General features: G+C 37.4%; 1 protein-coding gene across 1 annotated transcript; it reads right to left on the bottom strand.

Moving 5' to 3' along the window:
• Nucleotides 1-55,484: 55,484 nt before the first annotated feature.
• Nucleotides 55,485-58,034, bottom strand: LOC127527535 (uncharacterized). Its single transcript, XM_051926598.1, has 4 exons — nt 57,510-58,034; nt 57,032-57,190; nt 56,402-56,494; nt 55,485-55,842 (listed from the first exon to the last, which is right to left on the bottom strand). The coding sequence occupies exons 1-4, from the start codon at nt 58,032-58,034 to the stop codon at nt 55,534-55,536; spliced, it is 1,086 nt and encodes a 361-aa protein (XP_051782558.1). The 3' UTR covers nt 55,485-55,533.
• Between the last annotated feature and the right edge of the window lie 14,055 nt (nt 58,035-72,089).

Here is a 72,089-nt window from a genome sequence, read left to right as displayed (position 1 = left end):
AGTTCGTGGATGACATGACGGTGGTCGGACTCATCTCGGGCAAGGAGGGTGAGCTGGCATACAGGGACAAGGTGGAGCGACTGTCAGAGTGGTGCACAGTCAATAACCTGCTCCTCAACACCAAAAAAACAAAGGAGCTTGTTATTGACTTTAGGAAAAACAAAACTGACATCCAGCCACTCATCATTGTACACCCTCTACACATATGACTGTGTCCCCACTCACCATAGCAACAAGATTATAAAGTTCGCGGATGACACGACGGTGGTCGGACTCATCTCGGGCAAGGAGGGTGAGCTGGCATACAGGGACGAGGTGGAGCGACTTTCAGAGTGGTGCACAGTCAATAACCTGCTCCTCAACACCAAAAAAACAAAGGAGCTTGTTATTGACTTTAGGAAAAACAAAACTGACATCCAGCCACTCATCATTGGCGGGGCCTATGTGGAGAGGGTCCCGGTGTTCAGGTTTCTGGGTATGGAGCTGAAGGATGACCTGACCTGGAGTGCCAACACCAAGAAGCTGCTAAAGAAGGCGCAGCAGAGACTGTATTTTCTATGAATTCTCAGAAAGAACCATCTCCCAAAAAATCTGCTCCTTGCTTTTTATCACTGTTCCATCGAGAGTGTGCTCACGTACGGACTGTGTGTGTGGTACGGCAGCTGCACTTCCTCATAAAAGAAAGCGCTCCACAGGGTCGCCAGGACAGCGGAGAGAAAAATTGGTTGTACCCTCCCCACTCTGGAACAAATCTACACATCCCGATGCCGCAAAAAAGCAATTGACATTTTACAGGATTCATCACATCCCGGTCATTGCCTCTTCCAGCTTTTGCCATCGGGCAAGAGATACAGAGCAATGAAAACCAGGACAAACCGCCTTAAAAACAGCTTTTATCCGAAAGCAATCATGGCCCTGAACTCCATATTATTCTACCAATGTGCAATATAGACCTTAAGTCAACAAGTGCAATTTGTATATTTATTACTATTCGGTTTGTTATTATTTTCTCTCTTCTTGTCTTTTTAACTCTTATTCCTCACACTGAGTCGATTGCACCTTCAATTTCGTTGTTCCTTTGTAAAAGTGACAATGACAAGATCTATTTATCTATCTATCTATCTTTAAATTTATTGAAGTGACTGTCAGACATGAAATAAGCACAACACATTTTGGGTCTTGGCAAAAAGAGTCACCAGTGCCTCTGCTTCAGCTCACTTTTCTCCATTTGTTCTCATGAACCTCTGCAACTGCATAGTGGAGTCCATACTCAATGGGTGCATTACATCTTGGTATGGCACACTCAGCTGAAAATCATAAAGCACTGTAGAGGTTGGTCAAGGAGGCAGAAAATATTACCAGCACATTGCAGCTTTCTCTTCAAGACATGCACAATACTTGCTGCAAGAAATATAATTAAAAAACACAGCAATCCTTCACAGTTGCTTTTCTAACTTTTTCCTTCTGGCAAATGGTACAGGACCAGTAGATCCAGAGACAGTTACTACCCACAGGTCATAAGGTTGTCGTATAGTAAATCATAAGAATTCAAATATTGTAATATTACATTGTATACAATATATTAATACTTGCAAATAAATATTGTGTACAGTATAATTGTATATATTGTGTATATTGCATGCAAAGTATACATTCTGCTTATTTATTTATTATGAGCAAATACATATTGTATATATTGTATATAATTGAATATACTGTTGTGGCTGGGTGCAGGAATGACAGGTTGGGCAACAATAAAAAGTTGGGACACCAACCGGGTCATCCCATATAATGTAAAAGTCCAAAGCAAAATTACACCTCAAGGTAATAAGGAAAAGGCCACTCAGTTTCAATAATAAACAAAAGAATAAACTCTTTTGACTTTCCAGTGTAACGGTGGGTTGCTCTTAGTGGAAAGTGACGCCTCCTTCCTACAGCCTGCTGGACTTCTTAAAGTGTGCAAACTGGAAGGGGCGGGGCTCAGTGCCCTCACTGGACAATTTCTTGGTGCTGCAGGGAGAGAAGGTGAAGAGAACATTAGCAATAGCGTCCCCTCTCGTCTCCATGGGTTATCACATTCCTCAATCGAGCCCATGTGGAGATTCTCAAATGCACGTGTGCTACTGTATATATCACATGATAAGTATACATTCTATGTATTTATTTTTATTTTTGTATTGTATTTTTGTCAACTGTCTGAGAAGACATGCAACTAACAATTTCATTGTACGATGTACATATGGCAATCAACTTGGCTTGAGTAGCTCAACAAGAAATAATTCAGGTCACAATGTGTTTTTTGTGTCTAATAAATAACTAAATAAAAATTTTCTTGGTGGAAAATGGCTGTGTTTCACCCAATACTAAAGACCACAGTGTGCAGTTACTAAGAGTAGTATTTCTTGATATATGCGTAAAATTATCTAATTATGTTCTGTATCTTATTCTGACTTTATAAAAAGATTTCAACCTGAAATTAAACCTAACATATTTAGGTTATCTGTTTTAAGGTGCATATATATGTATTCACTGACTGGGTAAAAGAATCCTAGCTATGCTAAGTAGTCATTATTTCTCTTCTTTCAAATGATTTCTTCATTATTCAAGAATACTGGCAGCAAGGTTATTTGAGGCAGTGTGCAACATGTACAGCAGCTGTGCCAGTTTGACAAAAATGGACCACTTCAAGCATTGGCTTCAATATTTCAACAAATACTTCACTGTTTGGTTAGTCTGATATCTTAAGGAACATATTTGAACTTTAAATATATATAATTTAAGTAATTATGTGATGACATTTTACTTCCATGTTCTATGTACTTGGAACATTTGAACATTGTACATTTCTTTTACATTTTTATGCTTCAAATTGGCTTGTGAAAGATCAGCATTTGATTAGTTTCAGTCTTTTCTAAAATGCAGAGTTTTTTCAGTTAGTATAAATCAGCACACCTCTACACATGTACCTTTTACTGTAGCTATGAGGTACCAGAAGGATCCATTTTAGGCCCTTTGCTTTTATTCCTTTACATGCTTCCCTTTGGCCCAATCTGCAGGCACTACAACATTCAATATCATTGTTATGCTGGGGACACACAGCTCTATCTTCTATTAAAACCTAGCAATACCTACTCTCTGACAGTTCTTTCTAATTGTTTTCAGGATATTAAAAACTTCCAGCCTAATGAGTGCAAAACTGAAGTAATATTTTTGGTTCCCCTAGCTCCATTACAAACCCTAAAGATCAATTTTGTCACCTCTCTATCTATGTTGTCGTAGAACAAAACTTTCCTCCATCTTCAAATAAGGCAGTCACAGAGCCCAGATGAGCATGCAGAACATGTCTTTATTTGCATAGAGGCATGCACAAATGTCTCAGTCCACAGAGTGAGCAATGAATTAAACAATTTATCTGCTTTTATACTTTTTTTCTAATTATATCACCTCATCTAATACATCACAACATCTAACTCTTAATATGAAGAACTTTATTACCTCCTCCAATCAACTAATGTCACCAGCAATTTATTTCTTGTGTTGATTCTCCAACTATTCTGAACACCAAGGGGTGTTTTGTAGATTTTCCTATTGATCTTAGCACTGCTTCATTGAAGAGGTGTAAAGGCTTTCCCTTCAGGTTATCCTCAGTTTCTGGAAGTATGTTCATTACTCATGTACCTCATTATAACCTTGTAAGTTGATCTTGGTAACTTCTCTAAGATGAGGCAGAGACCTCCAGTGCTTTCAGCTTTAAGTTACATTTAGTTTACCCTTGAGTTACACTCAATCTTTTTCCTTTTGTTTAGTAATTCATTCTGTTACATATACACAATTTGTAATACATACAATTATACATGTATAATTGTAATATATTGTAAAAGGTTATTATACTGTATATTAACTAAAAATTCCATAATCTCAGCCCACACATTAAAACTCTTGGCATTATCTTTGACAGTTCATTGAAATTTGACAAACAAACAGGTGCAGTTGTATAGGGGAGGCTTTTCCAAATAAGGTCTAAAGCCAACATAAGCCTTCTCTTTCACCCAGAAGAGAAGGCTGGAGGAGCCAGGACTTGTGAGAGACTGTGGGGGGGTTTGGTGTGGTGCACGTAGAGACTTGTATTATAATAGATTGGTGTAAATAAACGTGTGGTGATGGAGGAAAACGTGTCTGCCTGCCTGTGTCCGGGACGCACCCTTTCACACACTCATGAATGCATTTATGAAATCCAACCTGGACTATTGTAATTCTCTGTACATGGGAATGCCACAAAGCTTCCATACAATACCTACAGCTTGTTCAAAATTCTGCGGCCAGGCTTTTAACAGGCACAAAGAAAAGTGGTCATATTATCGCAGTGTTGGCCACTCTACACTGGCTAGCAGAACAGAATCCAGTTTTTCACTCCCCAGAGGTGTATTAACTTATAAAACCAGCAATTTGAAATACACGCTACACTCATGTCTAAAGTCCAAAGATGATTGTGCTTTTTCTATTGCTGCACACATGCTTTGGGATGCAATTCCCCAACATATTAGATTATCCCTGTCTATTAACACTTTTAAATCTCACTTGAAGACTTATTTTTATTCATTGGCTTTTGATTCTGCTTAATCTCATATTTTAGCTTTGCTTGCTTTTACTGGAAATTTTATATATTCTTTCCTTACTGTTTTTTTTTTGTTATTTTATTTGATTATTTTCTTATGGGGTAGCATGTTGTCATTATTGTCTTTTGCTTTTATGTAATTAATTTTCGGTCTATTGTAAAGCACTTTTGAACAAGTAATGTTTTTTTTTAGTATGCTACTTAAATAAAGTGACTTGACATGACTTGACAGATAACAATGCTGCCTGAAATGTAAACAAAATTGAAGAAATTGATACTGACTTCCACAAACACCATACATAAAACACTCAATATTGATGGACAATCAGCTAAAATAGCTTTAAGTTTCAAGCATTTCTTAATTGAAGCAAGCACACTGGTACTTGGGTTCCACAAATTTAATATAAGGACAGCAGCCATGTTTAATTCTTATTGTTGTGCCACTGAGAGAATGATTGCTTGTGTGTATTATAGATATGTCAGCATATCAAACTAAAAGCAAGACCATTTAAACATTCTCCTTATGTAACCAAAACTCACTGAATAGATCATCTGTTACATACGTTTATATCAAACATTGTCATACAAAATCTGCCTGCTCCATCAAAGACTCTAGTCATCCAAGTCAGCACCTGTTCATACCAGTTTTTTCTGACAGACAACATTATAGCATTAGCCCACAAACAAATCAATTCAGAGAAGGACTACACTCTAAAGCAGTAGATGCTGGAAGCCAAGAACTGCACTAATACCACCTGTTTGTGTATGATCACAATTTTTATGGCCTACTCTTGGATTCTTAATGTTATTACTGTTTTTTTATGTATGCCATTGTGAGCAGGAATTTTAAAGTACTTTAGCGTATACCACTAAACATTCTTCCACAGCCATCACTTATAACAAAATAGTTCATTAGCTGAATATGATCTCATCTTAATGGAATGCTTTGTTGCTCATCTAATGTAGTGTTTTAGGAAGTGCTTTCCTACTTTTATTAGGCTGAGCTCTGGCAACTGCAAGAGATACTTTTGGTAACAAATGTCTCATATAAAATGTTACACAAAATAAAACTAACAATAAAGTGGTATTTTTATTTATTTATTTACTTTCATGTACTCACTTAAGAGTTTTGCTTTTTTTTATTTTTATACACTTTACTGCTTTAGCTAAAATACACTTAGCATTACTGTTTAAAAAATGATTTGAAATGTCTTGTCTGTTGACCTATACTGACCTAGTGCTATTTAAAAGCAGCAGTCACATAATGTACATAGTGAAAAAAATAAATGAAGTAACATTTAACCTGTATTAACACTTACATAAAGCACTGCTTTATACTTGTTTTATACAATAGTAATATTCTACTATAAGTTAATTAAAGCCCAGTATGGATGCTGTTTTGTATATACAACAATCTGATGAATTGTGCCATGCATATAAATGTTTAGCTAGTTGTTAGGATCTTCAGCTGAGGTGGAGATGTTGATTCTTAAACAAATGACAAAGAAACTATTTTATTCTATAAATTGTCACCCTCAGATAGTTTTAATTGTTGAATACAACTATAAATGCATTTAATTTTTCTATGTTACTTTTGTGGCTCATTCTTGAAATTAATTCTTATCAGGATATAGCAGATACACATCTAGCACCTCTCCAGACCAGCCCTTTTCCTTCAAATCTTTTACTTTACCCATCCACCTCCACTTTGTCTTCCCTCACTTCCTCTTCCCTTGTACTTGCATTTCCATCACACCTTTACCTGCATATTCATTGTCTCTCCTCATCACATGTCCATGCCACTTCAACCAGATTCCTGCAGTTTCTTAGATAACTCTCCCACACTTTTTTGTACCTTTGATTGTCTCATTTCTTATTCAGTCCTTTTCTGTATCTCCACACTTCTGTCTCAACATTCTCATTTCTGCCACATCTAACTTTTTCTCCTGTGCTCGCTTTACTGGCCATATCTCAGCTCCATATAGTATTGCAGATATTGCCACTGCTTTAAAAACCTTACATTTAAACTTCACCTTAATTCTTTGAATGCACAATACTCCTTATACTTTCTTCCATTTGTTTCCATCCACACTGTATTCTATGGGATATCTCTGTATGTAGTTTTCCACCTCAGGCTACAACTGATTCTAGATATTTACATTTGTCCAGTCATTCCAATAGCTCTCCATGCAAGCTAATATCTGAATCCTGATGATCACTAAACTTCATATATTCTGTCTTCAACATATTTCTCTTCAATCCTCTGTCTTCCAAAGCCCTTCTCCATTCTTAGATAGCACTTGACCCCATGAAAAAATAAAAAAGGAAACACACTTTTAAATAATCAGATAATGGTTGAATAAGTATTTGAGTATTCTGCCCAAAGGCTGGAAATGGACCAGGAGATGAAACATTAAACCATGAAACATTAAAACATTAAACCAGAAACAAGTTGAAACCAAAAACACGAAACCTACTGCACCAAACCCTAATTGCTAATCAGAAAGCAAAATCATAGGAACAACCAAAAGTGCAGAAACCAGAAATTCAAGAGAGAAATTATCATGATCTTTGAGTTGTTTATTCAAATCACTGATATGATTGAATTGTTTTGCCGCTATTTAAGGAATCGCATAAACACATGACAAAAGAGCACATCTTATTCCAATGAGTGTTATTTAATAATGTTGCATTAGTTACAGTAATTTACTTGAGGGTATTCATATGTACAATACTAAAACATGAATATTGTTATCAGTCATTAAATCATTAAGGGGTAAGTGAGCTGAACTGGGCAATATGTGAATAATCTACTGCTCAATCATGACAAGATAAGCATAGTATGTGTCTCATGGGAACCAATTTTGAAGGGCAACAGGGTTAAAGAATGGGGGATTGCTCCAACCTTAAGACAATATGTCCACTCATGCCCCCAGGCAAGAATAAATCTCTCGCAGAGACAACTGATGTCATCATCATTGCACTTGACTGCAACTCTTCTGGTCAATGGAGGTTAAAAGAGCACATCTCAAGAAAATGGCTGACATTTTGACTTGGACTTACTCAAGGAAACACAGTGATGTCATTCTTGGTGAATTTTAGTGCTGATAACACTAGATTGCTCTTTCCATGTACTTTTTTGGAATTTAAATAGGATTACTCCAATTGAAAACATCATTAAATAGGAATTCCCAGCTGGGACTCCCAACACTCCATATGCCTCCTTTTATTTTTTACAGCATGTTTAACTCTTTTCTTTCAACTGATTAATTACTGCCTATTTTAAAATTGCAAATGTTATTTCAACATTTTAAATATTTTTGTCAGCTTTAAAACACTACAGTTATTTTGATTGTTACATTTATTCATTTTTGTGGTGTCAAATAATGCAAATGTGTAATATTAACATAACCCATCTAAAATGTGAGTTGAAAAAATCATGGAGGACTAGCCCACAAATTCATAGGTTTTACTCCAGTAGTAGAGGGGTACGTGTAGAGCACTTTCACCCATCTCATCAAATTAAATTTAATTGAGAAATGACTAATGTGCAAAGGCAGCATTCTCTACAATATTTGTTTGATTGCCAAAACTCAAGACAGCCAGCTACACATGATTCACTTTTCTAGTAATCATAAACGAAAGGTATAACACTTTTGAGAGTCTCTCGTCAGCCTTTCCCTGATTTAGATGCCATCAACAAGAGGTTGTTCTTTTGAACTCATCTAATGAATTCTCAAAAACTGCTACCAAAATGGAATCAAACTGTTCACTTCATAAAATGTATGCTGGCTTCAAGGTTCACTTGGGACTCCTAGTTAATCTTGTTTCTTTCTATTTCATACAGCTACTACTTTTGTAAAATTAAAATAATATTATGTTACTAAAAGCATTCAGACGTGTTACTTCTGCTGTTTTAAGTGTATTTAAGCACGTACAGTAGTGAAGCATTTCTAAGATGGCTGCTTCTGTCATTAAAATTTGGTATCTGCTGTATCAATGTCGATGATAAAGAAGTCAACAGGAATAACAAAACTGTTCTAATATTTCATGTGTCAAAACTCAATGGGTAATTTGAAACTGGAACTGGTATCTACATGTATTTTAAATGCATATAAAGGAAAAAAGAAAACAAGAAAAAACTGTCAACGTATATAATTCCACTCACACTCTAAATTTTAAATAAGGCAGTTATTTTAGGAAAAAGTACAATGTATAAAACAAAAACTTTTACAAAGTGTAAAACACAATGCAATCAACATATGGAAAAATAGAATGTTCCCACAAACTAATTAAAAATACAAATTTAATATTCCATATGTAATACAACAAAATTTGTAAAGACAACAGAAATATATGTTGTACATATGTCAATAAATAATACAAGAAAATATTGTAAATACTGTACAAAAGCAAACAAAAATATAATAAAAATATATATACAGTATAATCAACAACAAAACAGAAACAAAAAATATAAACAAAAAACAATGCGAACCATTATCAACCCTAGTTATTAATAGTAATAATAAAAAAAATCAAATATGTATATATATATATATATATATATAACATGAAGCCTAGAAGGGTATACCATAGGCAGTATCACTGGATTTAGAAGTTAGTGATGTGATGCAAGGTATAGATCTGGCCAATGCGTTTTGATGAAGAACCTCTTCTTCAGGGCACAGCAAACTAATAGTAAACTTAAAAAAAATAAAAAATAGATATAATAAAGCACTGAAAAAGTGTTGTCTCATTAAATCAGTCGTAGACACAGTATGTCTAACCACTATCGCTGGACATGATGCTACAATGTTTGGATATGCAAAATACTGCGTAATGCATTGTTATCAACTGCTATTTATTCCAATTGAGGAAGCAAAACAAAGGTAATCCTGGATTTGTTTTTATTGATTTTCCAAAAATTTTACTGGAACGCAGTCAACTCAGATGTGACAACATAATGAGTAGAATGCAACATTAGTCAGGGCACAAGCATGAGTTCAGCTCACAAAAAAAAAATAGTAATGATTTAAAAAGCTAAAAATAGTAATGATTTAAAACTAGAACACTAGAAGCTGTGTGACACCATCTTGCATAGGAGGAGCTTGATGTCATGTGATTCCCTTTTCATGACATTAGTAACTGGAACAGCAACAACAAACAATTAGTCATTGCTCATGACAAAACTGAACAAACTGACAAATTACAATCAAAATGGCCTCACAATAATGCCAACTGAATAATGTTTATAGAAATTAAACATAAACAAAGACATAATAAAACATAACAAAAATATTCAAAGTTGTCAAAGTATAACTTTAACCATTAAAAACTAAAAGCAATTAAGGAACAGGAATATTAACAAGCAAGCTAACTGAAAAGAAGTATAAAATGTTGAGTAGTAATTGCTTCAGCAACAATAATTAGCTCCTAATTAATTGTATTAGACAAAAATCTACGGCCACTGCAGCCCTCCAGGAATAATTTGAGGACCCCTGAGCTAAATTATTCAGACTCTATAAAGTCTGGATTTTTTTGTTGCAAAGTTCAAAACAGTTCCCTTACCACAACTTAAATTAGGCGAATGACAAAATGAGAACATTATACAAAATATATTATTCCAATGGGAGCTAGCAAGAGCAGAAGCTAAACTGTTAGGTCACACAAGCACTTAGTCTTCCATTCATAGAAACTGTAAATTGCAACTGTTTGCTTCATGAAATCCAATGATTATACTGCTGCATTATACAGTATACTGAATTTCAGACCCCATGGAAGTACTTGCCCATTACCTTGTCTTTAAAAAGACTGAGCTCTACTGAGTCAAAATTTTTTGTCAAAAGTCATTTAATGAAATGACATGGTAAACAAAGGATACAAAGAATTGTTAAATTAGTGTGAGTTGTTACAAATTTGACATACTAAATTAATATTATCAGACATAAACATAGTTAAAGAGATAAGTTTTATATTGTTTGACATAAGCAGATCATGATGATATATGTCCATTAATAATATACTTTAGGTTTAGCTGGTTGAAAATGGAGAAAAGGAAAATAAAAAGTCAGCATCATTCCTGCAAAAAACAACCCCATCATCTACAGTTGTTTGTAATAGAATTGCATTAGAAGGCCTGACCCATTGCCTTGAAGTTTATTTCAAAGCCATGCAATTAAGTTGACGGAAGGAAACCTCCAGAGAAGATTGACAAAGGCATGTGAGAGACACACAGGCTGGCTATTTTAAATGTGACTAGATTCTATAGAAGTCATAAATGATGAGCACAGGAGAAGGTGTTATTTGGGTTCAGTCAAGAAATAAACAGCTCATCTGGCAGTTACCCATATCTGACAAGAATTCTATGACTGTAAATATGTGAGTGGTTATAATGATAAGGATCCAGCACAAAGTCAGAAGCCGTCTATATGCCGTCAAAGATTCCTGTCGGATGGGCATATAGTCTCAGAATTTCCCTACCTGAAGAAATGGCTATGATGACTGTACTGTTCCTTGGCTTCTGTCTGGCTTGGATATGTATATATAAATGAATTATACATTGTTTTATTATGGGAATTAAAGTTATCTTTTAAAACTGGTTAAATACATATATTTCTTTTTATACCATATTTCTCTTGTTTGATTATTTCTTCAAGGTTACAAAAGGGAAGGGTAATGGCTCTAGTCTGTTCTGCATCAAGAAAGGACACATCCCAGGGGAGAAGGAATGCCTTCTGCTGAATACATAGTCACTACATACATTTAAATTAACAGTTTATCTGTAAAATATGATTCTACACTATGGTACTTTGACTTCCAGGGAACTGCATACAGTAGTAACTGGCTGGTATATGGCGCAAGTACTCATTCCAGGGTTGCCAGGTCCTTAAAAAATATATAGCTCAAGGAAAGCTGAAAAATAATGAATTTTCCCCAAAAAACAGACCAATACCTGAGATATATAAAATGACACAACAAAAAGTGTGGGGCAGTGTCACAGGGAGAGGGTTGGGTAAATACCATCAAAGCCCTGGCACGGGATATGGGGTTGGGTTGGGGGTGTTTCCTTAGGGAGAGGGTTGGGTAAATACCATCAAAGCCCTGACACGGGGTAGGGGGGTGGGGTGGGGGTGTTTCCTTCAGAGATATTTCTGATTCATAGAATGGGAATATGCCATGGGAGTTAGTTGGGGCCACCCGGGATTTAACAGTGGTAAAGAACACATACAAGTGCAGTGGAATGGTATAACATATAGATTAAAAATTATGGTAAAAATATCCAAGGGGAGGGGTTGAAAAATCACTCAAAATACTGCATTGTTTTTTAAAAAGTAGCCCAAAAACTCATAACCCACTAAAACACATTTAGTCCTACAGACGATAATCTGGTAACACTTACTCATTCCTTGAATATCCCCCATAATATTGTAAAAAGTATGTGGCGGGGTACACTGTGGTCTTGTTTAATTTTTAGCAGAAGTTTGAAATGTAAATGCCTTACTAAGCAAAACTTCTTTTACTATTTCCTCGTTACTTTGTAAGTACAGTATATTGGAAATAATTCTTTGCATGTTATTTACTTGTGTGGTGTGTCTTGTCCCTATTGAGGTATTTTTCAAAACCTTAATAAGACAGTGAATAATAAGACAGCACTATTCTTCCTGCTGACACCAGAACAATATAGATTCAACCACTGAGCAGATGAAAACTTACACTGATTCTCACTCACAGTCGTGAATGTCCCTCATTTCAAGAACGCCAGTGAGAGTCTCATAAGCTCTTTTTGTTGGTGCAAGTCCCTTCTCACTGGTGACAGGTGCTCACAAAACCAACCTGATGTCTTTGTATATAGACTCGTATGTGGACCGTGTGTAACAAATTAGCTTATCCCTTTAGGAATACTGACAAGAGTGCTATGTGATTTAAAGCAGGAAGAGAAATGGAAAAAAAAAGATCTGTTATCAAATCCATTTCAGTAGCAGAGTGTTAACAGGCATTTCAACAGATAAGGAGGTGCATCCATATGGACAATTATTCATTAATTTATCACAGGACTAAAACGTTACAGAGGGTTGCACCAAACCAAATTATTTCAGTTTTGTATTCCACACATCATGGATTTGTTTTAAAAATGTAAGAAATTCTTTTTACTTTACTTTATAAGCAAATAGACACCTTCTACTCAGACAACTAACTTCAGAATAATTTTCTTGGGTTGGCCTAGTTTTATACATTTTGTGCAGTACTGTAAGCTTTCAGTCACCGCAACCCTAAAGATAATTTTGTTGTGATGCCAAATATGAAACATTTTTTACAACGAATCATATTGAAATAGGGAACATTTTTAAAAGTTATTCTCCTTAGACAAACACAATGACATTTACAGATTGATTGCTTTTTGTATGTCAGAGCAATCACTCACAATTAATCAGATTTAAAAAAATCTATTTGTAGGCCATTATATCCACAGTTCAGAAAATATGCATTTCCCAGCTGGTGCATTTTTTTCAGTCCAGCATGGACTTATAAAAAAACTTCATTTATGATGCTTCGTGCTCAGATAGTGTGAGAAGATTTTGTTTTCTTGATTTTTCACGCAGCAAGCTTCCAAACTCTGTGTTTTCAGGTTCATTGCCTTGTCACTGCATCTCTGTAATAGGTTTCTAATTGTAGATTGAACGATTCATGATAAGCAAATGAGTTCTGTTATATTTTAAAGTATAATCTACACATCTAGCAGCAGGAAATGTGACTGATAGGCATAGTAGCTGGCAAATGAAAGTGCCCACTTGGCAGAGGCTCTACTGATTGTCATTCAAGTGCTAAAAAAAGAGTTATAGGGTCAGTTCATATGCTGTGATGAATTGTCAATGCCAAGAGTTTATTTACATTAGATTAAAAAATGTGAGCTGTATCTAACTACACGAAACACCGCTTATTTTAAAATATTAAATACATTTAAAATGATCATTAGCTATTAAGCGTGTTTTACAAAGATAATTTTGATTTTATGAGGCCTGCTTATTTCATTTTTACATCAAAAGAAGCATAGAGTAGCAGTTGTTAACAACCAAAGGAATCAAAGCAGTGGTATTAATAATATTTTATAATGAAAACAGCTAAATAATAACATTTTATTATAATAGAAACAAAAAGATGGAAATGTGTACAATATTAACCGGAATAGAAAAATACTTGTGTAAACAGAGAAGTGTAAGATATACAATATTTAAAATGTTTGAAGAATATTTTATAAAGATGTAAAATTTTCTACAACATCTCCAGACTAAACAAAAGTATAAAGAACATATCAGCCACATTAGAAAGCAACAGCATACATCTGTTGTTTCTCTGTTTAGGCCATCAAGTCAATGTAGCTAGTCAGGCAACTGATTGGTTTCTTAGTGCTCTAATGAAAAGAATTATCAGTGGTCATCAGTCCCATATGAATGGACCAGTAAGTAATTACTGAGCCTGAAAGTGGACTCAGGATGTTTATTGTCAGCAGTTTAATGAATATAAGCATTTACATCAACAGCTTTGATTGCAGTCATTTATGCACTCTGATGCACTATTCATTAAACACACGTGTGAATGAAAGCATAAACTTTGTCAGTGATAACAAATAATGATTCATTTTAACAGTATATAGTGCATCACACATTTTTAAATCTAAGAGGAAGAAATATGTACTCACTTGCAGCCCATACTGATATTAATTGGAAAACTGCAATAATTTGTTCTTGTATAATTACTAATTGATAGTGCAATAATCACAATTAAACTACAGTTATTTTGTCATATCATCTTCTAACCCACTTGTCCCAGAACTGAGTTGTAGTGGGGAGCTGAAGCCAATAACCAGCTAGCACAGGGTACAAGGGAGGAACAAACTTGGGGCAGGACACTAGTCCATGACAAGGCAAACACACTCACACACAACCAAAAACACTGGGGTCAATTTAGCATCGCCTATTCACCTAGCATGCATGTCTTTGGACCAGAGCAACCAGACGAAAGCCACGCAGATACAAGGAGAACATTCAAACCCCATGCAAGCAGGACCTGGGACATGAATCCTGCTCTCCTTACTGCAAAGCAACAGTGTTACCACTCAGGAGGCATCTTAACAGCATTATAGGCCCCCGGGCAACCACTACACAACCTACACAACCACTCAGCAAGTCTCAACATACATAGATTAGCACGGGGCCCCTATGCTCATGGGTTCCCCGGGCAACTGCCCAGCATGCACATGTGTTAAGATGGCCCTGCTACCACTGCACCACCCACCGTGCTCACAGTTATAGTCAGGTCCATAAGTATTTGGACAGTGACAGAATTTTCATAATTTTGGCTCAGTATGCCACCACAATGGATTTGAAACAAAACAATCGATATGTGATTGAAGTATAGATTTTCAGCTTTAATTCAAAGGGTTTAACACATATATTCTATGAGCTGTTTAGAAAAGACAGACATTTTTATACATCGTCCCCCTATTTTCAGGGGTTCAAAAGTTTTTGGAGAAACTAACGTAAATATAATGATCATTTTTAGTATTTGGTTGAAACAGTCAATGACTGCATGAATTCTGGAACCCAAGGCCATCACCAAGTGCTGGGTGTCCACCCCAGTGATACTTTGCCAAGCCTTTACTACAGTTGTCTTCAGTTGCTGCTTGTTCATTGGAGTTTCTGCCATCAGTTTGTCTTCCGCAAGTGAAATGCATGTCCAATTGGGTTGGGGTCAGTTGATTGATTTGGAATATTCCACTTTGTATTGAAAAATCACTTTGCTTTCGCAGTATGTTTTGACTCATTGTCCATGCCTACTGTGAAGCGTTGTCCTATCAGTTTTGCAGCATTTGGCTGAATCTGAGCAGACAGTGTAGCCCTATACATTTTATAATTCATCCTGCTACTTCTGCCAGAAGTCATATCATCAATAAACACTAGTGACTCACTTCAATTGACAGTCAGGCATGTCCATGCCATAACACTGCCTCCACCTTGTTTCACAGATAAGGTGGTATACATTGGATCATGAGTCATTCCATTTCTTCTCCATACTCTTCTCTTTCCAACATTCTGAGTTATATTGATCTTAGTTCCCTTTGTCCAAAGAAAAATGTTCCAGAACTGGACAGGCTTTTAAAAGAAAATTTCTAGCAAAGTCTAATCTGCCCTTCCTATTCATGAGGTTTACCAGTGGTTTGCAATTTGTTATAAACTCTCTATATTACTTTAATGAAATTTTCTCTTGATTGTTGGCTTTGGCGATGATAGGTCTACCTCCCATAAAGAGTTACTGGTTTGGCTAAATGTTGTGAAGGGGCTTTTCTTCACCTAGGAAAGAATTCTCCAGTCATCTAGAACAGTTGTCTCCTGTGGCTTTCTAGACTTTCTGGTGTTGCTGAGTTCACCAGTTTGTTCCTTCTTTGTAAGAATGTACCAAATGGTTGATTTTACCATTCCCTGTATTTCTGCGGTGCCCTGCCTGGGGTTTGTTTCTGCCTTGTGCCCTGTGCTGGCTGGGATTTGCTCCAGCAGGCCTCCATGATCCTGTGTTAGGATATAGCTGGTTGGACGATGACTGACTGGCTGTATTTCTGCTATCTTTCTGATAGGTTTGCTTTGTTGGCCATCATGGTGGACCAAGGTTTTGTTGTTCATGTTAGAGCTGTTTTCTTTGTGTCCGTTGTGATGGACAGTCGGCAGCTGAACCCGGCCGGGACACAAGATGGAGACTTCCGTGCAGCACAGCGGTGCCCCGGATTCCCTCAGGGCACCCTGGGATCTGGATTCGGCTTCACAGCCCTGCTGGGTACGGTGGGTGTCACCAGGAGATGCTGCAGGGAGACTGGGGAATGTTTACTGTCTGCATATCCTGGAAGTATTCCAAAGCCACGGGGATGGAAGCCGCGAAGTACTTCCCAGCTGAAGAAAAACAAGTTCCCCATCTGACCCGGAAGTTCTTCTGTCCTTGTGACTTGCCAGCATCGATGTATAATGAGGTATTACTGTACTAAGTTTAAAAAGTTAGTTACCGTGGTTCTTGTTTTATGTCACTTCCGTTCAGTCTCTGTAAAGCTATATACTGGGGGAACAGAGGTGATCTTCAGCTTGGAATAATGTTGTCTGATCCAAAAGTGCTGCTACATTGTTGCACAAAGCGGTACTTACTTGCCACACAGGTACACTGGCAGCTTCGTAGCTGCACAGGATAGTCTTGAAGGATAATCTGTGAAAATGCACAGATTGTTACAATATATAGAGTAAATGCAGATAAAGATTAAAATGTTATTTCTATACACAATAAATCAGTTTATTATTATTAAATAGACAATGACAAGGCCTGAAAAAATTAACATGAACAAAAATCTACAATTCATGTGCACTAAATAATGAGTAACAATGGAGTGTTCATATAGTCCATTCCAGACCTTTTACCTGCTAAATAGTTAATGAAATAATGAAGGATATACTCACAACGGGCTATGGAAAAGCTGCTCAGTCAATTGTCCATAAACGTTTGAGACCTTGAAAATAGGGGAGCTATTCAACAACAACAACAACAACATTTATTTATATAGCACATTTTCATACAAAAAGTAGCTCAAAGTGCTTTACATAATGAAAAAAAGAAAAATAAAAGACAAAGTAAGAAAAATTGCTGTCATTCCTAAACAGGCTATACAATATTTTATTAAACACCTTGAATTAAACATCTATACACTTCAATTACATAATGATTGTTTCAATTCAAATCCATTGTCGTGTTGTACATGGCCAAAATTATGAAAATTGTGTCACTGTCCAAATACTTAATGGACATAACTGTCTTTTAATTTTGGCAAATTCTTACTTACTTTAATTTTGTACAAGAATTGTTACCTATCTGATAATAAACCTACTTAACTGACCAGCAACCCACTGGACCATTAATATGGCACTAAATAAAAATGATAAAAAAATGCAGACCTCCGCAGCTCTGCAATTGAGTAGCTCCTCTGGACACCCAATTTGTCACTTGGTTTATTTGACTTGAGAAAGATAACCCTCCTGCCATCCTAATCTTAACAATAGTGTAACCAGGTGTTATCACTGACGTATAGTATAAAGTGACACCCTCGTCAACTGGAGTGGAGTTTTGGAAGTCTGCAGCTGGAGTCTATTGCAATAGGGACCTAATACAGGTTTACAAATTTTTCAAAGGCATCATTAAAGTTGATCCAGCAGAGTTCTTTTTTTGAAAGAAATAATAAATCACATAATCAAGCACGCTTAAACCTGAAGTCAGGATGCACATCCTTAAAAAAAGAGTCATGGAAGTTTGAAACAAACTACCCAGTTATGTACAGTAGCTAAAGTGGAAACCCTGATTTTTTTTAGAGTATTTGGATGAGGTATTGGTACAGCTTAGCTAGCTTAGTTTTTGAAGGTTACCTAAATAAATCATCCATAATGTTTTTGGGGCATTTAAAATTGGTTATTTTGTCATTCAATTTTAGTGACAAGCAATACAGAGGATCAGAGATTTGAATTTGTGTAAAGCAGTTATAGGAGACTTTTAATGTGGCTCAAACACTCAAAAGCACTTAGATCCAAAATTTTAAAATAAAAATAACATACTCAGGAAAGTGGGAAGTTAATTTTTGGTTGAAGGTGCTATCCAGACATATGAGTGGTCACATGCACAAAATCATACATAAGTGATGTCTTGAAGAAACAATGACTTAAATCAGTTCCCCATGTGCTGATCGACCAACACTTAAACCATTCTTAAATATCCCCAGAATTTTAAGATATATTTTTAGTCATCTTGTTCTTTTTGCTATGTGCCCTTCCCCACTATAACCTTCTTATTTATGGGGGAGGAACAAAAGCTTTAGATTCAACAATAATACTGATCTCCGGTTTTCGACGGATCTTGTCTGTAATCAATCTTAGAAAGTTAAAGCTCTGAGTTAGTGTTTGCTTAATTTGAATAGAGTATTAATTTCTTTCATAGTCAAATTTAATGGTATAGTCTTTTCCCCCTGTAAGATAGAATGAGATAGAATTTTCTTGCTAAAACTAAGTGTGATGGACAACCGGCAGCTCATCCCGGCCGACACATCCAGGCTGCTAGATGGAGTCCTCCCTGCAGCATAGAGGTGTCCCGGATTCCCGCAGGGCAACATGGGAGATGGAGTTTGGATCCACAACCCAGCTGGGTACCGTGGGTGCCACCATGTGAAGCTGCAGGGAGACAAGGGGATTTTTATTTTCCCTATAGCCCGGAAGTACTCCCAAGTCACAGGGACGGAAGAACAGAAGTACTTCCGGGCTGAAGAAAAATACAAGTTTTCATCTGATCTGGATGCACTATTGAATCACATGGACAGAAGGACTGGAGCACTTCCGGGTCAAGGACTATATAAAGGACTATGCGAGACCCAGCAAGGGGAGCCAGTGTTTGGTGGTAGTGTGATGGAGCTGCTGGGAGGAGAGGAGGATTTATTGTGATGATTTGTTTATTGTGGTGGTTGTGGTGCTTTGGAGCACAATACTGGGAGAAAAAATAATTGAAAGAATTCCTGGTGCTTTTACTTGGTGTTCTGGACGTTTGTCTGTGGGGTTTGAAGAGTGACAGCACCCTCAAGTGTCACATAAGATACAGTGTGTTAAGTGAGTGAGTTGTTGTTTAGAATAGGTCCCAGTGCACAAGGACTTAAAAGACCCAGTTTTAGCATAGAAATGGGATAGGCATACAGTTTTCTGACCGTTTTGAAATGGTTCAGAAACATTTAGAAGTGATCTGTAACAATTAGAAATTAAACAAGATTTATAAGCTTTGAACAGAACTTTTCTTAACAAGAACTTTTCTTTTTTTGCTATATCAATTTTGTCTTTTTTGTGTGAACTGTTTTGCCTTGAATTTTTACTAAAGTTTTTAAAAACGAAGATATTTTGTCTGTGGAATCATTTTGACACGTCAGACTTTTGCTGAATCCCATTTACAAGCTGGAGCTGCAGAACTTTGGTAATTTTGGGTAAACGCAGCTACATCGACGTTTTAGGATCCCCTGATACTGAAAATATCGATATCTCGATGATGGGTGTGTGTCTGTGTGTCACAGTTTCTTGAGGACTGCCTAGAGCTAAAATGGCTGGATGGAGAACTATCAAATTGTTTTGAGCCAAATCATGGAAGAGAAAGAGGCACTCTAGAGGAACTCTCAAATACTGTAATTCTGCAATTAATTGTGAATTCTTCTTGTCAGTTACTATTGTAATGACCTATTTTATGATCAGCATCATAGTGGAAAATAACTACTGAAATGTTATAGAATAGTTTGGGCAACTTGGTTCCTAGAGCGCAAAGCATACTGTCGCTCACCTCCAAATTTTTTATAAGTGTAATTATTAATAGTTTTAAAATTCCTGTGATTCTTATTATTATGTTTTGTTTGTTTGCTTTAGATCATTTTTTTTTCTGTTCAAGTAACTTTAATTTGTCAAAAGCTGAATTTACAAGCTTCGTTTTCATGTGTGTTTTTACTTATGATCTATTTATAAGAAATATTTTAATTATTTTTATTTACTTTTAAAACCATCCCACCACCATTTTAGAATTTCAGCAGGTAGTTAATTGAATATTAGGAAGTACCGCATGGTTGCAAACAAACAGTTCCCTATAAATTCTAGCACAGCACCTTTAGTCCTTTGCCTGAAATTGCTGATTTGCACTGCGTAAAGGTGTTGGTTATGTTCTGATTTTCTGGTAATGGCTTTTAGTTTTCTAGTCCTTGATTCAATAAATCAGTCTTAACATTTTCGTTCTGACTGAATTATTTTGCCCTTGTTAACAACTTCTGCCATCTGGTTTTTGATAGCAAACTACAGTTTTATAAGAAACCTGCTTGTCCTAGTTTCTGTCTTGAAAGCCACACACATCCCCTTATATGATGCTAATAACATCTAGTAGTTGTTCTTTCTCATTTTGTCAACAAGCTATTTAAAGAAGGTGGTTCAAAAATAAAAGGCAGCTGGAAAGCATCAGTGCTGTGGTCCACTTCAAGTATGTGTGTCTAGCATAACCATAATTCACTTCATAAAAATTTGTCATGGACTGGCACAACAGATCTGCAATGCACAGTGTGTGCTCCACCTACTTGTATTTAAACTGGCCATCGTTATGTCATATACACACAAGGCAGTACAATTTGTAGCATTCTGCAGGAGTCTCATAATGACATTCATGTGGGAAGCCACATGAGCCAGGATGCAAAAGAAGTGGCAATGAAAAACCATTAAAGATGTCCACAAAATATACATAATAAGAAAACAATCTAAAATATTCAAAGATGATGTAAATTCAACCACTAACTTCAATCACAATCTACCAATTAAGGAGGCACAACAGATAAAATAATCACTGTTTTTTGAGTATCTATCTCAGTACCCTTTTCATATACAGTATATGAACTTATAATAAATTAGCAAACAATCTTAGATGATTTTTCTCCTTCAAAGTATATTATTTGTTTGACAAATCTATGGATTATTATTTGAATGACATTTTGATTATTGCTATTAACCACTTTCTAGCATTCATTTTTCAATGTTTTAATAACTTTATCAGCCTAATAGAAAGTATGAAAAGTGAACAAGATTATTTTCATATGTCTATAAATAAATATAACTGTACAAACAGTTCAGTATAAGATAGAGAGCAATTAAACAGAATGGTTAAAAAAATTCCTCAACCATAACATTCTTCAATGGATGAATGAAGTATGAAGTGCCAAGATAAAGTAGGATGAGAAAATTGTTCTGGTCTCTAACACATAGGTTGAAAGCTGTAAATTAGATATCTGTGGGGTGATTTCTTTTGGGAGTGATAATTTCTCAGCACGAGGCAGATTTGAATTATGACAGACACGAGGCATTCCTGTAGAGAATCCTGTGGTCTTCTGATAATGTGAGATGGATCGATTTTTATGTGAGGTGTGAGAATCATGTTAAAGGACTTGGGAGCATAAATGATGCTAATGGGGACTTAATAAAATAAGAATTATGTGGCTTTAGTTTAGGAGTCAGTTCCATTAAAAGGGGAAAAGGACAAGGAGAATGACACCTTTTGAAATTCAAAATTTAAAAAGGCAATAAAGTATAACAAATAAATTCAAATAAAATTTTAAAGATTTTTCTCCATAAAACAGTTTGGTTTGTTAAAAAGTATATAGCTTGAAGTATTATTAAAATGAGAAAAAAGAATTATTGTAATGGAATAGGAAGGGGAACAATTATTGATAGAGACAATAAAGAGGATTAATAACTTGCAAAGTGTTGATTATATTTTTGTTTTTATAAATAATCATTAGAGCTTTTTTAAAAGACGCTTTATCTGGATGTTGTAATCAGCAGAGTCCATAGTTTGTCTGTCTTATTTAGTCAGGAACATAAATATCTATGGTCTATCATATTCATGTACAAATTGTTCCATCCTGTATTCAAAAGGCTTGATACAATGTTAAGTGGCAAATGTAAACTGGCCTTCCTTGCATGATCATGAGAATGTGTGAATTTGCCCTGTGGCTTGTGTTTAATCACAGATTGTTAATGCTTTCAACCCAGTGGTGCTGAGATTGAGCTCCTTATGGCCCTTCATTGAAAAAAGTTGGTTCAAAACATGGATGGATGCTTGGATGGTTTCAAACGGTCCAATATCCAATAAAATAGAAAAGTAAGGAAAACTCTATCCAGAGTCAATCCATGCAAGGCTGCAGGACCTGACAACATACCTGGTCGTGTGCTCAAAGAATGTGCCAGTCAACTGGCTGGTGTCCTCACAGACATCTTCAACACATACAGTATCTGAGCCAGTCGTCAGTCCCAGCATGCTTCAAGTTGACCACCATTATAACAGTGCCTAAGAAGTCATCAGTGACGTGGTTGAATGACTACTGAGCAGTTGCACTCACGCCAATGCATCGAGAGGTTAGTCATGTCACACATAAAGACAATCATCATGAAGTGCATCGAAAGGTTAGTCATGTCACACATAAAGACTAATCTCCCTGCCTCCCTTGACCCTCTTCAGTTTGCATAATACTCATACAGGTCAAATGAGGATGCCATATGCTCTGCCCTTCACCTCTCCCTGACACATCTGGATAAAAAAGACACATATATCAGGATGCTATTCATAGACTTTAGCTCTGCCTTCAACACAATCATCAAAAGCTGGTTGTAAAACTGAGCAGGTTGGGTCTGAACACCACCCTCTGCAATTGGATCCTGGACTTCTTCACAGAGAGGCCCCAGTCAGTTTGGATGGGCTGCAACACTTCCAGTAACATCACACTGAGCACTGGAGCATCGCAGGGCTGCTTACTTAGTCCACTGCTCTTCACCCTGTTGACTCACGACTGCACAGCCACGCACAACAGCAACCACATCATCAAGTTTGCGGATGATACGACAGTGCTGGGACTGATAAGCAGGGATGATTAAACAGCAAACAGAAATGAGATGGAACGGCTTTCTGCACGGTGTGAAGACAACAATTTCTCTCTCAATGTCAACAAGACAAAAGAGATAATCGTGGACTTCAGAAAATCACATTCTGCCCACATCCCACTCAGCATCAACGGTTTAAATGTGGAGATAACACATAACAGCACATAACTGAGGAACTTACATGGATGCATAACACCTCATCACTAATCAAGAAAGTCCAGCAAAGACTACACTTCCTGAGGCGGCTGAAGTGGGCGAGTCTTCCCCCTTCCATCCTCACCATGTTCTACAGAGGCACCATTGAGAGTGTCATTAGATATGGGGGTCTTCCAAGACCGTTGAAAGACTGCAGATGTTAATCACCTGCTCAAGAAAAATACATTTGACTCCTCTGTCTTTTTCAATATTAGACCCGTTTCTGTTCTGGCCTTTGTTAAGTAAATTTCTAGAAAAATAGTTTTTCGACAGTTAAATGATTACTTGAGCAAACATTTTATCCTTGACAAGTTTCTTTCGGTTTTTAGAACAAATCATACCACAAAAGCTGCAAATAATAAATAAGGTGAGGGTTAATGTGGTCAGAGGCCACATATCTGTTCTTGTTTTTTTAGATCTGAGTACAGAATTTGACACCATTGACCACCATATTCTTATAAATCAACTTAGACAATGGGTCTCTCTGGTAGTGTGTTAAGCTGGTTTCAGTTTTATTTAACAGGTAGAAAATTATTTGTTAGTTGGGGTGAGTTCAGAGGTCCATGATATTTTATATAGTGTACCACAATGATCATTATTGGGCCTGATGATTTTTTCAATCTAATGCTTCCATTAGGCCGCATTATATTGAGATACAAGGTATTCTACCACAACTATTCAGATGACACACAACTTTACTTATCTAAAGTACCTGATGACCTAGACCACATGTGTCAAACACAAGGCCCGCGGGACAAATCCAGCCCGCCTGACCTTGCAATGTGGCCCGCAGGAATCATGCTGCAATGTGGCCAAAAAAAATCATGCTGTTTCTATTTTCGCCACAAGAGGGCGCATCACTACTCTGGCAAACGCTGTGTGGCTTCATCAATGCCAGAAGCGCAGTACTGTATTGTTTCCATGGAGTCTCCCGCAGCTTAAGTCAGGTAGGAGGCGGGCCTGTAAGCGTGGTAGGAGGCGGGCCATAATGCGAGCGCGAGCTACTCCAGGTCTGAGCAGAAGCTGCCATTTGTCTCACAGCACACACACACTGCAGGCATTAAATTAGCAGCAGAAGTTGCCAGTTGTTTGTGCATTTGTAGCGCCGATCTGTGAGCAAAAGCTGCCATTGTCTGTTGATCTCTGTTGATCTCCATTGCTGATCATACTGCAGGCATTAAATCAGCATACACTTCAGGCATAAGATTAGCAGCAGAAGCTGCCAGTTGCTGAACCTACACTGCAGGCATTATTAGTAGCAGAATCTGCCACCTGTACCCTGCCAGGCATTCACGGGCGTTGTGTGAATCTTTTTTTACTCTGCCAGGCGTTAACAGCAGAATCTGGCATCTGTATTACCCTGCCTAGCATTAATAGGCATTGTGTGAACCTTTATTACTCTGCCTTCTTCACTCCATCTGCCAAATCAAGCTATCCCAGTGCAGTTTTCTACTTTTCCCTTCTACCGCAGATTGCCAATAAACTACATCTTATTAGTGGCGATATTGATCCCAAAATGTCCAAAAAAAGAAAAGTTGACACTGAAGGCAGACAATTTAATGACAAATGGGAAAGTGAATACATGTTTGTGCTTAGAAAATGCAAACCAGTATGTATATTGTGTTATGAGGCAGTGTCGGTGATGAAAGAGTACAATGTACATCGTCATTTTGACACCAAACATGGTGTTAAGTATGGCAAATATACCTTGGAAGAAAAGCATAAAATTGTGTAAGAACTAAAAGGCAAACTGCAATCGCAGCAGCAAATGTTTAGAAAGGCTACAGCGAAAAATTATGCTGCAGTGAAAGCAAGCTTTATAGTGGCCGAAGAAATTGCCCGTACTTCAAGGTGTTTTTCAGAGGGTGCCTTTTTGAAGCAATGCATACTAAAAGTGTGTGAGCAAGTATGCCCAGACCAGATACAGAATTTTCAATATGTCAGTTTGTCAAGGAACACCATTGCAGACAGAGTTCGGGAACTCTCAGGAAATCTATCAACACAGCTGGCCGAACAGGCATGCAGTTATCTCGCTTTTTCACTTGCTGTCGATGAAAGCACAGACAACATTGATACAGCGCAGCTGTCCATCTTCATACGTGCCACGAAGACCGACCTCTCTGTCACTGAGAAACTTTTGGATGTAGTTGCCATGCATGGGACGACGACTGGTAGAGATATATTTGAGGCTGTAGAGAAATCCATAAATAATTATAAATTACCATGGGAAAAGTTGGTGGGGCTAACTACTGACGGCGCACCTGCAATGTGTGGAGAAAAGAAAGGCTTGGTTGGACTAATGAAGGAAAGATTGCAAAAAAGTCACTGCAAACATACCTCTGATTACTTATCATTGCATTATGGTTTATAAAGCCTTAAATAATCTCGCTCCATCTTATATATCGGAATGTCTGACACCTTATATTCCAAATCGTAACCTCAGATCCTCAACTGAGTGTCTCCTTAGAATTCCAAGAGCAAAACTTAAAAGAAGTGGTGAGGCGGCCTTCTGCTGTTTTGCACCTAAAATCTGGAATAGCCTGCCAGTAGGAATTCGCCAGGCTAATACAGTGGAGCACTTTAAAAAACTGCTGAAAACACATTATTTTAACATGGCCTTCTCATAACTTCACTGTAATTTAATCCTGATACTCTGTATATCCAATTCATTATAATAACTATTCATTCAAAATCTGTACTAACCCCTACTCTCTCTTCTGTTTCCTTTTCCGGTGTCCTTTTGGTGGTGGCGCGCGCCACCACCATCTACCCAAAGCTCCATGATGTTCCAACAATGATGGATGGATTAAAAGCCAGAAGTCTGTATGACCATCAGCATCAAGTGACTCCGTGAGAACCCTAACTACAAAGAGGACTATTTTCATTTATGTTAGGTAGAATGCCCAGAGGGGACTGGGCGGTCTCGTGGCCTGGAACCCCTACAGATTTTATTTTTTTCTCCAGCCATCTGGAGTTTTTTTTTTGTTTTTTCTGTCCACCCTGGCCATCGGACCTTACTCCTTTTCTATGTTAACTAATGTTATCTTATTTTAATTTTGTATTTTGTCTTTTATTTTTCTTTTCTTCATTATGTAAAGCACTTTGAGCTACTTTTTGTATGAAAATGTGCTATATAAATAAACGTTGTTGTTGTTGTTGTATTATACACCAAGAGGCTATGTGTGGAAAAGTTCTGGAAATGAATGACATAATAGATAGATAGATAGATAGATAGATAGATAGATAGATAGATAGATAGATAGATAGATAGATAGATACTTTATTAATCCCAATGGGAAATTCACATTCTCCAGCAGCAGCATACTGATAAAATAAATAATATTAAAGATTGATAATAATGCAGGTGAAAAACAGACAATAACTTGTATAATGTTAAATGTTAACGTTTACCCCCCCCGGGTGGAATTGAAGAGTCGCATAGTTTGGGGGAGGAACGATCTTCTCAGTCTGTCACTGGAGCAGGACAGTGACAGCAGTACATCGTCATTAAAATACCACAGTCATTAAAACAGTTAACTTTATACGGGCACGTGGCCTGAATCATCGTCAGTTCCAGCAGTTTTTACAGGAGGTGGGTGCAGAGCATGGAGACGTGCCATACCACACAGAAGTAAGATGGCTGAGCAGGAGCGCAGTCCTCAAAAGATTTTTTGAGCTCAGAGAACAAATCACTCTTTTCATGGAAAGTAAAAGAAAACCCTTGCCTGAACTGTCAGATCCTGCCTGGCTACGTGATTTTGCTATGATGTGTGACATATGCGAGCATCTCGCCCAACTGAATCAGAAGCTGCAGGGACGCAAACAAGCCATCACGAAGATGTCTGATATGATCACAGCATTCCAGCTTAAACTTCAACTATGGAAGTCCCAACTGGAACAGGACAATCTTGCCCACTTTCCTGTTTGTTTCAGTATCTCAGCCACTGTTTCTGGTGCTTTTCCTTGTAGTCGGCTGGCTACCAAAGTTAGCCGGTTAATAACTGAATTTGAGCGGTACTTCTCTGACTTCAGAACACAGCACTCAGGCTTTGCCATCTTTGCCAATCCTTTTACAGTTGGTGTCAACAATGTGCCCCATCACCTTCAGATGGAGATAATTGAGCTTCAGACTGACAGTGACCTGAAAACAAAGTTTCAGGATGTTGCAATTGAGGACTTCTACCCTCTACTGCCCCCTGACTCAATGCCACAGCTCCGACTTCATGCTGCCCGTGTTCTGTCCATGTTCGGGAGCACCTATCTTTGTGAACAGATGTTTTCAATAATGAATCTGAACAAAAACAAGCACAGGTCACGCATCACTGTTGACCACCTCCACGCTGTTTTGCGGGTTGCTACAGCACAAGAAATAAAACCAGACATTGACTCATTGACCCGGGGAAAACGGTGTCAGACATCTAGCCAGAAAACAAAACAATGAGCATTTTATGTACATGGCAATATTACTGCTTTGCTTGATATCATGTGAGTTGGTTTGACATATTCATATTTCTGGTTAACACTCCTGGTTTCGGCCCCTTCTGTGATTGAGTTTGACACTCCTGACCTAGACACTCTAGCCTCTCTGTTTCAGTGTGTTACTTGTATTTCTGAAAGGATGAGAAGTAATTTTTTCAGGCTAAATAAGGAAAAAAACAGAAATCTTAGTGGTCTGCAAAAAAGAAAATAATGAAAGTTTTAGAAATATACTGGATCCCTTAGAATTAAGAGTCAAGGTGAAGGTAAACAGTTTAGGTGTAATCATGGACTCTGACATAAACATTAAATCACACTAGCCAACCCGCGGCGTAACATACGCCGCATAATTATGTATTGATGCGTGAACACTTGCTGAACGACACAGTTGTCCAAATGGGGTGGGTTTGTGGATACCAGTGTGAGTAAATGAAAAGATGGAACTCTGGAGAGAGCAACATACTTGTCCGTGACTGAAAGCGGGATCGTCTGTGACGATGGAGGCCACGCTGGTGAAAGTTACTTCGTCGGTAGGGATAAGTTTCAGCACTTGTTCATTAAGGTGTAGCGAGTCTTCGTTGTTGACACTTAATATAGCTTGCGTACTGAGTTGTTCTGGAGTCACAGTTGAGAAACACTTTTTTAATGTCTTTTAAGCACAGGGAAAAAAATTAACATGTGAAACATCCGTAATGTAATAAGCCACCAAGAAAAGTAACATTGCAACAATGCACGCTATGATCCGATCGCTGTAAACAGATGTGAAAACAAAATCGAGGCCAGTGCATTCTTTAACTGCCTTGTAGCACAATGGTAGTGCTGCTGTTTTGCAGTAAGGAGACTGTGGAAGATTTTGGGTTCGCTTCCCGGTTTTTCCCTGTGTGGATAGCGTTTTGAATACTGAAAACACCGGTATATCAATGTAATGAAGTATTATTATTCTTATGCGTCCAGCGCTCTGTCTCTCGCGCGCCTGTATGCGTGTGTGTGTGTTGCTCGCTCTCTCTCGCTCGCTGCACGTGTTCCTGCAGGCATACCAGTAAGTGAATGAAAAGATGGAACTCTGGAGAGAGCATCATACAACTGTCCGTGACTGAAAACTGGTTTTGGCAGTTACATGCACATCTTTTTGAAAGTTTGGCCCAGTGCCTTTGGCCCAGTTGTCATCGCAAAGGCAAATCTAACAGGAAATTGTGTTCGTGTTAAAGTAAAAGGCAAATTATCTACGACAAACAGTTTTACATGCTGCATACCAACCCGTGGCGTAGTATACACCGCATAATCACGTCTCTTTTTTAATGTTTTTTAAGCAGAGGGAAAAAATGAACATTTGCAAAATCCGTAACGCCGCTTTCAGTAAGTACAATTCACACGTGTTTAATTTGTCAGCCACTTTTTGCCAGCCGTCTTTTCTGGTTTGGGCTGCTTTTGCAGTGTTACCGCTTGTGCATATTAAATCTTGAAATCCTTCGAGTAACTAATTAACTAACTAACACCCACCCACCCAGCTTGTGAGAAAAAAATTTGCCCATTCTTTCATCATTCTGTTGCAGCCCATCAAAGACTTGCTGATCATGTTTTCTAGACTCAATATACAGTGGAACCTCGGTTCACGACCATAATTCGTTCCAAACCTCTGGTCGTAAACCGATTTTGTCTTGAACCGAAGCAATTTCGTAAATACAATCAATCCATTCCAGACCGTACGAACTGTATGTAAATATATTTTTTTAAAGATTTTTAAGCACAAATAGAGTTAATTACACCACAGAATGCACAGTGTAATAGTAAAAACGTTGAATAACACTGACACAAACACCCAGGCTCCCTGCTCAGCTGCATGGGCAGGCTCTCTCTGTCTCAGCAGCAGCCTCCCCAGCCCCCCCCCCCCCCCCCCCCCCCCGCCTCCTCTCTCTCTCTCTCTCTCTCTTTCTCAGCAACACGCGAGCCCCCTCCCCCTCTGTCTCTCAGAAGCACACGAGCCCTCTCTCTCTCTGTAACATTGCAACAGTTGTATAAACACTTTTTTTTTAAATGAGTTTTAAGCACAGGGGGAAAAAACCCAGGCTCTCTGCTCAGCAGCACACGAGCCTCCCCACCCCCCCCCCCCCCTTTCTCTCTCTCTCTCTATCTCTCTGTCTCTCTCAGCAGCACGCGAGCCCCCTCCCCCTCTGTCTCTCAGAAGCACATGAGCCCTCTCTCTCTCAGTAACATTGCAGCAGTTGTATAAACACTTTTTTTAAAAATAAGTTTTAAGCACAGGAGGAAAAAAAGGAAAATTTGAACAAATCCAAACTTTATTTAAAAGCCAACCAAGATAGTAACATTGCAGGAGTTCACCATTTTTAATCAGGCAACTGACAGTAGTGGAGTCAGGCACAGAGAAGGTCAGCTGCTGAGAAAGTGTCTCGACTGTTGTAGGGCCTACATCGGTGAAGCAGGTGAGACGCTAAGAAAAAGAGGCACAGGGCTTATTGGTTTTTAAAGACTGCTTCCTTCATTGTGTTTTAACCTCAGTTTTAAAGGATTGCGCTGCTCTCTCTGTAGCGCTGCCTGTGTGTGCGCAGCTCTCTCTCTGGGGCTGCCTGTGTGTGCCTCTGTCTCTCTCGCGCTGCCTGTGTGTGCTTCTGTCTCTCTCTGGCACTGCCTCGTGGCATGTGGATCGTAGCAGGGAGGAACTCGACTAACGTGGTGATTGGTGAGTTTTTGCATCCGGGTTGGTGGTCGTGGCTCTAGCCAACTTACTGCGTATCTTACGGCGCATAATTATGTATTGATGGGTGAACACTTTCTGAACAACACAGTTGTCCAAACAGAAGTGAAAGTAAAATCGAGCGTGGTGCGTTCTTTAACTGCATTCTCTGTCTTGTAGCGCGGTGGTAGTGTTGCTGCTTTACAGTAAGGAGACTGTGGAAGATTTTGGGTTCGTTTGGGCTGCATTTGCAGTGTTACCGCCTGTGCATATTAAATCTTGAAATCCTTTGAGTAACAAATTAACTAACTAACACCCACCCACACACACACAGCTTGTGTGAAAAAATGTGCCCATATTTTTCATCATTTTGTTGCAGCCTATCAAAGACTTGCTGCCCCCAACTCAATGTGGCTCAGACATCCATGTGTAGCGTACAACAGATGAACATAAATGACGCCGTTTTTTCCAAGGCGTCGCGTCCCAGTTAGTGGGTGTAGCTCTGTGAGTTGTCGTCGTATCCAATGGTCATAGAGTTGGTGGCCGTGGCTCCTTCCTACTTGTCGGCGGCTTAGTGAATCCATGCCCCTTCCTGCGTGCTTTCATGGGTGTCTTGTTTTGGTGTGCGTGCTTTCATGGGTGTCTTCCCCCTCTGGCGTCGACTTTGTGAATTATATATATAGATTCTAATCAGATTACTAGGACTGCATTTTTTTAATTTAAGGAACACTGCAAAAGTTAGACTTCCTTGACACTGCCAGATGCTTAGAAATTATATCACTCTTTTGTGTTTTGTCAGCTAGATTGTATTGCACTCCTAACAGAACAATCTAAGAAAGACATCAATCGGTTGCAATTAGTTCAGAATGCAGAAGCAAGAATATGGTGGGTTAAAATTTGTGGAACATTTACAACAGATGGATGATATGTACAAACCTAATGCTGCGGAATGGACTCAGGTGCTCCGTCGGAAACTAGGCACCACATGGGCCACTGTTAATCATGGGCAGCAAAATGGCCAGCAGTGGCAATGGAATGAAACCTTGCCTAGAGGCCGAAACGAAGGTCCTTTTATTGCACAATGGGAGCATGTAAAGAACAATATTAAGGACAAGTATAAGAAAGGCACAGACTGGTCTCTTATATCAGCTGCTAAACAGAAAAAAGATGAGACAGTAGATGAGTGGGCACATCGAATTCAGGAACTAATGGCAACACACTCCGGCCTTGAAAATCCAGACGATCGCATTAAAGCTGCGGTTCCTCCGTTTGTTTGCGGACTCAGAACTGACATTCAAAATAAAGTACGCACCTCCTGTATTGGGTGGGAGGCTGCAACTTTTGAGGAAGTACAACGACATGCCGAACATGCCGAAAAACAGACCAAGCAGAAGGAATCTGACACTCAGGCCAAGTTGGTGGCAGCCCAGATGAACTATTATACAGGGGGTGCTCCTGATCGAGGCCGAGGATATGGCTTCCGAGGGAGAGGACGAGGAAGAGGACGAGGAGGATATGGGGTTCCTCCTACTGACCAATCTAAGAACCCTTTTACGTCCTCTCCTTTTAACCACAACATTAATTCATACTCCTGCTATAGCTGTGGTGAAACCGGTCATTTCCGCCGGGAGTGCCCCCACAGACAACAGCAACACCCGGCACCCCCTCCTCCGCCTGTCTTTCCCGACACACCCGACCAACAATTCTGGCCGTAGGATTTCGCAGGGACCCCCAGCCATTCGCTCCAGTTACCTCTGCTCACCCATAATTCAGAAACTGATCCTTTACTGACATTGCTTGTTGATGGCACTGAGACTATTTTTTTAGTTGATACTGGAGCCACTCGATCTACCCTCTCGCTGGCAAAGGTCCCTGCCTCGAACGAGACTGTTACTGTGCTTACTGCCTCTGGACAACCTCACCTTCTCCAAGTTTCCAAACCCCTTCAAGTTCAGTCACGTCCTGGAGGACATACTTTACTGCACCGATTTCTTTTAAACCAGCTTTGTCCAGTTAACCTTTTAGGAAGGGACCTCATGACAAAACTTTCTCTCTCTATTTCTATGACTGAAAAAGGCTTTTTCTGTTCAACCCCCAAGTTGTTGTGTCAAATCACCCCCCATCCTAAACCCTCCTTTGCAGCATGGACTTTAAATATTTCCCCCCATACCATTCTCCTCAAAGCCCTTCACTCTTTTCCCTCCTGTCTTTTTCCCCATTTACAGGTCCCTGACACCTTACATTGCACTGCCCAATATTTTCCTACAGAAGTAGACACCCCCTGGCTAGAATCTTTCCTTACTTCAGGTACTTGCCCGAAACCCTTCACATCCCCTGTATTTTTATTTCATCCACAAAGGCAGCTGCGTCTGTCCATCTCACATGCTCACAGAATATTTTCTATCTAGGCGGCTCAGTGCCTCATATTTCCTTAGCCAAATCACGCACTATTAAATGGGTGGAAATAGGACCATGGGTAGAAAAATGTCTTAATAGAGCAGATTGGTTACCTGTTGCTCCAGGTATTTTTGATACTTCAGACCATTTGATAACTAAAGTGGTGCTTCAAACTGATTTTTTAGTAAATCGTGCTTTGTGCCGCCCTTCCTCTTTTGCTTTTTCATTGCAAACCACTTCCCCTTCTTGGTTATCTATGCTCCCTGATTCACTGTGGTCACAGGGAAAGAATGATTATGGAAGGATGGCCCATTGTGAGCCTCTGGTGATCCACCCGAAATCCTCCTTCCGCCCGCACCGTGCCCAGTATCCTCTGTCTCCCGAAGCAGAGGCTGGCATTTCCACCGTACATTCTGATCTCGTAAAACGCGGTGCCATTATTCCAATTAAATACTCTCCAGTTAATTCCCCTATTTTACCTGTAAAAAAGGCTGACGGTTCATGGCGTTTCGTACAAGATTTAAGACAAGTCAATTCTGCCGTCTTCCCTAGGGCTCCTATCGTCCCTAACCCTTCCACTATTCTTTCTACAATCCCTCCCTCTGCTCGTTATTTTTCAGTGATTGATTTAGCCAATGCTTTCTTTTCCATTCCTGTACACCCTGATTCTCAATTTTGGTTTGCTTTTACTTTTCAAAACCGCCGCTGGACATGGACCGTCATGCCTCAGGGATACACTGAAGCCCCTTGTGTATATGGACAAGCCCTTGCTCAAAATTTAGAAGGCTTTTGGCCAGATAGAGGTAGTATATTAATACAGTATGTAGATGATATAATGCTATGTAGCAAGAATAAAGAGGACTGTGCACTAGATACCCAGAAGTTATTGTTGTATCTGGGGGACAATGGCCATAAAGTTTCTAAAGCTAAGCTGCAGTTAATTCAAACAACTGTAAAGTACCTAGGTCATGACATCACTTGTTGAACAAGAGCTCTCTCTAGCGATCGCATTAACACCATTCAAAATCTCCCCAGACCTGTCACAAAACAGCAGGTCATGTCTGTATTGGGCATTCTAGGCTACTGCAGACAGTGGGTTCTAAATTTTACTGAAAGAGCACAGCCGTTGCAACAATTGGCTAATACACCTGGCGTTCCTCTTTCGGGCCAGGTCCAATGGAATGAACAGGCCGAGATGGCTTTCCGTGACTTAAAAGCTGCTCTTCTTTCTGCGCCTGCGCTTGGTTTACCTGATCATTCTCGTCCATTCACTTTGTTCGTGGACGAAAAGCAGGGATTCATGAATGCAGTATTAACGCAGCTGCATGGGGATAAACAGAGACCGGTGGCCTATTTTTCTAAAAAACTGGATCCAGTAGCCGCAGCGCTTCCTCCGTGCCTTCTGTGGCTGCGACAACAGAAGCTGTATTAGCAAGCACGGATGTAGTTCTCATGAGCCCCCTTACAGTACAAGTACCTCATGCTGTACATTCCATATTAATACAGGCTAAAACCTCGCATCTCACCACTGCTAGGGCAATACACTATCAGAATGTACTCTGTACTTTGTCAAATGTTACAATAGAAAGATGCTCTACTTTAAATCCTGCCACCCTCCTTCCAACCGAAAATGAAGGTGAACCACATAATTGTCATGATGAAATAGCAAAGGTTGTAAAACCTAGAGTAGATCTACAGGAAACACCCTTCGAAATTGGAGAAATAATTTTTGTGGATGGATGCTCTTTAAGATTAGAAAACGGAGCACCCTCGACCAGTTACGCAGTGGTCCAAGGGGACCGCCTGCTGGAAGCAAATCGAATTCCATCAAGCTTAAGTGCACAAGCAGCTGAACTTATAGCACTCACTCGAGCATGTCAGCTGTCCGAAGGAAAGATCGTAACAATTTATACGGATTCCAGGTATGCTTTTGGAGTCTGCCATGATCATGGAGCACTATGGAAACTAAGGGGATTTAAGACCAGTACTGGCAAACCCATTCAACATCAGAAATTGATCGAATCCCTTTTAGAAGCTATAACCAAACCATCGAAGTTAGCAATTGTTAAATGTCAATCCCACACAGGAAAACAGGATCCTGTTAGCAAAGGAAATGAATTAGCTGACCACTTTGCTAAAAGGCTGCATATAATAACACACCAATTTCTTTATTCCAACAGAGAAATGACCAGGACCCTGATAATCAAATTATTTCTTTACAGAGTGCAGCCACGGACATCGAAAAAAGAAAATGGCCCAAAGAAGGGTCCCTCTCTGATGGAGTCTGGACTCATAAACACACTAACAAACCTTTTCTCCCAAAAGCCTCTTTCCCAGGAATGGCAAAAATAGCTCATGGTCTCGATCACGCAGGTAGAGATGCCATGGTTCGAGATGTAGAAAAACATTGGGAAGCTGTAGGTTTCTCTACATATGCAGAGCAATTTTGCAGACGCTGTGCATTATGTCAGAAGTTTAATGTAGGAAAGGGCACCCAGGTAAGTCCCGCCGTTACCCCTAACCCAATGGGTCCGTTTGAACATCTCCAAATGGATTTCATTGAACTAACACCGTCTAAAGGTTACCGTTATTGTCTAGTAATTGTTGATGTGTTCTCCCGATGGGTAGAAGCTTTCCCTTCAAAACACAACGATGCCAAAACAGTAGCTAAAGCACTAATTAAAGAGATTATTCCAAGATGGGGTATCCCTCAAAAGTTGCAAACAGATAATGGCACTCACTTTGTGAATTCCATTATAAATGAATTAACTGCCTGGCTCCAAATCAATGTGCACCATTATTGTAAATACCATCCCCAAAGCGGAGGCATCGTAGAACGATGCAATGGCACCTTAAAAGCTAAGCTCGCAAAAATTTGTGAACAAACTAATTTATCATGGCCGGATGCACTACCTTTGGCTTTAATGGGATTGAGAGGACAGACACACCGACAATTGGGACTATCGCCATTTGAAATTCTGACCGGACGTCCCATGCCCGTTGGCATGGTTATAGGTAATGTGAGTCTGCATACTGTGGACAATGATCTTCTCTCTAGTCTTGCAGGTCTCCGAACCTCGTTGAAGGAAGTCCACCAGCAGGTTAATCAGGCCTGGAGGACCAGCCCACCTTCTAAGGATTCACCAATTCCCTTGGGCACCTGGATCCTGGTTCGAGACACTCGGAGGAAACACTGGCATCAGCCTAGGTGGAGAGGACCATTCCAAGTTCTTCTGTCCACGCCACACGCTGTGAAAGTTGAAGGATTGCCCGCCTGGATTCACGCTTCACACTGCAAAAGATGGCATCCCTAACATTCATACTCATTTTGATTACAGTTTTACTGTTCTTCCTTCCATTATCCATTTTACGAGTGACACTGACTTTCCAGGTAGGGAAGACTGCCTCATTCCAGGTTGACTTTTGTGAAATCGCCCCCTGTAGTGGAAGACAGGAACAATGGGAATGGTTTGACAAATATGTCAACTAGAAAAAGGAAATTTGAGCACATATTTCCAGTTTTACCATCGTTACATTGGTTACCATGTCTTTTAGAACTGACTGATGGTATATAAAGTTTTATATAATCTTGCTCCTTCCTGTTTGTGGAGTGTCTGTCCCCCTACATTCCAAGTGGTAACCTTAGATATTCTAAATGATGGTCAGCTTAATAATTCCAAGAACTAAGCATACCAGAAGTGGTGAGGTGGCCTTTTGCAGTTATGTACCAGAAATCTGGAATACTTAACCAATAGAGATAAACCAAATTAAAAGTATGGAACATTTTAAAAACTCATAAAGCCCTAAAAACTTCTTTTTTTTTTTAAATTTTTTAATTTGGATTTTTCATAGCTACAGTCATATGAAAAAGTCTGGGAACCCCTCTCCAGCCTGCATAATAATTTACTTTCAACAAAAAACATAACAGTAGTATGTCTTTCATTTCCTAGGAACATCTGAGTACTGGGGTGTTTTCTGAAAAAAGATTTTTAGTGAAGCAATATTTAGTTGTATGAAATTAAATCAAATGTGAAAAACTGACTGTGAAAAAATTTGGGTACCCATGTAATTTTGCTAATTTGAATGTGTGTAACTGCTCAATACTGATTACTTGCAACACCAAATTGGTTGGCTTAGCTCATTAAGCCTTGAACTTTATAGACAGGTGTGTCCAATCATGAGAAAATGTATTTAAGGTGGTCAATTGCAGGATTGTGAGAATGGTTACAAACAACCCACAGATCACTTCCAAAGACCTGCAAGAACATCTTGCTGTAGATGGTGTATCTGTACATCGTTCTACAATTCAGCGCAATTTGCACAAAGAACATCTGTATGACAGGGTGATGAGAAAGAAGCCCTTTCTGCACTCACGCCCCAAACAGAATCGCTTGTTGTATGCAAATACTCATTTAGACAAGCCAGATTCATTTTGGAACAAAGTGCTTTGGACTGATGAGACAAAAATTGAGTTATTTGGTCATGACAAAAAGCGCTTTGCATGGCAGAAAAAGAACACCACATTCCAAGAAAAACACCTGCTACCTACTGTCAAATTTGGTGGAGGTTCCATCATGTTGTGGGGCTGTGTGGCCAGTTCAGGGACTGGGGCCCTTGTTAAAGTTGAGGGTCAGATGAATTCAACCCAATATCAACAAATTCTTCAGGATAATGTTCAAGCATTAGTCACAAAGTTGAAGTTACGCAGGGGTTGCATATTCCAACAGGACAATGACCCAAAACACAGTTCGACATCTACAAAGGCATTCATGCAGAGGGAGAAGTACAATGTTCTGGAATGGCTGTCACAGTCCCCTGATTTGAATATCATCGAAAATCTATGGGATGATTTGAAGCAGGCTGTCCATGCTCAGCAGCCATCAAATTTAACTGAACTGGAGAGGTTTTGTATGGAAGAATGGTCAAAAATACCTCCATCCAAAATCCAGATGCTCATCAAAGGCTATAGGAGGCATCTAGAGGCTGTTATATTTGCAAAAGGAGGCTCAACTAAGTATTGATGTAATATCTCTGTTGGGGTACCTAAATTTATGCACCTGTCTAATTTTGTTATGATGCATATTTCATATTTTCTGTTAATCCAATAAACTTAATGTCACTGCTGAAATACTACTGTTTCCATAAGGCATGTCATATATTAAAAGGAAGTTGCTACTTTAAAAGCTCAGCCAATGATAAACAAAAATCCAAAGAATTAAGAGGGGTTCCCAAACTTTTTCATATGACTGTATATTTTAGTTGTGCTCCTCATAGAATGTGCATGCATAGAATTATCATATTCTTCAGTGACTTGCAATCTTTTCTAATCTTTACTTTTCTCTGCTTTCTTTTCCAATTTCTCTGTATTGATGTTTTGCAGCACCACCATCTGACTGAGGCACTGTGCAGGCACCTGTAAGGCTCGAATGAAGACGGGTGTCCCAGCTGTTCAGGAGACTTAGTGCATCAAATCCTCTTGGATGAAGGCTGGAAACAATAAGGAATGATTTAAGAACATTTATGTTAGGTAGTATGGCCAGTGGGGGCTGGGCGGACTTGTAGCCTTGATACCCCGGTAGATTTTATTTTATTTCTCCAGCTTAACTGTTTTTTGTTTATTATCACACTCATCTTTTGGGACTCAGAATACATTATATATTATGACTCTACATTTCTACTAATTGTCTATTTTATGTAAGCTCATATTGATTTATTTTTTATTACTTATTACTGTTCTTGTCTAATTTAACTTGTTTTTCCTTTCTTGTAACTAATTTTTTTATCATCTTGTAAATCATTTTGGGCTGCATACTGTGTATTAAAATGTGCTATAGAAATAAAGATTGTCATTGTTGTTGTTTTGACATTCCCAGAAGCTCAAGGTGGAATAGCTATAAAAACAATGGGTCGAGAATATGCCTAAATTTCACAGCATTGTGCTTCAGCTCTATACTGAGGAATATCTTCAGCCAACAAGTTAGTTAAGTCTGCCTCACAAACCTCTAGTGGTTCTTCACACATGCAAGAATGGACACTAAGGTGGCCAAAAACTGCCCTCTTCCAAAAACTGTTCACTGAGCTTCGTAGGAAGAAGCTTAGCCTTATGAAGCTGAGAACACATTGATAACAAATTTGAATCAGTCCATCCATGAAATAAAACACTATAGCTAGTTAATGGTAGAGACAATTGGACTTTAAATGGTAGTTGGCAGTTCATAGCATATGCGCTAAAACTCTGTTGCAGGAAAGCAGCAGCTTGTTTGTTGAGCATGTAGCATGACTTCAACATGTGAAATTCACGCTCAAAAACTATGACAGTGCCCATAAGCCATAGCAATACATGTCCACATTGTCTAAAAAATGCAAGTTAAAGTCTACAAAATTAACCAACGCTGCAGTAAGGAGATCATGGGTTTGCATTCTAAGTCCTCCCTGCGTAGAGAGCTCTTAGAGTAGTGAGAAAAGTGCTACCTATATAAATGTAAAGAAATTCCGCCACCTACACCTTATATAACAGGATGGGCTTTATTTGCTTCTTTGTGTCCTACACAGCATAACAGGGATGCCCTTGATATGCAGAAATAGGAGATCACCTAAATTTGTGGGGGGTTTGTCAAGAGTTAATAAGACAAATATAAACTTACACCACAGTTCACCCTCTCCATTCCATTTGGCAGTGTATCCCTTTTCCGTGTTCCTCCTCCTTTTTCATATAAACACTATTGACACTGTGTATAAACTCCTGGTTATATTTTTAAGAATATAAAAAGTTTCACAATTGAGAGGAGACCTAGTCAGTCCATTAGACTTGTCTGTAGAAAACAGATCTACCGGTATTAATATATTTTAAAATATTAAAAAATTAGGAATCCTGGTTGACTTCTTCTGCTGAGAAGCCTCTTTATTCATTTCCTTCCTTTTTATCATTGATAACACACTGAACTAACTTTAATCCAAGTCAGAGTCACAGGGAACTGGAGCCTTACCTGACAGCACTAGGCACAGTAAAGGAACCAATGCTGGATTGGGCAGCACTCCATTCCAGAACAATTCACCCATACATCTACACTTCCCATAAACCAGTTACCTTAACATATACAATTTTGGAATTTGTAAGAAAAAACTCACACCGACCAGGCAGACAGTGACTGGGAATGCAATTCAAACCCAACAAGTGCTAACCACTGCATCACTGTGCCATTAATTTTTTTGCATTAGTACTTTTTTTTTTTTTGAGTACAGTGACTTTTTTCACCTTTTATTCAACTATTAAGGTACCTCACCCAGTGTTTTGCTTTAGGAATTTACTATTTATTTGTGTTATTTATTTGTAAAGACCAGCTATTGCCAACATATTTACCATTCCTTAATTCCCAGGAGTAAATGACTTTAACTGTCAAGCAGGCAATAAATATTCTTTTATTAAAATAAAAAAATCAGTTTAGACCTAAGCCCCTATACAATTACAGCCAATTTCTACTTTGCCACTTTTGGGAAAAGGTAAGACTGCACTGACTTCTCAACTAAAAATCTATTTTTATCCTTTCAACATTTGAAGGAACTTTTTTTCAGTCAGAACTACAATACAGAGGCAATACATTAGGGTCATGAATGACTTCCTAATTACTATTGATTTTGGTTTCATGGCAATTAATGTCTTGCTAGATCTTAAATTTAAATTGACTCATCACAACAGTCTCCTAATCATTTGTAGGATAGTGTTCAAATCCCTGGTACCATCCTGCGCTAATTTTGATTATTTTCACCACCATTATTATGTCTCTCTTGACACCTCATTTTCAAAACCTCCTGCTTTGTCTTTATGTGATCTTCTTTAAGATTAATTTAAATCTTCAATAAGTTCTTACCTACAGCATCTTTTAAAGTCTATTTATTTTTATTATATTATAACATTTTATTGTACCAGATGCAGTCTTTATGGCTTACTTATTTTATAAATAAGTATGAATTTGAACAAATATTTATATTACAAGAAATATACTAATAAACGTCTCCTCAAGTTTACCCTTAGTCACAATTATAATGAAACAATCCTTACTTTACAGCCTCAATTTACTTCAGCATATAATCTGTTCTTTCTTGACGCTACGTGACATATACACTTGCTGCTACACGAGCAGTGTACTGACTATTCTTGCGTGCATTCTTTATGTAAATGTGGAGGATTCCACCAAGTGGCAGTGTGAGATTCTGTTGCAAAAGGCAACAGCAATAAAGAAGATGGTATGCGAGACCTTTAAATGTATTGTGTCATTACAATTGTGAATATGTGATGCCTGTATTGCCTATGCAAGAAATAGATACTGAAAAGTACCATGAATACTTTCGTATGTTATAACGTTTGATGATTTGCTTCACTGCATCTGAACTTTCATCAAACATTGAAGCACATACATTAATCCTGTTGGAGCAGCAATTAGGCTTTCCGTCACACTGCATTATCTTGCAACGGCCAAATCCTCACTTCTTTTCTCAGACATTGTCTGCTATGCACGGATGTATTTGTCTCGAATTTGCTTCCATTTCATCTTGCACATTTCCACATCCCCTTTCAAACAGCTGGTACTTTGATGCCAGCTGTTCTGACAGGCATATTTTTCAGTATGGAGATGTTGATAGTGAAAAACGATGCTCATGTCATGTGTCAAAATTTGAACACATACGACACTTACATTTTTGCTGGTCCTATAACTTCTGCACATGTCACGATAATTTCTAATGATGTGCTCAAAGGACGTGGTAAAAGAGTGCTGGGAACGTGTGGCAGCCATGATCCATGTGTATAAAGTGTTCTCAGCATCAAGTATAATCCGGCCTTTGGTGATCTAAAGCTTAACTATTCTTAATAATCAATTGCAGCCCTATATGTTTTCAGATCACTTCTCTTACTTTCATAATAGTAAATGAAGTATTTAGGTTACGTTTGTAAGACTTTCATAAAAATGTATGTAGATATTAAGTAATTTCTGAATTAGATTGACAATATTAACATGATCTGGTGTTGTCTGTCATTTACCTTTATTTTCATCTTTCCTAGTTGTGTTAACTATTTCATCATTAATCAAATACACTGCTGAGCCTTTTAATTTTACTTTGTATCAGTCACAAGGACAAACAACCCAAAAAGGCCAACAACACATCCATGGTAAAAATCCACAGTATATCTCATGTAAGAATTTGCCACATCCCATATTCCCTTGAGAATACCCCAATGCAGCAAACCCTTTTACTGTAAGTTGATCCCGGAACTGAGCATGCCAAACAAATACATAATTTCAGGATGAACAGACTTCCAGAGGTGGAGTGTATTGATCTTCTGCATTCTTTACTTTTACAAGTGGTGAAGAGTTGAACTAGATATTTAGAATGATTATGTTACATTATATTTAGAACTGTCTGGATGATGTTCTGTCTGGTTCTTATCATTTAATCTATACATGGCAATTTAATGCGTCTGTCTCATCCATCATTTGACAAAAGATGTATTAAACATTAAAATGATCCTCCATACAAATCCTTTTAAATTGTATTAACTTCTAAAAATGCTTTTCACATGAGCTTTTTATCCCTCAGCCTTGTTTGCCTGAATTATGCAATCTGCACTTCCATGGCAATTTAACATTAGAATCCCTGAAGCCTACAAAAAAATGTATAATCCTAGGCCACCTTAAATTCCTTTGCACCTCTCCATCAGCATCTTTTGTTTTATAAATGTGTCGATCAGCACAAGCAGCCTGCAATCCCATCCCCCGACTGCTGCAGTTCAACTTGGGCAAAAAGTTCTCCCAGCTCAAGTCTTGTTTATCGCAGTGTGAGTTGCCTGGAGTTGTATGGGGTAAATAATATATCGTTATTTGGAAAACATGCATTTCATGTGTGTTCTGTGTCTACAACGATCTATGTAAATGTAGGATGACAGGACATGCTGGCAAGAAATGTTGAACATATACCTAAAATAGAAACGTTTTTCATGTTATAGTACTAATGACAAAATTTTGACATGAAGTGTATAATGTGTGAAGATGAAGTCCAAATATCAAATAGACACTTACACAAAAGGTACACGTATAACAAAACAAGTGCAGTTTTAGTCAAGAATATAATCGAAGAAAAAGACATTAACTTGGGGTACATCACTGACATGATCGCTTGGGTGGTACAGAGGTAAGAACTGCTGACTCATAATCAAGAGGTTGTCAGCTTGATTCCGGTCACTTCCTAGAACTACCGTTTTCAGTAGTGAGCTGCTCTTATTGTTACTATTATAGAATAAAAACATACATTTGATATGAGTCTGTAACGGCCAATGTAAATTTATGGTTAGCTTTTTTTTGTTATTCATTTTTTTTCTCTCAGTAACGCTCATGCTCCCCCCAATCTCACACTGCTGTTTTCAAATAAAGATGTGCTATAACAGAGGTGAACTCAGATGAGGATGAGGGTTCTACATCCGAGAAAGAGAACTGAAGACTCTACCGCAAAAAATGTCCACTCACACATAAGAACAATGCATTTGCACCAGGCGCCGTTTTGATACAGCAAGAGGTCGGGCATCATCCTGCCAGTGAATCTGACACATGCATGTCCTTCAACGAAACAGCTGGGCATACCGAGCTCGCTAAGGTATAGTGTAAAGTTCTGTTTGTGATTATGTTTTATGATGGTCTTTATATAAAAAACATTTATGTTACTTATATAAACGCCACATCAAATGTTGTTTGAATCTTTATTTTATAAGTGTACCTTTTGAGAAAGTGTTTATTTGAATTTTGGACTTCACACATTATACACTTCATGTAAAAATTTTGTCATTAGTACTATAACATGAAAAAAGTTTCTGTTTTAGGTATATGTTCAACATTTCTTGCCATGCATCCTACATTTACATAGATCACTGTAGACATGGAACACACATGAAATGCATGTGCTCCAAATAACAATATATTATTTACCATATATAACTCCAGGCACCTCACACCCAGATAAGCAGACTTGAGCTGGGAGTACTTTTTGCCTGAGTTGAGCTCTGGCGGTGGAGGGGATAGGATAGCAGGCTGCTTGTGCTGATCGAAAACATTTCAAAATAATGACACTAATGGAGAGGTGTGAAGGAATTCAAGGTGGCCCACGATTACAAGTTTTTTCATAGGCTGCAGGGATTCTAGTGTTAATAAGATATAATACAGAATTAGTATTTATACTAATATCCACTCGCATACACTTTAATTCCTTTTGCATTTTCACTTAATTTTAGTGATATTTTATTACACATAAAAAATTGCATTTGCACTTCAATGACATCCCATTGTATGCCATGACAAGACCCCCCCTTTACGAACAATCTTCAGAGAATACTTCACCCACAAATATTTTTTATATGTTAGTTACCCATTGTAGTGTAGATTTGTAGCAATGACTGACAAAAATTTTCAATCTTATGTTTTCATTGAGAATGCAGATAATAAAGCTTCTGATAGACTAATGCTGTACAAAAGCAAACAATATCAAAAACTTTAAAAATCTTATGATACTCTTGTTACATAACCCGTTGCATAATCCACATGTCAGTTTCATCCAGTCATATGCTAACAATGAACCAAACACATGTATTCTTTGCTAAAATATTTTAAAATAAATACTTCCAGAAAATCAGTGCAGTGCACTAACTGGAAATGAATTAAAACAAGACTGGGCTTTTGAATTCAAGACCTACTTCTCCACCTCATTTAGTAGTCAAGAGCTGTGGCTTTTTCTCATTCAGTTCAATTTCCAAGAAATGTTCATTTTTGGCAAAACACTGATAATAACATTATATATATATAAGAAAATGCATAATATTTATAATATAAAAATTATGAAAACTTACCAGTAAGCCAGCTTTCAAAATTTCAAAAGAGTTTCCAAAAGAGAAATGAGCATGACATTTCGAATTTTAATTACTAAAAGATGTGTAAATATACTGCACATGTACTTTTAGTTACAAATATGTAACACATGAGATCTTTTTTCCTTTGGCTATGGATTATTATAAGAGTACTGGCCCAGAATAATTTCTTATTAGAGGTTGTGTAACAATGATTCTTTTTTTTTTCTCACTTGGCAAGACAGTACAGAATAAGAACAAATCAGGACAGTTCTAAAATGTGACTATTTATAAAACTATAAAACAATAAGCTTTATGACATGTAAATCTAGAAAGGGTTCTATTTAGAATATACGTATGTGTACTCACCCCAGAAATTCTCAGCATTTCAGAGAACAGACTTTAACTGTCAAGCATCAGCGATCAGAAGCCACTGACCTTACGTTCCTGTGACATTAAGATTGTGAGATCTAGCTTTGTAAATAAGGGTGACAGAGCTTGTCCCTTTTTTTGTCAGTGATTAATTGATTATCAGTTAGAGCAAGTGTCCCTTATATCCAGCTGAATATATGAATGAAATACCTTCTTAGCTTTGAAGCAGTGCTTTGTTTTATCTTGCACAAGGTTGTGTTACTGACATGTGACTATGCAGAGAGTCACATTATCGTCCTGGTGATGTCATTGTTTGCTTTCCTTCCAAAGAGCACAACACTTTGTTGTGATCAAAAGTACACATTTGATCACTGAGCCTATTCCAATGTGTCAACAGAAACAAGCATGTAATTAGATATAAAAAAAGACGACAGTAAAATTAGAATGTCATTTTATACAATAGTGGAGCATGTAATACTTATAATTAGGCTTACCATAATCATGAAGCTTTAAACCGGGACAGGAACGGGAGCTAGAGAAAAAAGAAACAAAAACTACCAAAAATTGTTTATTAAAAGTACCTATAAATCTTTTTACATATTACATAACTTATATAGAAAGTCTGCTTAGAGCAGAAGTTTAAATTATTTATTTATTGTACCAGTCATACTTCTCGCTGGAGTGAACTTTTTTCAATACCTTATCATTTTTTAAAATTTTTTCATAAAAGTCATTGCATGTTATGCCAAAGTTTAATTTACAGTACAGTCACGCTCGTACGGTAGACTCCAGCATGCAGCTTCGGTCATCCAACCAAATGTGTTTCATTATCGAGAAAACACGCTCCAAAGGTGTGGACGTTCCTGGCAGACATAAAATATATTGAATCATTTTAACCAGATTAGATGCATCGATATGTTTATCTTGAAAATGTTTGAATAACTGGATCCATTTGTCAACATACTCAATTTGGGTCGTCGTTGAACCCCACTCTTCATTTCTTGACGCAAAAAAAGATTTTGCGAGTGAAAACTCGTCAAAAAGATTATCAGTATTAATTTTTTGTCGATCATCTGAACCGTGTATTGCATTTATAGCTTCAGCAGATCGTTCAATCTCGTCCCATTTCAGTACATTTTGCAATCCAACCCATGCGAAGATCTCGGCGCCACTGAAACTGTTTTCCCACAATTCAATGTAAGAAATGCATCGTCTGTAAAATACAGTTATCTCCGTCATAAATCTATTAACATCCTGGCTACCGAGTTTTCTCAACAACTGTTTCGCTGCTAGTGGGACAAAGTTACTATCCATCCTTTCCTGAAGATTTGATTTCAATTGTTTTAGCTCCAAAATAATGTCTGTTGCGCTTGCTTTACTTTTTTCCATGAGTAGCACAGTCTTGTTAAAATGATTCAGTTGTCCATGCACAAGCCAAAAATATAATTCACTTGTGTCACTTTCAAAAAAATCTCGCATTGCACATGGACAGTTCTCTTGTGCAAGGAAATATGATTTCAGTCCTTCGGATATATTTAAAATTCTTTCGACTGCCGGCAACAGAGAAAGAAATCTTGTACTTCCATGCTGGACTAGTTTTTTGTATTCCACATAAATATATAAATATGAAAATATTTATATATTTTCACAACAAGACCTTCAATTTCGATTGGCAGACCATCCACAGCAGTTTGAAGTGTATTGTGCACTATATGTAAGCCACATCCAATGCCGACAATATTAATTCCAAGTTCTTGTTTGAGCCGACTGTAAACATTATTTTGTCCTCTTTTATGTACGCCTCCAAAATTTGTGTTACAATTGTCACCACAAAATGCAGCTATTTTTCTGTCAATCTCATGACGACATAATTTTGAAATTATATTTTCAGTCAATATTTCCGATGTCTCACCGTGAACAGATTCAAAATCCAACAGTTTTACTTGTACGCCTTCCAATGGTAAAAAATATTATCCAACAACGGGCGCTAGTTTTACGTCTTTTCTATTTGAAGTGTTGTTGGTAACACTTACAAAAAGCATCTTCTGTAAGTCAGCATGTAATTCTTCCACAGACTATGGTGCCAGAACATTTAAAATTATCGCTTTGCATTTGGTTCTCACGACACCAAATTTGGGTTCAAAGAATTTTGAGATCAATTTGGACGTACAGTCAGAAGTTTTGAAGCTCATATCATGCATTGCTGTGTGAAAAGCAAATGTGGCCTCTTTGGCTGCAATAACTAAATCATCTTGAATGGGATCATCATTTTTAAAAAATGTTTTTATAGATGAAGTTCTTGCAGTCGCCGTAACACCAGCCTTGCATTTCACACACTTTAAGTGATCCTTAATGTCCACTTACCCACCGTGTGCAATAGAAAATTCTGAGAAACATTGCTGGCACTTCACTCTGCTATCCTCACCACAAAGCTTTTTTATAAATGGATAGTCCTCTTGCAGTTCATTCATAAATTTGCAATTTCTTTTCGGCATTTTAAACACAACTATAACACATCTGGGTTAAAATCTGAATTTAATTACATAGATAAATTACGCGTAGCTGCGTCAAAATTCTTACATAATCATATTCTTACGTAATCGTACTGCAAGTGATCAGCGTAAACTGACTGTCACCTGCCCCGCGAAAGAAAGACGCACGGGATGGGGGAAGCGGTTGCACACACCGCGCGTCTCATCATGACGCAAGACAACAACAGGGACAAAATACCAAACCGGTCGGGTTGCCGGGACCAATGTCTAAAACTGGGACAATCCCGGTTAAACCGGGACGTATGGTAAGCCTACTTATAATGATACCTGTATACATTTGGAATATTGTAAGCTTGCACAATTTTAAAAAGAAAACTTTTTAAAGGACACCTACTGTATATGGTTATATTAAGTAGGTGAAAAGAACAAAAACATTAGTATATAGCACATGAAAGTTGAATTATATGTGTCATTCTTTACTTTTTTTTGCAAGTATATTTGAAATCTTGTTATGTTGTAGAAAAGTTAAAGATGGAGAAAAACACAATTACGTTGTAGAAAAATTAAAGATGGAGAAAAACAAAATCTAAAAACATTACCAAGAATTATTAACAAACTTTTTTAAAGTGCATTTTAAAGCTTTCCTTTTACAATAAATAAGTAAAATCTCACTTTACTATATTGTCAGGCGTGAAAACATCTTCAAAATGTGTTAATTCTGAGAATGTTAGGCTCACATAAATTTTTCTCAGAAACAGTGTGCTCCCCTTTCCGACTGAGGAAATGACTCATATAGTACTTACAAATCTATTTTGTCGTTTATCAAACACAGCATCCTAGACAGCATTTTATATTACGAATTGCAAGCTACATAATGTTTAAAATGTATACTACTTACTAATGAATACCTGTTTTTCATTTATAGTTCTCTTCTGCTCTTTTTCACAATTCAAAATATTGTAACTGAAAGGTCTACTCACAAAAATTATTATTACAAGCAGCAGAGATGAGCAAACATTTTTCTTAAGGGCTAAATAAAAGAGTTGCTAAAGTTAAAGGTAAAGTCTTTTACAAAAATATTTCTTAAACATTTCCAAAACTAAAATGCAAAGTTATTAGTCATTTTTTTCTTTATTTGCTTGAGTGTTTGTCTCTTGTGAGTCATCTTTAGAACTTTCAATATTTGGAAGCTTGCTTAATGTGAATCTTATATTTTATCAGCCATCTTATACATCATGACTACCTTGATTTCACAGTTCAATAGTATGTGAATCACACAGGTGAAAAAGACACAAAATCATAGAGACCAGACACACAAAATGGTGGCACCCATGAAAAAACAAACACACTAAAACTTGACAAAATAACATCATTGAAATGTTCAAATATTGGAATAGGCAAGAAGCATCCTGTTTATTATTCAATGTAAAAGAGCAAAATTATAACTGATCACATTATTATACAATTTTTTAATGCACATGATCAGTTTTACAAAATTACGGAAATGTTTTTGCTTTGGTGGAGTTAAAATGATAAAGAGTAAGATTTTTGGAGTAAACGGTACAAAAGGTAACACAGTAAAACATCTAATGAAAAACAAATCTTTAACAAGACTAGGAAAACACTGTGTTTGTTTTTGAGGGGTTTAGGCAATGTGTGCATTTGCACCCAATTAAATATTCTATCTTTTTTAATTGTATATAATCTCTATATTAATTTGATGAATATCATTGCAATTAAGAAGCACATTATTTTCCTTATACTGGATAACTTACAATATTTTTTATCAGTTTTGACATATTTAATCATTTTCCTTTCCCTTTCACCCACTGTATGGCATTTTAGTAAGCAGTATACAGAAGAGAAAGGTTAACGGTCTCATTTTTCTCTGGTGGTTGAAAAAGAAGAGCTGAATTCATGAAAGGCTGCTGTATTTAATATAAATAGTGTGATAGTCTATTTTTGCCATTTTCAGATTTTTTTTTCAGTATCAGATAGTTTAGCACACAGAAGAAAAGTGTGGTGCAGGGTTCATCCAATTAAGAAAAAAACCAAGCAACTAGTAATGTTTTGAAAGCAACTATAATTAATAAGCAATGCATGTGGTAAAGAGGAAGATAATGCTTGATGCCTCCTCTTAAACACGAGCTCTTATTTTTAGTATATTTTAGAATATTACAGGTTAAAAGTGTAAGCAAAATGTATGGAATTAAACTGCATTAGCATATGCGTATCACAATCTGAGGAGTAGTGTATCTTTTGAATTCATGATTGTACATAAATGTGCTCCATGCTCCCTCTTCCTTTTTGGGAGCTCTTGAACCCAGCATCGTAGGTAATGTAACCGGATGAGCTGGACAATGAGGACACCAAACAAAGCAAGGGGAAAGGTGTAAAGTGCAGAAGTAGTTTTATTAAAACCAACAAAACTAATCCAAAATAGTGTCCAAATAAAACTGCAGTGCATCAAAATGTCAATAAATAAATAATCCAAAAAAACCATGGTGATCCAAAGTGGAGGTTGAAATAATTCCAATAAATAATTTCAATAAAAACAAGGACAGGAAGCAGTCCTTTAAAAACAAAGCCTGGTGCCTTCTTTAGCTGGCGGTTCCCCTGCTTCTCCCATCCAGGCCCTGCACCGGGGGAGTCGCCCTACCTGCAGCTGACCTTCTCCTGCTGGTCTGGAAGCATTTCGATCCCTGGCTTCTTTCAGCTCCTCCAGACTGAGGCTTGGGTTCCCCAGCAACCAGGGCACTCACACTGGGGCTTCACACTGGGGCTTCAACCAAGCCTTCTACTCCCGTTGCCTTCTGTGGCCTTATGCGGCAAGCTAACCACTTTCTAGTCACTCCTGCTCCTCTTAAGCGCGCAGCAAGAGCGATCACTTCTTTCTGCCCCTCAGTGTCGGCCAAACACTCTACTAAGGGGCTCTTCTCCCAGCTGCCTGTCGTTAATTCAGCGAGCCTGCTCTCGCTCGTTCACTCACTTTCTCACTCACTCACACACGCATGCATGCATGCATGCACCAGCTCCTTCACCTCCTGCCTTCTTCTCCCTTACCCTCCATTCTTTCCTTTCAGTTTCTTTTCATCCGTACTTGCACTTCTCCTAATTATAATGGGAACATGACACATGTGTGGCGATTAGGTATCAATCCCGGGCATGGGTGATCACACACCCGTGCACTTCAGTGTGGAAACTCCCAACCCAGCATTGCGCCCAGGATCTGCTCCAACCACACTACCATGCACCCTCTTTAAGCCACGAGTGCGGCATTTATTTATTTAAAACTAGCCTTTTATTCTGAGCTGTGAACCCGCTATACCACAATACATCTTCTAATTTAGTTTTCTAATTTAGGTTCATTGAAAATAAACTGTATAAAAGGAGGCTATAGGACTGTCACATAGTGTTACTTTCTTATTTGGCATCTGCTGCATTTTAGTTATCAGTCCTAGTTGTTATATATCACATAGATGTAGAATTATTTAAAGATAATTAAGTTCAAAGATACCACTGTCGTAGTAATGGCTTATGTTAGTATATTTTTCCTTTCAAATGATGATATAAATTACTGTTTCTAGGTAATAAAATGAGTTGATCATAGAAGCAGGATGTGTCATGAGGTTATAGTTTATGCCAGTATTAAAAATAAAGCCAAGAATACAGCTCCAAAAAGCCATTTAAGGTATAAAATAAACAATGAGTTCAGACAAAAAGCGATTTCAAACCGTAAGTGCTCTCTTTCTTTTGTAGTCATTCCAATCAGGTGTGAAGTCATGCATGCCAGAAACTGGCACTAATTAATATTGCTTTACATCAATTAGAACAATATGATAGATTATTTACATAGCACAATAGGTGTATATGTGTTAATGCATTTCTCTGAAGTGTTCAAGGATTTTGGTACACTGCCATTCGATTAAAAAATATGGCTTAGAGAGAGTGCTACAATTGTTGTACCTTCTCGCTGAAGAAACTACAAATATTATTGACTCAAAAGATAACGGAAAAACTGAATTGGATGAACGTAAGGTACTGACTGCATAAATCCCATGGTCATTGATTAAAGAAAATGTGAATTTTTTTTTTAATAGGTTCTAGAAACAGAGAAAGTAACCAATGAGATATTGTAGGTGGCACTAAAGTTGGATAAAGAGAGCACAAATATTGTATTTTTGTGTTCAGTTTGGGAACACACTTTCTTGAGATTACCTTTACACATTGTATCTGTATCAGAGATATTCAGCCTTGCTATACAGTATTTAATAATAGTAAGTTATTATATGCACAAACTGCTTAGTAATATTGGAAAATAATTTTGAAGCAAAGAAATTAATAAGGGGAGCTGGGAAATACCCAGTTGAATTAAGCAAACACAAATGTCTATTTGGTCTAAAATGCATAATTTTTCTAGGCTACAAGTTATCAGAGTCAGGTATTGAGATAGAAAATAGAGATCAAATCGATTATGGACATTTCTAGACCAGAGAATAAGAAATCTGTCATAATTCATCCCAGACATGATAAACTTTATTGTTTATCATGTGTGTCCTTCAAAACAGGATAACAGAACTGTTTTGTCATAAAACACAATTTAAGCGGACAAGCAAATATGAGGAAGAATTTAACATTATTTAAAAAGTGAGTAGGAGCAGTGCTTAATTTTTTATGTATTTTGTCCAGTAAAAGTCTCCACAGATGGTTCAAATGATGGTCTGAATGTATTAGCCTGTTCTTCCTGAAAAATAACATAAGCATTTCCCTTTCTTAAGTAACAGTTGATGTCCCCCCCAGCAGTTGACCCAGTGAACATTTATTTAAAGCAACTGAAGGAGTTTTTACATATGAACTCCACGGTTTGCCATAACAAATGCCAGCTTAGATTGGGAGAGATGAATTGAAAAAGACTTGAGGTAATTTGCATAACAGTGTTATATAACCACTTTATATTATTTTACACCAATCAGTGTAAAGTAAATAGAATAGCCCATTTTACACCATATACTTTGTTTGAGTAGGAACCACCTTGTGTGGATAATACAATTACTGAAGCAGTAATGTACTTCAGGAGAAATTCCTAATACCTGACTGTTACCATCTTGGAGACACTGGGCTCAGAAAGTCTTATTTGGAAATGTTCCTTACACTCCCTAAGCAGAAAAAGTAATATTTGGTGTTGATTTTTGTTAACATTGTAACTATGGATTACCAGTATATCAAATAAAAAGTGTTTGTCATTGTAAAAAGTTAAGAATAAAGGAGATCTTACCTAGATTTCAAAAGCTATGGTAAAAGACTACAGGTCTTTTTGCAGATGACCATGCCTAGAACATGGTTTAGTAAGTGTAAAATTGTTTCTAAGTTAGTTTACTTATTTACTGTTACACTAATTATTTGCATGTAATGTCTTTGTTTAATTAAAATGGTTTGGCTTGAAGGCCTATGCATATGCATAGGTGTGACATCAAGGCAGCTTATTTGTCCTGACTTTGAGTATTCTCTATCATTTTTACTTAGTAACTGATTTCAAGAAGCTTTGGTAACAGTCCTAACTTCACTATGATTATTCTTGATGTTTTAAAGTATCTCTACCTCACTCACTCATAACAAAAAATGATTTTAATCCTACTTGTATGGAAAGGTCAGATTTTATCTTGACAGGTATTTTATGGTGGCTGGAGTGCCAATTCTGCCACCAGCCCCTAGGTTTTTCCTTGCATGTTGGAGGGCCTACTTGCAGAACTGGATGCAGATTAATGTTATATCCAGGATGGAGCAATAACAGGTTAAGGGTCTTGCTCAGGGGCCCAACGGAGTGGAGTCACTTCTAGCATTTACGGGATTTGAACCTGCAACCTTCTGATTTCCAGTGCAGATCCCTAGCCTCAGAGCCAACACTCTACCAAAGTAAGTGGAAAGCTTTACAGTTTATGAAGTGCATAATATGTCTTGGAGTAAATTAGAAACTCCTCTTACTGTGGTTATCCACTGATCAAAGGCATGATGATGATGATGTTGATAAGCAGATAATTATTTACTTTTACTCAAATGCTTTTTTAAAATTAAATACTTCTTACATTAGTGAAAGTAAAAATTTGACAAAGTATTATTTTTACTTTAGTATCATTTCTGAGTACTTTTTACATCTCTTCATAAAGGATAAACTGCTTGGTCATTATACTCAAAACTTTTCATAAAAAACTTTGTGGGAAATATAGGTATGTTGACAAAATATCTATATTAATTTGCTTTCAGTTTAACATGCCCTCATATTTAAATTTTCTCCTTTCACCGAGTCAGCTTCACTTGACAAGACCACACGCTCCCACTCTGATTCCTCTTCACAAGCCTGTGCAGGCTGAATCACTTTCCCTTTCAAAAACTTACATGTGGCAAATCGCTTTCCCCTTCAGAAATCCGAATGATCTTACTTCCTGTATTTATTTAGCTACTGCAGGTCTTATGTGACAATGAAATACCTTGAATTTAAGACACACCAGTCACTTTACATCGTTTTAACATCAGATAATAATTTTTCCAACTTTGGTTGTAGTAGGCTTTATTTACATGTTCAAAAGACTATTGGAATTCAGTCGATATTATTCAAAACTCTCTAGTAAGCTGCAAAAACAATGGTCAATTGCGAACCTAAAGTGATCATCTCAATTTCCCTTGAGTATTAATAAAGTATATCAAATAAAAAAAAAATCAAACCACAGGGTGTCTCTTGTATGAATTGGAAAATGTAGCAAAATTAACTATAATGTTTTTTATAAAGCAAAATTTTAAGTACAAAAAAATGTGTTGTGGCACTCCTGGGTCAGGTACATGCTCCTTATGTGGCAGAGGTGTTTCCGAGGGAATAGGATAACCTGGACATGCTGGCATAAAAGAAGCTCCATAAACAGCATTGATGAGGGGAGGCCGGGGCACAGACACAGCATTTAAAGAGCAGAATGTCCAGGTTACAACAGTCCATCAACTCTTATGCATAGCACCTACCAAGTATTGAGTGTGGACCGTAGCCTTGGGTCTGCTCATTAAGCTAAAGAAAAGAGTGGCTAACTGTTGCCTCTAACCCCAGATGAGCAGAGTGACGTGGACCTGGTCAGAGTGTATTAGCGGGCAAAGGATTAAAGCAGCTGAGAGGGCACACTGTAAAACCTAATAAGTTGGCTTTACTTAAAAAAAGTATGCAAACTCATTGCCTCAAAAAAATTAAGTTTTTAAAACATGAGAAAATAAGTACAATTAACTTGTAATATTTAAGTTAGCAGAACTTAAAATAACTTAATAAATCTAAGTATGCTGTAATTACATAATATAATTAAAAGAACTTAAAGCTATTCAGTATATTTAAATAAAAGAAAATGCTTTGTGTAAACTTATTTTCATTCTCAGTGTACAGGATAAAACTCAGTTGCCCTAACTTAAGAAAATAATTTAATTCAAATTGTTCATAGCCCTAGTCATTAATTTTGTCACAATTCTATTGTACTAGCTATATTACTACTTCATTTACCAATATTCAAACTAAATGACCATTTAAAACAATGTCTTAACAACGTATGAGTGACTTAATCAGGTACTGCAAGTAACTGCAAGTACTGCAAGTAAAATAAACAAAATTCTAATGAAATCATAATACCACAATGTGGACCTCAAACACTTTAACAAGATGTATCCTTATTATGGTTAAGTTTCATGCCATCTTCTCAAAACAGTCAACATTTCAGAAAAAAATAAATTATTTACTTATAAAATGCAAGTACATTTTTTCACAAATATAAAACTTTCGAATGGTATATAGAAACAGGCACTCAGCCTCTTCTGTTTTCTCACAGAACAATTATTAGAGAAATGTGCAACTTGCAGAACAAAGGAGTCTACGGCTAGTTTACCAACAGACTGTTCTTAAGTGTTAACAGTTTTGGTGGGAGGCTTTTGCCTCGCAGACCCAGCATGACCATTTGGATGAATTTCAGAGTGTTTGCCATGCATTTTGGATAGTCCAAGTGTAATGCATACATCAGCCCAAACAACAGGCAAACTGCCTGAGGAAAGTTCTTGATATTATCCATGGCAATACCTCCCTCAAGAACAATGGCTGTGGATATGGGCAGAGAACTTGGGCCATCTTCACTCAGAACAGTCAAGACACCAACTGTCAGAGAGGCGAAGGCTTCTTCTTTTGTGGTGTCCTATGGAGAAGCAACAGAAACAAAATAATTCTATTAGTTCCAAGATACTCTGGTGATCAGCCATCTCAAAATAATGGTATGGAGGCAATACTGACCCCTCATAGTGGTCTCAAATATTGCTTTCTGAGTGTGTAATCTGAGGAAATTTACTCCAGAACCATCTAGTATACACTTGGACACCCAGAACTAAAGAAACCAGTTTCAACTAGACCGTTGTTTTGCCATTTCTGCTCACAGTGGAAGTGACTACTGAACCTCTGGTACAACACAAGTAGTTAGCTCAATGCTTTAACAATGAAAGCTGGGCTGACACAGTGTAATACCAGTGTAATAAAAGTTTTAAGTTGTTTTAGTTGCATGCCAAGTACCTTAATTATTTATTTTACCCTCTTAGTCCAAGCATAATGTTGGTAGTTGTACATCATACAGGGCATATGTAATTGTTGCAAGTTAAAAGTGATGCATTTAATGTATTTAGGAAAATTAATATTTCACTACTGTTTATTTTGGACAAATGCAAAGTTTAGTAGACAAACAACTTTTGTATTCCAGAATTTACGAAGCATGACACGTAGAAGTCACTGGAGTTATCGCCTAGTACAATGGGAAGGCCTTTGAGGACAACTGTACGCCGTGCAGTCACATCTGGTGTCTGTTGATACAGAAAAACTCCTCTAAGAAACAATTTCTGAGAAATAAGCACAGACTGAGATAGAAAATTATATTATCTGTGTTTCAACTAAAAGTGAGGCAAATTTGAAATGTAAAACCAAGAAAATGTGAATCAGGACTGATTATATTGATGCAAATAAAGAGAAGACATGTAGTGTACTCAGTAGGTGGTGTTGTAGCCTACTTGACACCTAATTCTTCCAAAAAAACAAAAATTGTTGTTTACAGCACACAATGACTATATTGTTGACTAGATTATTTGGTCTAAAAACCTTTAACAGAGTTTTTATACACTCGTCACCCCATGCTAGTGTATAAACATTTTTGGGAAGTAAGGGAGTTTTTTGTGAATCTGGTCATTTTTTTTCCATCCTTGTCTGATGCAATGCCTCACAATATGGTTTAAAAGAGATTGATGACATGATCTTAATCAGACAGGGGGGTAACTTTTCATGGTACACCTTTGAAGTAACAACATAGGAACAACAATGATGAAAAAGAGTTATAGGTCACTCACCATCAAGTCAATTTGCTGCTTCATTTCTGTCAGTTTCTTTCCAACAGTTCCTTTTTTGCAACTGAACAGCTGGATGAAGCTTGGTGTGTATTGGTCCAGAGCCTCAAAGAAATCTCCTTCAAGATTCTTACTGGCAATTCTGTTAAACTCAGCAAATACCTGAAAAAGAGAAAGGGGAAGAAGGAGAAGAAGACAACCTTAAGTAATCAATTACATTCATAACAATTGTACTCACAATGCATTAAAAGCTTACAAGACAAAAAAAGATACATTTCTTTTATATTCAAATACTACTTAAAAAGGCTGATGCATTGACTTCATACAAACTGGAATTAAACACTGATTTAAAACGTATTCAGGGTAATAAAATATTAACAATTTGATAAACTTTTGAGATTATTTTTTTGCTTCAAAGAGCTGTAAAATCTATCCTTAAAGTTTAACTTTTCAGGATCTTTTCAGTTTAATAGTAGCTTACCTGTCTCTCCATAAAAAGTGCTGGCCAACGTTCAGCCATGTCCTGGACAGCAGCCTCGTTTCGCACTATCTCCCGTCGGCGCAATGGGAATGTTAGATCCATTAATTTTGAGATGAGAGACCCATTTGGTTGTTTTATCTTCATCTCCTCTACGAGCATATTTCTGTCATCTTCAAGGCTTTTTTCATGGCCTTCAGGCAAATTAGGCAGATAATTAGCTTCACCTCTTCTTGGCCATTTGATATTCTTACTAAATGCCTCTCCCTCTGGATTGGCTCTGCTTCTTTTACTACCATTGACTGCAAAATCCTCACATCCAGCTTTTCGAAGCTTGGAGCAATAGTTTGCCATCTTAAACTTAAGGCTGTTCTTCCACCTGTACCATCCAGGCTGAGGACCAGGCTCAGTGAGGCATGGGTGTTTGCTGATTAGTGCTTTTGCAACACTGCTGAAGTCATTATCGTCAGGATAGGCCTTAAAACTGTACATTGTTTCAGCAAGTTTTTCCAACATGTCATGCTTCATATCTCACAATATGGTCATATGAGTCCCATCCTTCCTAAAGGAAAGATCTCCCTGTCTACAGGGTAAGTCTGTACTTCACATCCACTGAGAAATTTGGTATATCAAAGAACTCCGGCCATTGACGTCGGCTTGGCAGTGGGAACCTTGCCAGGATCTCTGTATCGTCTGAGCTTCCCTTGGTATCTGATGTTGTAGTATATGACAAAGTTGTTAAATTGAGTGTCACCAGAGGGATGATTTTCAGGGTAGCCTTTCCAGGCAAATCTGTTATGTCAGTCAGATTGCAGAGGGCATTATTAAAGTCTTGATCTTCATGTTGTAGTTTGAAATCATAGGGAAGAGAAAGCTTCTCTCTCAGTATCACTTGTAAAGCCTCAATAGAATCAAGTCTTTCATCTAAGGTAACCTTCCTTATGTCATCTTCTTCAACAATAACTCTGAGCAATAACCGTTGGTCCATTTTTCCTCCTGAGGAAAAGGAGACATATGAGTGAGTTTGCAATAATGTGTACATCACTCAGCATGATATGAACCTTTTAGATAGATAGATAGATAGATAGATAGATAGATAGATAGATAGATAGATAGATAGATAGATAGATAGATAGATAGATAGATAGATAGATACTTTATTTTAAGGGTGACAAAGTGTTTTCCTCTAATTCTGTACAATGACAGGGCGAATAACATCATTCAGTTCAGACATCTGGGTGACAGCAAAAGTGGGCAGGTGGCCGCTACAAAGCTCGTATTTTCTCAAATGCTCATTATACCATGAGGTCATGACTGTGCAGACAAAACAGTACGTCGGTTTTGATGACCACAATGTTTGCTATTTGTCTGAAATGTGGGAGACCTGAGCATGATCCCACTGACACAACCATATCAGCACTGTATTTGGTGCTATTTACACACAGAGAAGATGCTGTAAAGACTGTGCTCTGCTGGGCACTCCTGTGATAGAGAGAACTTTGCACATTTTCAGGAAAGGAACTCACCAGCACAGATTTGACTTTGTTAATTTCAGTAGCAGGTTTGAAGAAGGAGGTGGAAGCTAAGTGGAACGCTATCATTTTCTGGTGTCTGACAGCTAAAGTGAGGGCTATGTTTTTGAAATTGTGAGCATGACACACAGCTTCTTTGAAACACTTGTGCTTTCCCTCAAAACGCATTGTCCACACATCACTTAGTGGACCATATGCTTTAATCAGTTGTGGGTAATGCTCAATGTAGTGATGCTTTGGCCATAGCTTTTCACCTGGGAACACTTTTAGAAATAAATATTTATGTTCAGAGATCTTGTTGTCAAGAAAGAAGATAGACTCCTCTGTAAAGCTTGCAGACACTGACAGCTCCACTAGATCTTTTAAAAGCATTAAAACCTCCCATCTTTCATCCCCTTCAGGAATGTGTTGACCTATCAGTAATGGCAAGAGTCTGAGAAGTGTCCAGTTCTCATGACCATTTCCTCCTATTGTTCCCTTGGTGGAGAAACTCTTAGGGATTAATTGAGGCTGGTTTGCTCTGTCTGAAAATGTATAGGGAAACTGTTTAATGGCCTCATTTAGAGTCTCAAAAGAAAAGTATCCCTTTAACATTGGTGCTTTCAAGCACATAGCCAATTCAATTGGAACCACTCCCTTCAGAAGATCATGCAATATATTTGGCGGATAGCCATCTACTACATGAAAATGTTCCAAGCTCTCAGTAAGCGGGCAGCTTCCTTTCACACCATAGCGCTGGGCTACAGTACAATCCTCTACATACCTCTTGCACATGTCTGTCATGGTCTTCTTATGTTCGTGGTTGGAATGAACCTGTGCGCACCTCCTTGCACTGTATTTCCTGACGCTTGGCCATGCAGAACCGGCACATTTGACTCACTGTGAAGCTTTCAAAGAACCCTCCTAAAGAATGCGCTGCTAAAATTGTCTGCAGCAACAAACAACACTGCCTTTTACACTGGCTCCTAATGTTTCCACATAAACACCATGCTGCTCAAGAAAAACAAGGTCCTGTATGAGAGGGGGAAGAATTTCTCTATAACCATGCACTTTAATGTTGCTGGCCTTGCAGAGTAAAGCAAGCTGAATGGAGTGAAGGGAGGAGCGGAACTTGGTGTGCAGGTTACCAAGCACCCAGTACACAGCACATAGCTTGTGTTTGTTCTTGGAGGTTCCCAAAGGATTAGCCACCTCAAAATCATCTACGTACAAGAAAAGGGCAATCCTGAACTCTTCTGCAGCAAAGAAGGAATTGTCTTTAAAGTGGATACCATCTCTGTGAGATGTAAATACTTGTGATGCATTTGGTTCAACTGACATAGCCTTATCCAAAATGTCTCCATTACTCAATAATGCCTGCAACATTTTGAGAATAGGAACATATACAACTGTCTGCTTTTCCTTTTTTAGTACAAACTCAGTGGGCATTACAACAGAAAATTATTTTAAAATGTATGATGTTCGTTTCTTGCAGTGGACAGTGATCCTCCTGTAGAGGTGAATTTCAGGAATGCATTCTTCTCACTCACAACCCTAAGTATCTCATTCAGTAGGGCATCATCATGCAGATTTAGTATTCCTTGTATTGAGGAATACATCAATGGTTGTGACAGAATATTAATTTGTTTGATCTGCTCTATGACCTCTTGGAGCGCAGTTTCAGAAATGTTGAGGAAAGATGTCATTTTAAGAAAAAGAGCAGCCACATTATGTTCCAACTGATTATCCAAGTGCTGCATGCTTTCAGAGAACTCTGTCACCTCCAACTCACCATCATCAGGCTCTGAGCAGCCAGCTTCTTGTTCAATATTCAGATTAGGGGATGGATGTTCATGCATAATCTCAGAAATGATCTCAGGTTTGAATGGCATGTTTTGGTGAAACTGATGCTCTTTACTTTTGTGAGCATTAAAGGTGGAATAAACACTACTATGAAAGTTACAGTCTTTATATGGACAGGTAATGTCTTCGCAAATGAGAGAAAAATTCTGCTTCAGTGCAGGGCTCTTCAAAATCACACATCTGGCAATGAAATACTGTTTCACAAACTTTCCTAATTTCCTTTTGTGTATGCCAAGTTGATAGGTGTACCTTAAGGGCATTTAAAGATTTAAATGTGCAAAGGCATTCCTTATAAAGACATGGAAGTGGAGATAATCGAGTGTAGCACAAATGTTTTAAGTGGTAATGCTTTAATAAGTAGCCTCTTCTTTCAACACTGAATATGCAATACTTACAGGTCCACTGCATTGTAAGGTTTTTGATCTGTGTAGTGAACCTGTCATCAAAGAGAGATCATTTTAGACTAATTTACAATGGAACAAACTAAGACAAACATTATGCAAGCTATTCTTACTAAAATACAGTTTAATTACACCATAATGTCCTTCAAACATCTCTACATTTGTACCCAATCATTTCCATGAATTCAAACATTAACTGTTAACTGTTGCACTACATATCCACTCCAGCTAGTTAGCTTTTAAACAACCACTTAAAATAAAATTAATTTCATATCATACATTTGCTTTTGCATATACAGTGACCCAAAGTAATTTCCCCCCTAGGATTGTATGTAAATATAATTAATCCGTTCCAGACCATACGAACTGTATGTAAATATAAATTTTTTTAAGATTTTTAAGCACAAATATAGTTAATTACACCATAGAATGCACATTGTAATAGTAAACTAAATGTAAAAACATTGAATAACACTGAGAAAACCTTGAACAACAGAGAAAACTAACATTGCAATAGTTTGCGCTATAGCCTTACAACCCGATCGCTGTAAACACTTTTTTTAAATGACTTTTAAGCACAGGGGGGAAAAAAAGGAACATTTGAACAAATCCGAACTTTATTTAAAAAGCAACTACAAGCAACCAAGAAAGTAACATTGCAGGAGTTTACGCTAATAGCCTTACGACCCGATCGCTGTAAATGTTTTAAGCTCAAGGAAAAAAAAGGAACATTTGAAAAATCTGTAATTTAATAAACCACCAAGAAAAGTAACATTGCAACAAATCACGCTATGAACCACTCGCTGTAAACACTTTTTTTAATGAGTTTTAAGCACAGGGAAAAAAATGAACATTTGAAAAATCCGTAACTTAATAAACAACCAAGAAAAGTAACATTGCAACAATTCACGCTACGAACCGAAAAATGAACATTTGAAAAATCTTTAATACAAGAACTAACCATAAACCACTAAGAAAACTAACCTTGCATGAGTCGAGTTCTGGCATGAAGTGAGGAGGAACTGGGTGGAGAGGAGGTTACAGTGCTTAGAAGCCATGGTTAACTGCAAAAGCACACGAAATACTGTAGAGCACAAAGAGTTCACAGGTAAAGCACGCCTGTCTGAATGAGAACAATGAACAGGGAGTGGCTGAACACGTGCTTAAATACAGTAATCGGCGTGCACAAACCGAAAGGGAAACTGGCTTGTTCGTATACTGAGTGTGTGATTGTGAACCGAGGCAAAAGTTTGGCGAACTTTTTGGTCGTAAACCGATTTGTATGTGTACCGAGATGTTCGTGAACCGAGGTTCCACTGTAATAGGTCTGGTAATTCCAACGTTTATAATAAACTATCAGTCTAATTTGAAACTTTAATAAATTTAACTATTATTTTGCCTGTTATTTACAAACTGTCCTAAAAATAATTACACAAAGAAGTATGATTAGATTAGATAACAAAGCGGTTTGCCACAATGTTTGAGAATCATGTCCCATGTTACTAAAGCAGGTCATGTTCAACATGCGCTACTTAGTATGACGTTGACAGTAGACGCTGAATGCGTGCGACTTTCAAATGCAGGTTATCAGGGATCCAGCGCAGCTAACATTAAAGATTGAAAATGTCCCTGACTAGACAACTGAGAAAATTATTGCAAGCCAGCTACTAAATCACTTAATGTTCTGCACGTTACATTCGCTTCACACAACTCTACAAACATATACAGTCCATTAAGACAAATATATAAACACACTGTTTCATTCACAACGCGATTGTGGGTGAGTTTAACACTTTCCTGTTCTCATCCCAAATTAAGGAATGGTGTCAATGGACAAGAAGCAAAGCAAAACAGGAAAAGCAACTGACTTTCTGCAATAATGGACAAAGGCTGTGGCAGAGTTTAGCACAAGTTCTCTCCCATGCAAGCACAACAGACTGGTGCTCATTAACAAAAGTAAAACAGTGTGAAAAAGGATGAAAAGAAAGGTACTCACCAAATTAGTGTTTCAAGTACCACAGTCACCGGTATGCTGACAACAACGAGGACAACGAGATGACGTCTGTCTGCACCTAAACTTGTTATGGCATGTCCACAAAATGACTGCCGTAAAACGCGCCAAGTATAGTTAAGCAGTTCTCTGCGCATGCCCGAGCTTTTTAAATAAATTCTGATGATATACTTCAGCGTAATTTACTACTTTATTGTTCTTTTATCTTTTTTTTATTCATTGAGACAATATTATTATTATTTAATTTTTTTGTTTATTTTTCTAAAATGGGTTACATTTCAATTTATTACAGTAACTCATACTGTACATCAACCAATAAACACAAACTACTTGATAATTTCTATTATACGATTATTATAACTCAATCAGCTACCAAACCAAGAGTAAGAGTACAGTGTACGAAAAAAAAACCTCTGATCTGTTGTCTTGTGTAAAGTGGACTGAAATTCCGCCCCCCACTGCCACAGTGTTTACATACTTACTATTATTAAGTTAAGGACATTAATTTACTTAAGCTTTTACACCTAAAAGTACACATGACTTATTTAAGGTGAGTGTTATTAACAAGTTTATAAAAATTAAGTTGTATCAACTCAGTATCGTCTATTAAATTCAATATTACGTTTTACGGTGGGAGACACAGAAAACCTGAGCAGTGTGGTGGTAGTGACCACCTATGAAGCCAAAGGTCATTTTCAGGGTGACTCATCAGCTGTTGTTGATAAAATGACTAATTTCATTTCATTGTCTCTCACACCCTGGGTTGTTACAGTATTTAGCAAGACCAAAGAGCTGTCAAAGAACATCAGGGACAAGATTATAGACCTGCACAAAGCTGGAAGAGGCTAAAACACCATCGGCAAGAGAAGGTGACAACTGTTGGTGTGATTATATGAAAATGGAAGAAATATAAAATGGCCCTTGGTCTGGAGCTCCATGCAAGGTCTTGCCTCAAGGGGAGAGGATGATCATGAGAAAGGTGAGGGATCAGCCCAAAACTACACAGGAGGAACTTTTTAATGATCTGAAGGCAGTTGGGACCACAGTCACCAAGAACACCATTGGTACCCTAATGGATTGAAATCTTGCAATGCCCACAAGATCCCCCTGGTCAAGAAGGCACATGTACAGGCCCATTTGTCAGTGAACCTCTGAATCATTACGGTTAAGCTGTGCTTGAAGCGGTTGTGCTGTGAGGTGCCTATCACACAAGCGGTTGACCCTCAGAAACTTGTCTTCTGATTGGGTTATGACTTTGGTTCTGGCAGATCCCTTCCTACCAGAGTTTCTTCTAGTTTCCAATTGCCTTTGGATTGTGCACGACACTGTACTCAACTGACACTTTGATTTTTTTTGTAATTTCTCTTAATGAAAGGCATACACTTCTAAGGGTAATGATGCTTTGTTTCATTTAATTTGTTAATTACCATCTCCTTGCAATTATCACTGGAATGTATAACTTTACAGTGTAATATTGTCCACATAGTCTTTATTTATTATTTTTTATTACTTTTATTAAAAGCATATAACATTCCATACAATCAAGTTAAACTTAACAAAAGTAAAATCAAATCAACCCCCACCCATGAAAATGAGAGGAAAGCCAACAACCGGAGCAAAACTGTTAAGAGTAGTAAAGAGAGAAAGGAGTCTTTTCCACCAATATAAATGCTTATTCATAAAACATTATTGATTAGGTCCTGCCAGGTTTTTAAAAAGTTTTGAACAGATCCTCTAAGTGAGAATTTGATTTTTTCCAATTTCAAATAGTACATAACATCAGTTATCCACTGACATAAAAGAGGTGAGTTAGGATTCTTCCAGTTGAGCAAGACAAGTCTATGTGCCAATAGTGAAGTAAGTTTGTTTGTCTTTCTCCACTTTAAGCACATCTGGGAGTACATCAAACACAGCTGTTAGTGGATTAGAAGGGAGTGTGACACCAAGGCTGTCTGAGAGGCATTTAAAAATGTTTGTCCAGAATGACGTTAATTTGGTACACACCCAAAACATGTAGCCTAGTGAAGCTGGGGCTTGATTGCAACGTTTGCAGTTTGGATCTTGCCCTGGAAACATTTTGTACAATTTCAAACAAGATAGATGTGCTCGATAAAAGATTTTATGTTGAATAATTGAATGTTTTGCACTATATGGAGCTCGACTGAATTCTGTGCATGGCTGCCTTCCACTCCTTTTCTGAAATGCTGAGTAAGAGATTCTTTTCCCACTGTACTCTGAGATCTCTAAAAGAAGGGACTTTAAAATAAATTTACAGTATATATTATAGAAATGCTGTCTGAGTCCCCAAGACTGATCAATATCTCTTCTGGAATAGAAATAGAGTGGCAGATGAGGAAAATTGGGCAGATTTCGCTTAGCAATGTTTCTAACTTGGAGATAGTGGAAAAATTGTGTTGATGGGAGATTAAATTTGGAGTATAATTGTACATAGGATATGATGGCATTATTTATATACAAAGCTCTAAATGATTTAATCCCATACATTTTCCAAACATTAAAAACTGTGTAAGTTCAAGAGGGTGGAAAAAGGGGGTTATCATGTAGAGGTGCCACAGATAAAATATTCTCTAAGTTAAAGTGCTTCCTACATTGGTTCCATATTCTAAGTGAATGAAGGACAAATGGGTTTTTAGCATAATGATGATACCTTCTATTTATTGTTGTACGAAGCAAGGAATATAAAGAAATACAGAAGGATTTCATTTCTATTGCAGAACAAGCTAGTATGTGTTCATCTATTTGTGTCAATGTCCAGGTTTGTATAGCTTGTATGTTTGACACCCAGTAATAACACTGAAAATTGGGTAGAACCATGCCGTCTTCTGATTTTGGTCATTGCAGGGTTGCTTTTTCAGTGCGTGAATTTTTAAAATTCCAAATAAATGAGGTTATGATTGAATCTAATTTCTTAGAAACGATTTGTTAATGTATATGGGGATGTTTAGAAATAGGAAATCAAGTAGTACTTTAGAGGGTGTAGTAACATGGTATGTGCTAACGCTGCTTTAAGACAGACAGAGGGTTTTTAAGTAATCAACAGAAGTTTATTTGCTTCAAACTTCAGGGCCGAATTTACTTTAATTGCTACAGAAGATCTATAGGTTGTAACCTGTTATTCCCTGAAGAAGGCCCATTTGTAATATTTTGAAATTTTCATTTTTTCAGTTTTTGCTAAACTAAACTTGAAATTTAAACCTCTGGCAGTTCAGTGCTTATCTTTTCTCTATTTTAGGTCACTCATTGCATTTCAGTTGATTAAATTTGAAGAAAACCTGGAAACACTGAGGTGTTCTAAAACTTTTGACTAGTATTGTGTATATACAGGAATTAACTTTCATATTAATAAACATCAAGTACAAAGCTGAAAGCTTAAGAAATGTGAGAGGTAGCAAAGTTTTCTTTTTGTTCAAGGAGATTTCTTTCTCACTTCAACCTGCAAATTGCAGCAACTTGTGATGCAGGGGAGAATGAATGAAGAATGAAGAAATATACATAAGGGTATCTTCATTTTGCTGACATTAGTAACTCCTTAACATGTTTATGGTTGCTAGAGTGCCCAGAGAGGTCTAGAAACCTCTGGAAGTTTGTAGTGTCCTCATCAACAGGAATTTTTGTTTTCCTCTCCTCCCAGCTTGACTGACCATAGTGTTTGTTCATTAAACTGGACAGTTACAGTTCTAGTCTTAAAAAAACTTTCATAAGCTCTTTATTTTTTGTAACCCTTTTTGACCTGTCTATTATTATTGTAAAGCACTCTGAGCTACCTATGTCTCTACAAAATGTGCCATTATATAAGTAAATGTTATTCTGGCTGTTCCTGTATGATCCCTAAAAAGATTCTTCCATAAAACTGTGGATCATCATATCTGCAGGCAGCTGACCTCACCCATCCAGTATACAATCACCCACCACTACACAGTGCTGTACATGGTTATGTATATGTAGAATTTCAATTTGCCTATATAAGTTATTGCCTCAGATGATTTATTGTTTTTTTACATTGGTCTGAGAGCAATCACATTAGTATCCCATAATCTACTATTTGTTGCTAAACCTTAGAGCCATTTTAGAAATAAAAAAAAATGCTTTTGGATTATTATTGTTAACTAGCCCAAATTTTGTGTAAATGCTTACAGTTTATTTTATAGTTTTCATGTTAATTACATCTTGCTTTAATTTGAAGTGGCCTCCTGTGTAGCATATTCCTCTAAAGACTAGGGTCTACATAATTTAGATTCTTCCAACTTTAAAGTACAGCTAATTAATTAGCTCAGCTTTGTAAATCGAAAGTATGAAATCCAGTACACAGAGAGACTTCAGATCATGAAATTCATTACAAAAAATGAAACATACATTAATTTACAACAATAAATGTGCATTTTATTAAAACAAAAAAAAAGTTCTTTAATTAACTATGCCCTGTGTTCTAAACTCAGTTTCTTAGACAGAAGTCACAAAAAGCTGCCCTTTTACTGCAGAAAAGTTGTTCACAGAGCCTAAAAACTTTAAATTAAAAGGTTTTGCTATCTTAGAGATGTAAGAATTTTGCCAGCATTCACAGCCATGTTATTAAAGCAACAATATCTTCCACAGGGGAGTTTGATGATCTCGACTTTTTCAAGAGGGCAACAACAATGACACCAATTTACCTTTGTCTAGTGTTCTGATCAATGCAGCTTTCTGTAATTAGCAAACTTCTTTGTGCTGAACTTAAACTCAAAATTAATTGTTTGAATCAAAAAATGTACCCAAAAATAAGATATTAATTAATTATTGCTGAAGCCTTCAAGTGGCTAGCAGTTTCCAGCCCTAATGAAATTCTTTCCAAACTAAGAACAGAATCCACTGTGAATATGTGTATGTGCTAAAGCATACTCTTTTAATTTTCACTTTATTTATATATGTATGGAAAAGAACACCCTTAGTTAGAAGCACACATTATAGATTCCCTCAGATGTTCACTGAACCCCTTTGCCCCCCATTAAATAGAGGACACTCTGAGTGAAAGAATGAAAGAAGGTGGGTCTTTGGGGGATACTGCATACTGTAAAATCAAGAGTGTACAAACAGGCTTTTAGGCAATGGCATCTAACATTTATTAGTAGAGTAGAGGACCCTGGGAAAGATCAAAGTATGTGACGCTGTTTTTTTGATTCTGTTGCCATTGACAACATAATTATTCAAGCGAGGTGTACATTTCTGTTGACACTTTATCAGCAGAATCAAAGATTTGTTGCTTTTTTATATGATGTTTTTCTTTGGTATGGTTTTCGGATATGGAAGTTCTATGCAGTATAAAGGGATAAAACAAAATAATAATAATTTTTGTCAAACACGACAGGTATGCTCTAAATCCTAATAAGTTAAGGAAACTCAAATGGTTTGAGAAAACTAATTGCCTTAAACTGCTTAAGTTTAATAATTCAAGTGTTTGAGCATGATAAATGAAAACTGTGTATGAACAACTCAAGTATTTATTGTTATGTAAACTTAAGTAAATTGAATTGTACTAACTGCTGTATTCATTGTGTTGAACTTTTTTATATATATATTGAATATATTAGGTATTATCAAATGTTTGGACTCATTAAAATTAAGTCATTTTGGAAACTGAGAATTATGTCAGACAAAGTTGAATGTACTTTCTTTTCACAAATCCTGCCTATCAAGTTGAACTCACTCACGTCCTCCTGTTCAGGTAAAATATTAGGCCACAGTTTTAAAAATGTCATGTTAAATATCTGCTTCTCAGTTACATTAGAGAAAGTGAATGCCTTAAATCATAAGTTCTATTGGGCAGGTGCTGTTTAGATTTGGGTCGCAATTGCTGAGTGTCTTGCAATGGGTTGCCTTGGGAAGTTTAAGCAAACACCATTGCCCCATTATGATCTGCATTGGCAATGTTCCAAGGGTGGGTCGGGATGATCCTTCCAAGGGAGACACTCCAGGGATGACAGTCGTCAGAGATTCTGGTTCTCAAAGATGCAAAAATGGAAAAAAGAAAAAAAGTTTAAGAACCACTGCCTTAAGTCATTTACATTGTATTGACAGAATAAAAATACTCAACATGAACAACAGATAGACACAGTCTATTTATTAAATATTGAATACATTCTCAACCAAATGACACAAAAGATTTGTCTTTGGTGAGTAAAACAGCCAGTGTCACCTGAACAATTTGAACATTTCTTAAATTGTTCAATACAGTCTTTTCAAAAACTCAAAATGCAACTTTACATATTCAGGATTCCTAGTTCAAACAGTCATTTCAACTAGTCTTATCAGTTTATTTTTAAAGATAAGCAAGAACATCTGAGACTGGAGTGAATAAATGAGTTTATAAATCAGTTTTTTAAATATACAAGATGTTTACAAAAAACTGATTTATATTAAAATGAGACATATTTATTCACAGAATTAGTATTCTTGATTTCTTGGAAATGAACTAATGTGACTCAAACCTAGACAAACTGATTTAAGATGGACATTTTGTATGCGCATTGCGGAGGAACACAAAATAAAATGCTAACACTAGAAATGAGTTTTGTCTTCTAGCTGAATTATTTCTTCAATAGAACAACACGCAGGGTGACATTGTTCACTGGAAAGTGCACATTTTTTTTGTCACAACACATACTCACTAAGAACCTGGGTTTGACTTGCTTTCTTCCATCATCAAAATTTAAGAGGATAAACCAGGGTGAACTCACAGAATCCACTCTGGGTTCCTCAGATGAAGAGCATAGATTAAGCCCAACAAAATCAATATAGCATCTGCTGTGAGCCATTATAAACTGATCTTCAAAAATGACTGCTAAATGAAGTGGCTGAAAAGTACAGAAGCATATTAGGAACCCAGAGAAAAAAAGAAAGTTTGGGGAAAAAACAACCTTAGTGATTCAGTGATTTGATTTTCATGATTAAAGATGAAATGTCAAGATGCAATGTGATCACATGATCAGTAAATTGCAGAAACAGAAGTAAACACTTTGTGTACAAATGTGACAGCATATACAAATCTGTCTAGGGACAAGTTTAAACAATTTAAGGTGGCTTTGTGCATGTTATATATCAGTTTAAATGGATAAAACTGTACAGTTTGTATTCTCAAGATTCGCTTCTATGATTTAATGTATTGATTTGTGGTGCTGTATCCATAAATGAAACTCCATCAACCTGCAATACTGAAAGTGTGATTTCTTCACAAAAGCTGATGTATACGTTCAACACATCCATTTTCTGTGCCTCTGTCTGCACATAGTCACTCCGGGCATCCTCTTAAGCTTGAAACTATTGAGATAAAGTACTTTGCAACATTTTTCAGATCATCATTAGTGGTGCATGCCTGCCACCACACAACATAGCAGCTGAAGCCATCAATGCAACTGTGAATTGCGAAACCATAAAGCGTCAGTTGATCATAATAATCCATATGCCATGGAGCATTTGGACCTTGGGTGCCATAGTGTCTTTTTCTGAGTCGTTGTTCCCTCCTAAGATCCACACCTTTAAGGTCAATCAGCCTGATCAGCTGTCTCACATCCATGACATGAAACCTCTTTGGATTGTTTGCAGGTGTAACCACTGATATTCCTGCATTTGTCCATTAGTGGCATGAAATTATAATCAAATTAACTTTGAGATTGAAGTAGAAATTTCAAGAGGTATTTTTTTCTTCACTGTGTACCTAATGTTTTTTTCTTCTACTCTATTTGTATTTCTTCCCTGTGGCCCTAATATGCTTCCGTAAAAAAGGACGTGGCATAGTCACGGTCTCTTTATCCACCAGAGCCGCTTCCCCCTCCTGATATTCAAACTTCTCCTACTGAAAGAGGGAATACACATAATTTTTATAGGTCAGAGTCAACTATGACGGGCTAATATTTAAGAAAAGAAAGAAAAAAAAGTGAAATTTAATTTTATGTCGAATACATGGGTAAAACAGAACATTTTAGATAGATAGATAGATAGATAGATAGATAGATAGATAGATAGATAGATAGATAGATAGATAGATAGATAGATCTTTATTGTCATTGTCACTTTTACAAAGGAACAACGAAATTGAAGGTGCAATCGACTCAGTGTGAGGAATAAGAGTTAAAAAGACAAAAAGACAAGAAGAGAGAAAATAATAACAAACCGAATAGTAATAAATATACAAATTGCACTTGTTGACTTAAGGTCTATATTGCACATTGGAAGAATAATATGGAGCAGTTTTATTCTGAGTTCAGGGCCATGATTGCTTTCGGATAAAAGCTGTTAATTATCTTATAGTCATAGCTGTGGTGCTTTACATATAGTCATTAAACATTTTGTTTTTTCTGAGGAGCCAAGATGATTTGTTAGAAACAATGACATTTTGCAAACAATTTCAAATAATAATAAAATTTACTGTAAGTTACCATTGTTGTCTTTGTTCTTTTTAAAAATTGCTTCATGATAGTCTAAGTAAAGTAACAAATTTATAACACGAAAATAATTCGACTCCCTTATTGTCCTGAGATGCAATAGAGGACCAAAGCACTTTATAAGAGTAGTCCTCTTTATACTGTAAGAGCAGTTATAAGGGTAGTCCTCAAGATAATAATGTTTTGGCCACAAGGGTAGGAAAGTCCTCCTGAGGCAGCTGACTGTGATCAGAAATCTTAATAGTCATGTACTGTATAGTTTCACCTATGAGTGCATGATGCCTAGCAAGTTCTGTTAATCTTTTAACTCTATTAGAATCTTCCAAAATCTGTCCCTGTATGGAACTCTTGATTCTATGAGA

Source organism: Erpetoichthys calabaricus, chromosome 4 (genome assembly GCF_900747795.2).
Source record: "Erpetoichthys calabaricus chromosome 4, fErpCal1.3, whole genome shotgun sequence".
In the NCBI taxonomy this organism is placed as follows: domain Eukaryota; kingdom Metazoa; phylum Chordata; class Cladistia; order Polypteriformes; family Polypteridae; genus Erpetoichthys; species Erpetoichthys calabaricus.
The sequence above is the reverse complement of the archived record's forward strand: the minus strand, read 5'-3'. Positions and strand labels throughout refer to the sequence as shown.

Bases quoted from the DNA above. Each gene is read 5' to 3' on its own strand.
- LOC127527535 (XM_051926598.1), bottom strand. From the start codon at position 58,034: ATGAAGCATGACATGTTGGAAAAACTTGCTGAAACAATGTACAGTTTT. The intron at 56,495-57,031 runs GTGAGTGACCTA...CTGTATCAACAG, and splicing joins AGCAGCAAATTGACTTGATG to ACACCAGATGTGACTGCACG. The intron at 55,843-56,401 runs GTAAATTCTGGA...GCTTCTCCATAG, and splicing joins ACTTCTACGTGTCATGCTTC to GACACCACAAAAGAAGAAGC.